General features: G+C 42.6%; 2 protein-coding genes across 8 annotated transcripts; one reads left to right on the top strand and one right to left on the bottom strand.

Moving 5' to 3' along the window:
- Positions 1 to 12015: 12015 nt before the first annotated feature.
- On the bottom strand, positions 12016 to 24182 carry TMEM80 (transmembrane protein 80). Its single transcript, XM_034770410.1, has 4 exons — positions 23869 to 24182; positions 15962 to 16034; positions 15757 to 15849; positions 12016 to 13440 (listed from the first exon to the last, which is right to left on the bottom strand). Exons 1-4 carry the CDS (start codon positions 24154 to 24156, stop codon positions 13235 to 13237), a joined length of 660 nt encoding a protein of 219 aa, XP_034626301.1. The 5' UTR covers positions 24157 to 24182; the 3' UTR covers positions 12016 to 13234.
- A 448-nt stretch (positions 24183 to 24630) lies between these two features.
- DEAF1 (DEAF1 transcription factor) lies at positions 24631 to 68719 on the top strand. Of its 7 annotated transcripts, none has more exons than XR_004645695.1 (14): positions 24631 to 24914; positions 27287 to 27384; positions 27799 to 27928; positions 29979 to 30125; positions 30849 to 30988; positions 31854 to 31919; positions 32659 to 32785; positions 34934 to 35062; positions 38603 to 38731; positions 50626 to 50876; positions 52006 to 55347; positions 55454 to 55562; positions 62367 to 62432; positions 64709 to 64781. XR_004645695.1 is itself a non-coding variant. In XM_034770406.1 (14 exons), exons 1-14 carry the CDS (start codon positions 24653 to 24655, stop codon positions 68122 to 68124), a joined length of 1857 nt encoding a protein of 618 aa, XP_034626297.1. In that variant the 5' UTR covers positions 24631 to 24652; the 3' UTR covers positions 68125 to 68719. The 7 variants fall into 7 exon arrangements, 4 of the variants coding, with proteins under 4 accessions (XP_034626297.1, XP_034626299.1, XP_034626298.1 ...); XM_034770406.1 differs by lacking the exons at positions 52006 to 55347; positions 55454 to 55562 and adding exons at positions 65223 to 65339; positions 68020 to 68719 and having other exon boundaries at positions 64709 to 64798; XR_004645696.1 differs by lacking the exon at positions 52006 to 55347.
- The last annotated feature ends 2893 nt before the right edge of the window (positions 68720 to 71612 follow it).

Raw genomic sequence — 71612 nt, 5'->3', positions numbered from 1 at the left:
TTTGGGTGAACAAGGAATGCCAGATCAGGTCAGGAGAGAGTTTTTGGAGACATGCGATTCCCTCAACTCCTACTCTATGGACACAGAGGATTGATCCACCATGACTGTTGAAGGGCTGATGGCACCAAGCAGAACACTTGGGAAAACCACTTTAGTAACTGTTCTGCTTATAGGTGACTATTTTCAGGGTTCATTAAATCTGTGGTTGGAAGGAAGGGAAATGAAATGCTTGGCTGGACAGATGAAGGATTTTTTTTTAAGTGTTTACTGGGCAAGATTTTGAGGGCATCAGGGTATATATTACTGCACCATTGGGAAGTTTGTGTATTCTCATGCTTCGGAAGTGGCACCTGCTCAGGCTCTGATCCTGGAAACTCTTCCATACATCCTAATCTTTAGGCCTGGTTTACATCTAAAACTTAGGTCAAACTAGCTACATCTCTCAGGGGCGTGAACATTTTTTCACACCCCTGAGCAACACAGTTAAACTGACCTAAGCCCCCGTATAGACTCCGCTAGATTGATTGAACAATTCATCTGTTGACCTAGCTACCACCTCTTGAGGGGGTAGATTTACTACAGCAACAGAAAACACCCCTTCTGTCACTGTAGCAAGTCTGTACGTACAGGGCTACAGCAGCACAGCTTGTAGACATGGCCTGAGTTTTATGAGAAGTCCCATTGGTTTCAATATAGTTAAGGCTTAAATAGCCCACTTTACAAAGAATGGGACATATTCCTGTCTCCATCTGTCTGGTGGGGAAACCAAGGCAGAGAGTAGTTGTCAAAGGTTATATAATGAGTCAGTTCTAGAGGTGGAACTAGAACCCAGGTCTCTGTACTGCAGGTAGAACTTTTCTTATGTTCCGGGAGAGGGATTCCTTTGGAAACCAAAACGTCCCTTCAAATTTTACAGTGTTCCTCCTCTTCTTTAAAGGCCGGGGAGATCCTTAAAGGATGGTACAAGGCACTCCCCTCCCATCATGGGCAGACAATGCTTACCCTGAAACTGTGCGTCTGTTACTGGGCTATTCTGATGTATCTTTTGGCAAGATAGGAAGAGAGGACATGTGAATTGTGCTTTGGGGTCCTCGAAGAGAGGGTGCCAATCTCGCATGCTGAGCTCCATTTGGAAAATCTGGGCACTTATTTTGGTGTCTGAATGGGAACCGAACTCTGGGAAATCTGGTTCTATATTTGTAAACTATTATTACTTTAAAAGAAGTGTCTCTGTACCTTCCCTACCAAGTCTCTCATTTCAGTTATGCAATAACACACTATTTTAAGATAGTGCCACCAGCTGAGGGGCTGGTCAGTTCATACTGGCGACTTACCCAAGCCATGTATAATGGGGACCGAGTGTTGACACAAATTCCATGATACCACACACCTTTCTTGCAGTCGGGAAACAGATGAGCAAAGGATTTGTGCCAATTCACTGGTGTGGTAGTAACAGCTTGAGCTCCTGGGGTCCAATCTTGTCACACAGTGTTTTCCTGCCCTGCATGTTACGGGAGGGGACTTGATTTTCAGCTTTTTACCTTGCATATGTGCAGTACTACCTGGAGAGGAAACGCCCCTGCTGAGTTCTCACCAGTGGAATGTCGCACGACAAGGTGCACACAGCGAGGCTGGACTGATAGAGATCCAGTTTACTGAATGACAGTTATCGTTTTAGAAGCCCGGCTTTAGCAGAAGAATATCCTCTTTCACCACCAATACAAATAGTGATACATACCTTGTGTGTGTGTGTGTATATAAGACACACAATGATTCCTTTATTTTTCTAAAAAATGCTTCGTAAACCCTGTATGTATTACAACACCATTAAAATGAAACCACCCCTAGGGTGGAGGGCAAGAGGCGGATAGATATTAACCACCACATATAACAGGGAGCGGACGGCTTAGACAGCTCACTGGAAAGAGCCTCTCTACTCTTTTATGAAAAGCATCTTGGGATCTTTAATCTCGCCCAGAAAGTGAGTAGGACCTCCTGGTTTAAGATTTCACACACAAGGTCCTTTCTCAGTAACTGTATTATGTACCTTTGACATACTTCAGAGTGATTAATGGCTGAAAGAAGAACAGGAGTACTTGTGGCACCTTAGAGACTAACAAATTTATTAGAGCATAAGCTTTCGTGGACTACATCCGAAGAAGTGGGCTGTAGTCCACGAAAGCTTATGCTCTAATAAATTTGTTAGTCTCTAAGGTGCCACAAGTACTCCTGTTCTTCTTTCAGCCATTAATCACTCTGAAGTATGTCAAAGGTACATAATACAGTTACTGAGAAAGGACCTTGTGTGTGAAATCTTAAACCAGGAGGTCCTACTCACTTTCTGGGCGAGATTAAAGATCCCAAGATGCTTTTCATAAAAGAGTAGAGAGGCTCTTTCCAGTGAGCTGTCTAAGCCGTCCGCTCCCTGTTATATGTGGTGGTTAATATCTATCCGCCTCTTGCCCTCCACCCTAGGGGTGGTTTCATTTTAATGGTGTTGTAATACATACAGGGTTTACGAAGCATTTTTTAGAAAAATAAAGGAATCATTGTGNTGTAGTCCACGAAAGCTTATGCTCTAATAAATTTGTTAGTCTCTAAGGTGCCACAAGTACTCCTGTTCTTCTTTTTGCGGATACAGACTAACACTGCTGCTACTCTGAAACCTGTCATTAATGGCTGAGTTGACCTTCCCAGGATGCACACCTGTAGTTTCAGGGATTCTAGGGACAACACACCTTAATCTTAATGTACTAAGATATCCCATTCGGCTGCATATGTGTGATGTTCTGTACCTACATCCCCCATATTCATCCTTATGATTATGTGGTATCCAATGCAAAGTTTGTCATGTCAGCTGTCTGCAGAAGGCTCATGATGCACTGAGCATTGTTGTTATAGTAATTGTTGTTACAGTAATGTTATAGGTTGTAATTTCATATATATATATATATAGTTAAGAGGCTGAAAATGTGTCCTCATGGCTTAAAGCAAGCCCAGGCAAAAACTGTCCAGAGCAGAGGGGCAGTTCACACCTCATCAGGGCATGTATGGGACAAACCCAGCCCAGCCTCACAGGAACAAAGGACACTGGCCTAGGCAACAACAAAGGATCTGTTGGACTCTTGAGTGAGTCACCCCCCTTCCCTTTGTCAGTAGGGACTATAATGAGGTAATGCTCACCTGACTCTGAAGTGTGGGGGAGGCCAAAGCCAAGAGGGAAGAAATAACATGATAAAAGGGAGAGATGTTTGCCATGCTCCTCCTCCTCTCTCTTCCACCTCCATCTGCAGACATCACCACCAAGCAACTGAAGTGTTGATCAAAGGGGAGAGCCTGGCTGAAGGGCAACCAGTCACCCTGTGGTGAGAAGCATCTAAGTTTGTAAGGGCACTGGAAGTGTTAAGATCAAATTAGAATGCGTTTTGCTGTTTCATTTGACCAAATCTGACTTGTTGTGCTTTGACTTGTAATCACTCAAAATCTTTTATAGTTAATAGATTTATTTTATCTGAAGCAGTGCATTTGGTTTAAAGTGTGTCAGAGATTCCCCTTGGGATAACAAGCCTGGTGCATATCAATTTCTTTGTTAAATTGACAAACTTATATAAGCTTGCAGTGTCCAGCAGGCATAACTGGACACTGGAAGACGGAGGTTCCTGGGGTTGTGTCCAGGACCGGATATATTGGCTAGTGTCATTCAGTTGCACAATCCACGGAGCAACTTACATGCCAAAGGCAAAGCAGAATAAGGCTGGCTCCCAGAGTCAAGGATTGGAGTAACCTAGTGGATCACCGGTCTGGATAACACCAGGGAAACATCACGCTATGCTACACATAAATTATGGAAATAGCCACATGGTTCACTATGAAATGCTATATCCTATGAGAGTGGTTCTCAACCAGGGGTCCGGGGCCCCCTGGTGGGGCCACAACTGGGTTTCAGGGGGGCCGCCAAGCGGGGCCAGCATTAGATTTGCTAGGGTCCAGGGCAGAAAGCTGAAGCCCCACCTCATGGGTCTGAAGCCTGGGGCCCCAAGCCCTGCCACCATTGGGCTGAAGCTGAAGCCTGAGCACCTTAGCTTTATGGTGCCCCCCGTGGCATGGGGCTCCGGACAGTTGTCCCGCTTGCTACCCCCTAATGCTGGTCCTGGCTTTTATATGCAGAAAAACCGTTGCTGTGGCACAAGTGGGCTGTGGAGTTTTTATAGCGTGTTGGGGGGGCCTTGGAAAGGAAAAGGTTGAGAACCCCTGTCCTATGGGAAAAGGTACATGGCTTTAGGCTATCAGTATAGACTCCTGAGAGTGCCACTACCCTGGTAAATAATGAGTGTTTAGCCTAAAGGAAAAGGAAAGGGATTGAAAACTGGAAGGGCAAGGAGTGACTTAGAGGATTAGGAAGTAGTCTAAGGGCCTGATCCAACCTCAGTTGAAGTCAGTGGGACTCTTTCCACGATTTTGGTGGGTTTTGGATTGTGCCCTAATGCCAGAGCTGGAAATAATCAGCACATTGTGTATCAGCAAAGTCAAGAATGTGACAGCTTTGATTGTCCACCTCCAGTGGTATAAACCAGAAAATGATCACTAAGCACAGAGGAGAGTTTGGGGCTTGGGGGGGAGAGGGGGAGGCAGGCAGCTCACATCTGCATGAAATGAAATGAACTCCAGTTCAGCATGAAGGGGCAAGAGGGTAATGTAAACCTGTATCAGACAATTGTATAGAAAAGGTAGAGAGGGTGAATTGCAGTGGCCATTCTCTTATTACAAGGGTACATTTAATTAAACGAAAGGCACCAAATTTAAATTGAAGAAAAGAAAAGCTTTTCCACACAATCAACAGTTAACCTGTGGAACTGACCGCCACAAACCATTGAGGCCAAGTTCTTGGTGGGACTCAAAAAGGGATTAGAGACTTATATGGCTAATAAGAACATCCAGAGCTAGAATAGTAAATATTTAAAAAAAAACAAGAGTTTGGGCAGGAGCCATCCTCGAACTATTAGCGCTTAGGAGGGAACAGTCCCACTTGGGGCAGGTTATCCCATAGCTCCTGAGTGCAGGGTTTCTTGCACCTTCCTCTTAAGCAACTGGTGCTGCCTACGGTCAGAGCATGTCTGCACTGGAAAGTAAAGGTGTGTTTGTAATGTAGGTAGGCATACCGATGCTGGCTTTAATCTAGCAAGCTTGGCTACCTGATGGCAGCATGGGCTTTAGCATAGACTAGCAACCAGGGCCCTAGCAGGCTTCTCAGGTTGCTAGTCCATGCTGAAGCCCGAGCTGCTGCATTTTTGCTACTATTGTTACCCCTGCTAGCTAGTTTAACTGGGTTCTGGACTAGGTTGGCCCTGGTCTGCTCTGGTATGGCAATTCCTATGTTCCTACAAATAAAGTGTACTAAATTCCCACAGGCAGATAAACACAACTCTTGCTTTGTTGTGGATAAAGCAGCTGATGAGTTCTTGAGGAATGTAGAGCTTTGTTTGTATTTCATTTTTCAGTTTTATTATTGCTTGCAAACGAAGGCAGCCCATGAAACAATAAGGCCCGAAATATCTTTCCAAAATATCTCTCAGTGCTAAATCCCTGGAGGCTAACTTGCTTCTAGGTATTGGTTGTTTCATGCTGGCAGCAAACACCCCAGGATGGCTTGAGAACAAAGGCCTTTTCCCTGCAGCATAAACAACACCCAACACTCAATCTAAGTGTCTTAAAATATGCGTTCCTCTTCATTTTTAAGGCAGTTTTCACCACACTTGCTCGGCCTGTTTCAGAAGGGTTGGCCCTTATAATTATACATGCTAGCAGGCTTGTACATTTGTAAATATTATCAGTGGCTTGATTATGCCATGCCCATGCTCCAGACAGTGAGAACAGATCAAAAAGGGTGTTACTGCCTAGAAAGATGTTCTGAGGTGAGGGGCCTGGTCCTCAATAGTAATTTATGAGTGCAAAGATATACCTATGTCACAGAACTGGAAGGGACCCTGAAAGGTCATTGAGTCTACCCCCCTGCCTTCACTAGCAGCACCAAGTACTGATTTTGCCCCAGATCCCTAAGTGGCCCCCTTAAGGATTGAACTCACAACCCTGGGTTTAGTAGGCCAATGCTCAAACCACTGAGCTCTCCCTCCCCTGGTAGGTATAAAATGCCAGCATGTCAGAATGGTAGCATTTTACACCCAGTTTGCATTGGTGTAAATGAGACAGCTCAAGGGCAGTGGAGAATCAAGCCCTAGGAGTATTTAGGAAGGCAGTGGCTACAGTGGCCTACACTGTAGGTTACAGTTTTCTTCCTTATGCTGATTTCCTTGATGAGGTGGAATTCTGGCATGTGACAGGCCGGCTGAATCAGGAAAGGAGTTTAACTACCACTGTGGTCTGCTTTGTTGTAAAATAGCAAAGTAAATGGGAACGTCCTGACTCTTCAAGGGCCAAACAGAAGCATAGCCGGATTTATGAGTGCTACAGTGACACAGCTGCGGTGCTGTAGTTATGCCACTGTCGCTCCCATAGTGTAGACGCCTCCTATGCTGAAAGAAGGTGGTTTTCCATCACTGCAGGACAGTAATCCACCTCCCTGAGTGGCTGTAATTAGGTTGGCAGATGAATTCTCCCATCGACCTACCCATGTCTACACCGGGGGTTAGCTTGGCTTAGCTACAGCCCTCAGGGGTGTGAATTTTTCACACCCAAGAACCATAGCTATGTCGACCTAACTTTTAAGTATAGACCAGGCCTGTTACTGGGCTTTCTGCAACCAAAGTAAAGGTATAAAGCAAAGCTTGTGAGCCCAGTCCAGAGAAGAGATCTAAAGTATGGCTCCCAGCAGCCGGGGCCAGAGAATCAGAGACCCCTATCTGTGCTCTCCTGGTTCTCCACTCATCTCTAGCCTTTTCCTTAGAGTTCATTCCTCCCTAATTCTCAGTCAGACTCTGGTCTCAACTCCTTATAGCATGTCTGCCAGGTATTGTGCTAGAGGGGCTGTGACCCAAGGACTCCATGCCAACTGGCAGAGGGCACAGGGTACAAAGGGGAACAGGGATCCCATGGGTTCATCAAAAGGGGTCATGTAAGATCTGTGCTGAAAAGCCTGTGTTACACCGATCATCATAATCATTGTGAATGTACAGAAAATGTGTGAGGAGTTATATGGGTATATACTAGAAATTAAGTTCTCTAGGTCTGTAGTTAAAAGCAGGTTACTTAAATGTAGTTTGTCTTGACACAAACTTTTCTCAGCAGGGCATGGGAGACACTTCCATCTCCATGATGGACCACTGTGTATTGTATGTCATATAGTAGGAGTCTATTAGCATACTAAAAATGCTAATGAAGAGCTAGTGGAGACTTCAAAAGGAAACTAACAGGAAGAGGTAAACAGCAGGTGAAAGACCCTAGTTTAAGGTGAACATCAAAGGTTTGTTCTGGTTTATTTGGCAGTGCAGAGGGACACCCTGGCACCATTTAGCTAGGAAATAACCTGGCAGTGGGTTTGCTTCATGAAAAAGAGATCTCAGCCAGGCTTGGCTGAAAACACTGGGAAGAAGTTTGGGAGAGAGAATCTGCTTTAGATAGGTTAGCTTGGTTAGGTTTAGTCTCTAGAATGCGTGGTATGATTTTGTTTTATATGTAACCATTTGTCCCCATCTCTCACTTTGGTTTTTATTTGAATCTTTATTCTTTCTTCAACAAACTTCCTTTTGTTTTATAATTGAACTCAAGTGCTGTGCATAATGGTATAAGGTAAAGCAGTGAACTGTGGTACGCTGCTCTTTTGGGAACAGAGGATGTGGGATTTCTGTGGCTATCCAGTGATCAGGGGCTGGAGACCACACAGGGACACTTCAAAGGGACCTGGGGGCTGAGGTGCATCTCTTGTCAACCTGCAAAAGTGAAGACAGGGTTGGCGTAGCCCAAAGGAGAGTGCCTGAGTGGCTGACAGGCTGGTTGTGTAAGGGAGCTAATACCCAGCTAGCACAGGTCAGACTCCATCATGCTGGAGGCAGGTGGTAACAAGGTGACTCACAGCCCTTGGTGTCCCTCCCCCGCTGCCATGCTGCTGTGTGGGCAGCGCTCTGGGGTGGTGGGGCTGCGCACTCCTGCAGGGCCACGCAGCAGCGTGTCTGGCTCTGGCCAGGCGGCGTGGCAGCCAGACATGCTGCTCTGAGTGTCATGGTAAGGGGGCTGGGAGGACTGGATAAGGAGCAGGGTGTCCTGGGGGACAGGGAGCGGAGGATCTGGGGGGGGGGCGGTCAGGGGAGGGGGAATGGTGGGTTGGATAAGCGTGGGAGTCCCGGGAGGCCTGTCGGGGGGCGAGGATGTGGATAGGAATTGGGGCAGTCAGGGGACAGGGAGCGGGGGGGGGGGGGGGGGGGTGGGGGGGGGGGGGGGGGGGGGGGGGGGGGGGGGGGGGGGGGGGGGCCAGGAGGGGGGGGGAGGGGACAAGGAGCAGGGGGGGTTGGATGAGTTTGGGGTTGTGGGGGGGGGGGAGGGGGGGGGGGGGCCAGGCTGCTTGGGGAGGCACAGCCTTCCCTACCCGCCCTCCATACAGTTTTGCAACCCCAATGTGGCCCTCGGGCCAAAAAGTTTGCCCACCCTTGCTCTAAGTGGAGAGGGCTAATCCCCTCCCTGCCAACATCTGAATGGGGATTATATAACCTTTGGATCTTTTCCTCCTCTCCTTAACACTGCCCTTGGTCATTGCTGCATCCTCCTCCTCCTCACTGGCATTGCAACATCAGAGAGAAACCAGCTAACAGGTGACCTCAAGAGACTAACAGCTCTGACTAATGCCTGGCATAGTGCAAGTACAGAGTAAGCTTTCCCACCCAGCTCTGCTTGTGCACCTACTATATAACCCATGCCAGTCAGTTCCTAGACTTCTCCTGAGCAGACACAATTGTATGGTGATTTTGTGACATGGAGTGCTCCATTAGGGATTAGGGGCCTGATCCAAAGCTCCTTGGTGCCAATGGGAAGACTCCCATTGACTTTGAGGGGGCTTTGGATCAGGCCCTATTTTGAAACCACCAGCTGCATTTGAAATGTTGACCTAAACAAGAAGATATGAACTTTGAACTCCAACACTGAATGCTAATGAATTAAACCATTTGTCTCCCAGCCCCTAAGATCAGTCCCTTTTAAAGGTGCCCTGCAAAGGGGAAAACAGTTGGGCTTGTACACTCCTTTCTATCAAGTAGAAACTTAAAAAAACAAACAAAACCCTTTCAGCTCCATAAAGAATATGAAAATAGCACAAGTGCCATTTCATCCTTTAGAGGGCACCTTTAAATCAGCAGAAATAAAGTCAAATATAGGAACCTGGCCAGCCTTTTTCCTATGTTTTTCTCCACTGACTCAGAGAGAGGACTTGCAGAGCCTGAGAGCTCGTCTGTCAGCATTATTTTTAACTGCAAATAAAATATATTAATCAAAACTTGGCTCCATGTAGTGAAAGACAGTATTGCCTTGTCCGCCACCCTTTCTGTTTAACAGGATATTCCTGTTTTGCTGTTGCTGGGATACTAGAGGAAATCCAAAATAGTCTCTCTCGCAATATAACTGTACATTGTGCTGTACAGCAGGTACAATGTACGAATAAAGATCACAAATTTCTGTCCCAAAGAGTTTAGTCTATGGCCCTGATCCTGAAAGGAGCTCCACACACAGGCAGTGATCTGCTTAGACAGAGCTCGTTGTAGGATCGAGTTTAAATATAGGAACGGGCACAGTAGCAATAGCAACGAGAGAGATGAGTGTGAGCATTATGGCTTGCTGGCTTCATGGAACCCATGAATTTTTTTGAAGTGTGAGAGGGAGAGTGCTTGGCACATGCTACCCAGGAGATTGTTCAGTGCACGAGGGTGACATACAAGAGGGCATAAAAGCATAACTACTTAACATTCCATGGATGGTATAAATCCTCTAGTTCATATTGTCATCCAGAAACCCTGGTAATTTCACGGTTCCCTGGTACCAAAACTTTGCCGTACCCATGTGCAATTGAGGAGAAGCCTGGCTCTCAGGACTCCAGCACTTCTGTTTAAACATGCTTAAGCAATAACACATAATTTATGGAGAGAATGTCCCCCCCTTGCTCTAGGCATCCACAATTTCAGGGTACAAATGAGTGAATGAGCTCAGGTAAAAGATGAGATGTGACGACTGCCGAATCACGAACATGGGCAGTGGATTGAGGCTGCACTAGCAAGACAGGAGAGAAGAGATGGTTGGACTTTTAACTCCGTCGTCACTAGCCTCCCACTTCTACAATCTCATTCCTTCTCTCTCCGCCCGTAGCCAATATAATCCGTGAGATCAGCCTTTGACCCAGAGAGCTGGGTGTGCCAAGCTAATACTATTAATAGTGCAGTAGGGTTCAGAATCCCCCTCTGGAACATTAGACCCTGCTCTGAGTATTTGGTGCTGCTTGAGAGTTTAGGGCTTATCTATAAGGATAGTCACACTGGCTTAACTAAAGGTGTGAATTTAAATCAGTTTAGTTAAACTCCCATGTAGTCACTTATTTTGATTTAAGAATGGCTTCAATTCACCTTAAGTACATTGGGAACAAGTTGAAGCTAAGCCAAAAATATACCCACTCTAACCAAATATGAGTGTCAACACAGGGGATTGCCCCAGTTTAACTACACCCGTGTGAGGGCGGGTTGACCAGCCTTAATTGACTTCTTGGGTTATTAGTTTTCTTAAGTGTTACACTAGTTTCTTTCAGAGAGAATTTCAAAACAACTGACAGTCTGTACAGAGAATAATGCATAAAGGCGACAACGTATCATAGAACATTGTACTACAGATGTAGAGCCCATCTACATATATGGTGAAAAAGGTTGCAAAGAGCATGGAACACCAGGAGACATTGGATGGGTACTTTATCTGCACCAGAGGACACGTGACTTCAGGCATTAATTGTGGGACTCAAGACAACACTTGGAAACAAGAGAACAAGTGTATTTAAATCATTAATGAAGTTAGACATTTGTTACCTCTACCTGGACTAGTATAATGTGCTCTATTTGCAGCTACCTGTTCCGACCACCAGAGGCAAGTAAGAGGGAAGCTAATACAGGAACTCAGAGTTAACTATAAGGTGTGCTATCCCTGTCTGCTCCAATATAGACAAGTAACTGTGGTTTTGTTTACATAGTTTTTCCTTTGGATTCTGTTAAGGGCGCCTATATTTCTACCTTTGCCTGAGATGGGCATAACTAAATACCAGGAAATGAACATACAATAAAACAAGGTATAAATATGCACGGTATGCTTTCATCATGAGTAGGGTGGGTGAAGCAGTGTTATAGGTTGTGCATTTTGCTTTATTAATAGAAAATGTATGACAGGGCAGATTCCATTATGCCAGGCAAATGTAGAAGAACAAAAGGATTACTATTTGACTTATGCAGATTAAGCATGAAAGCATTCAGTCACTCAGTTTATCTGCTGCCTCTTAGGACGTACTTCCATAGTTCTCGCATTGACTTTGGGGTGAAATCCTGACCTTACTGAAATCAATGGGAAATGTTGCTATTGGCTTTAACAGGGCCAAGATTTCATCCCCAGGAAATTTGCCTGGAGAAATGCAGATTTTGATGTTAGTTACACTGTAGGTATAATCTGGCTCTGAAGCAGATGTTAACTAGCTCATGGACAATTTCCCTACTTTAAGATTGATCCTTTGGTGGCACAGTGCTGCCACCTGGGCTCTTCTATCACTGCCCCCCTGCTGCCAGCAGAGCAGGGGAAAGGGTGTGTGGCTGCGCCAGTCCCTGGCTGCATTTTCAGCTCCCTGCAGTCATTGAAGCCTGGTGTAAATTAAAGCAGACCTCCGGAGGCTCTCCCAATGTACAGGAGAACTGGCCTGCACATAGAAGCAGCAAAATCAAAGGCGTCCTTTCCACACCCTCTGCCTAACCCCCTAACTTGTGCGCTGTGCGGCTTAGCCACACCCCAGAAGCCGGTCCAAAATATTTTGCACTTGCAAACAGAATTAGGGTGTAATGAATTCTTTATTTTTTTAAAAAGATTGATACAAAAATAAAACATATGAATATGAAGGCTATAATTATGTACAAAAAACCCAATGATGACACTGTTACAGAAACCCATGGTCATCTGCAAAATCTTAGCTTGCATTTAGTCAAACAGATTTTAAAATAGTGATTTAACCAAACAGGAAAGGAAAGTATCTATTTTTATAACATCATATAGAGACGATAAAAACCTTACATAACATTAAAGCTGATCTTTCAAAAGGAAAAATTAAGGCCTAATTCTTATTTATAAAAAGGCCATTCTACACTGCTCAGGTGGTACAAAGGGGACGTAACATTCATGCCCATTTAAAAGCCCCATCCTTTACATTGCCAAAGCAGAGATGTGGCCTTAGAGGAAATGAGGAGTGGTCGGACCTGTAGTTCCCACAACAGCTGTAACACAGCTCCCTTGTGCATATAGGAGACCTGATTCAGCTCTCTCACACACTGGTATCAATTAGAGTAACTCCACTGAAGTCAGTGGAGTTACGAAGGTGTAAAAGGCACAAGTGAGATCAGAATAAGAACAACAGGACAAAATTCTGCCCTCAAATACAACCCTGTACCTGGTAGTGCAGAATTGAGCCCACCGTATTTTCTTTTAATGTAGACAGGGCCTGATTCTCCTCTGCATTACTCCAGTTTTATGCCAGTGTGATTTCATTAAAATCAATGGCATTGCACCAACATACAATTAGAGTAATATGCTGGTTTACATTTGTTCTGAATTGGATACAAATATCTGACGCAGAATTTTGATTAAATACACATGTACGTCTTTAGGCACAGCAGGTCAGTACATGGACCCAATGCAGGAATACACTTGATTATGTGTGTAACTTTAAGCCCAGATGCACTCCCATTGACTGCAATGGAATTACTCAGACTTAAAGCGGAGCATGTACTTAAGTGTTTTCCTGAAGCAGGGCCATTGCCACTAAATGAACTATTTAGTCAAACAGTGGAACAGAGCTACTGTACAGAATATTTTAGCTGGTTATTCATGGGGGGCTGTGCTGTAATAGGGCTATAGTAAACCCTGTAATATAAGGATGAGTTTCCTCCCAGTATTTTACACTGGAGAAAGTGAAACCAAATAGTTTTAGACTTTAAAGATGCATGTTGTCTCTTTACTGAAGAAATGTTGGAAGCAGATGTACCTTACAACTCTGAGCAGCAGAGATTTAGCTGACAAATGCAGCAATGGCTATGATCTGTAGTAGTCCCTCAAGCCCATATGTAAAAAGAAGAATAGCATTAATAATGACGTCTGCTTTTAGCACGTAAGTCTCCCACACCAGGAAGTAGACAGACAACATTATGCTGCCAACAGTAATCACGAGACTGACCCCTAGTGGAACCTCTTCTTCTGTCAGGTTACCCTTTGTACCTTGAGGAGACAAAATGGTTACATGATTCTTTGACTGTTTACAGGGACAATGTCTTGGGTCCCACCCAGGAGAGCAGCTCTGTTCAGTAAGGGCACTTAAACACATGTTTAACTGTAAGTACATGCTTAGGACTCTTTGAAGTCTATAGGACTTAAGTACATGCTTAAAGTCAAGCACATGCTTAAATGCCTTCCTGAATCGAGGCCATTGACTGTAAGCTTAAGAACAAATCCAAAGACAGATGAGCACGGTCATTTCAACACTGACCAGGATGGTAGTTTGGAGAAAAGACAATCTACTGGTACTCTAAGACTTGGTCTACACTACAGACTTATGTCGGTATAACCACATCGCTCAAGGGTGTGGAAAATCCATGCAGCACATGTAGACAAGCCCTACGCACAACTCCTACATTATTTCCCCCAGATTAATAGATTTTAAAGTTAGATGTGATCATTACGATCATCTAGTCTGGCCTGTTGCTTGAAAGGCCATTAAATTTCACCACATGGTTCCTGCATCTAGCCTGACAACTTGTTGACTAGTGCAGAGGTTCTCAAACTGTGGTCCACGGACCACCACTGGTCCGCGAGCTCCAGTCAGGTGGTCCGCGGATAGTTCCATCTAAGGTGCGCGCCTGGGCAGCCGCACACAACAGAATGAAGGGCCACCCACTTAAAAAGCGGAGCCGTGCAGGCGTGGCTCCACTAATTAGGTGCTTGGACCCTGGAGAAGACGCACATGTAAGGTGAGGTGGTGACCTTGGGGGGACTAGGGGGTAGGTGGGAGGGGGTATAGGGTGAGAAGAGGGGGTGGGGGGAATTTGGGATGTGCAGGGCTGCAGCGGCCAGAGAAAGAGGCAACTTTCCCCAGCTCCAGGGCTGTGGCTGCTGAGGAGAGACAGCCCTCCTTCCCAGCCTCAGCTCTGGGTGCTGTGGTGGGGGAGAGACCCCCCCCTTCTCAGGCCCAGCTCGGGGGCTGCCGCGGCAGGGGAGAGAGGGCACATCCATCACATTCGAAAGGTAAGACTACTGATATTAAAAAATTAGTTGTGTGCTTTCATTTGTAGAACAAAAAAAATTAATTATTAATTTTTTTTATATACAGTGCTTTTATGCAAAGCGCTTTACAATAGTTAGCTAACGGTATAAACAACATTTGGAAAGATCATTAAGTGGTCCACCAAGACCCTCAGCAACTTTCAAGTGGTAAGTGGGGAAAAAAAAGTTTGAGAACCACTGGACTAGGGTGTATCTTTTATAAAGAGATCCAAATATGATTTTAATATTTCAAGTAATGGAGAATGTACCACATCTTAGTCATCTGTTCCAATTGTTAAGCATCTTTCTTAAAATTCTGTACCTTATGTCCAAGCCAGTTTAAGGGTCAATAGTTTTGTTATTCCTTTTTTAATTGCCTCAGACTTGGAACTTATTTTTCTATTTATAAAATATTTTCATCGAACAGGCTCTGAGCACATATACAGAGAATTTACTTTTAGGCACATTTTAACTATAAAATGAAGACAATAGGCTAAATTCATCCCTGATGTAACCTAGCTGAATTCAGCAGCAGCCCACGGTGTATGCTGGTATAAATGTCTCAAGAACACCTGGCATATAAAAAAAATTAATCCCCAACCCCAACAAACACAAAACCCTTTGGACTGACTCAGTAATGCCTACAGTGGGGGTTGGAACCAAGGCTTATATGTCCCTTTATGCCACTCTAGCCCATTAACCCAATGGAAAGGGGCCATAGTCAAGGTGAGAGTCCCTCCTGCCCCATACCCTGCCCTCCAAGTGTAGTGCTGGAAATGAGGGCTGCAAAAAGGAGGAGTGTGGAACAATTGTGGCAGCTCTAGGTTGCTCAATTAAATCTTCTGTACTGGGTAATCGCTGGGGGCTATTTCCAGCCACTTGACCGCTTTTATGCTGCTGGAGCAGTATAAAGGAGCCCTTCAGTAGAATCAGGGCCTCTGTATTTTGAGCTTTATTCTCTCCCACAACATACATACTTATAAATAGTGTTACATTTCCAGCAGTTCTTGTTCTCTGTGAATCTGTCCCTTTTTAGTGGTACTTAAAAATTATATTTAACCAATATATAACTATTATCATTTGCCCTTCTGGCAATACAGATCGATCAATCAATTAATGTTTAACAACATACATGTTTAACAGTCTGTAAAATAATTGGTTATGCTGCTAAATCAGCAAGTTTTGACATCCACATTCATAACATGATTAATGTGTAAAGACTATGAGGCAAACATTCCATCTTAAAGTGTACAATGATAATTAAGATCAACATACCCAAGTATAATCGGATTGCTTCTAGAGTGGCCATAATGAACAGCAGCGCAAGATCGAGAGCCAAGTAATTATCCGGATAACTGAAAACTTGACCTATTGAATAGCAAAGCGTAAACAAACCAAAACCACTAAGTACATCAAGTCATCACAATATAACACGCACACAGCTGAGTTTTGTGTTCAGAATATGTATAAAGTAACTTACTTTTATAAATAATCATTAGAAGCGTTGCCAAGAAATAAAAGATGTAATAAAATCCATTTAAATAGAACAGGATCTGTAAGGGAACAGACGACAGCTGACAAATGTTATTAAGGATCTGTAACAGTAATGCAGTCAATCTATTTTATAAACTATTGGTCACAGCATATTAACATCAAAATGTTACTATCCCTTATTTTCCACAGCAATCTATGCATGTACATGTTTATATTGGCACTTAAGATACCAAGGTGGTTGATATATTGGAAATACCTAAAATCAGTTGAGATTCCAAATACTATGAATTTAGGACAATAGCTTTTTGGTTTCTTGTCTGTTTTAATACTTAGTTCTAGCTAGATTAGGTGTTAACATGGCCCTCATTAGCATAGTCTCTGAGCACCTCACAATCTTTAGGATATTATCCTCACAAACACCCCGGCAAACCCTATTATTCCTAATTTTACAGCTGAGGAACTGATGCACTAGGCAAATAGTGACTTGCACAAGGTCGCACAGGAAGTCTGTGGTAGAACAAGATCTTGAATCCAGGTCTCTTAAATCCTTGGCTAGTGCCCTAACCTCTGCATCAGCCTTTCTCACCAATTTTCCAGTTAGATCAATATTACAAGAGTGTGTATGTTGGGGAAAGTCTCTTCTAGCCAGCAGGCATGTATTTCATTTGTATTTCCTTGGTAGTCTGTTTCATTTGTTTATTATGCATTGTTTAAAGGTGGGAAAACCACAGGAGCCTAATGTGATCTACATTTCAAATGCTTCAGTAAAATATAGGCGCCAAAATCTCTGCTGCTGTCATGGAGCTGCACCTATTTCAACCAAGAGAGAATTCGGCATGGATTTCTAGTGGCCATTTAGTTCTATTGTCCCCCAAGTTTAAGATGATATTAAGTTTACATACAAATTATTTTAGCGTTGGTGCCCACCCAGTTTTGGATGAGAAAACCTGCAAGTCATGGGCGTAGTCCAGTTCCCAAGCATGTTAATTTTAATGAGGCAGAACTTGGTTTTCCTGTTTTTCTGGTTGAAGGAAGGTGGAGCAGAAATGCTGGAGAAATTCCAGTAGCAGAAGTCTTTGAAGAATAAGGTGTCTGTCTCTTTTCTTAGGAGGTTACCCCCCTGGGAGGGGGAGGGGGCGGAGAGTAGGGGAAAAGGGAGGGTGGAGCACTAGGAATTAACCAGAGAAGAAAGAGACAAAGAGCGTGCTACAATGCTCTTTTGGCGCCTCTTGTCAGCTATGTAATGTCAAGTCTCAGGGGTGTGTGCTGCATGGATTTCATGTGGCTCAGTCTACAAACCTAATTGTTTAGATTGTTAGTATGGACCAACCTGTCACTCCCTCCTTCTCCTCTAATCTCCCACATACACCTCTAAAGACGATGGATCTATGGTGACTGTTTTGTGTTTCAACTCTCTTTCCATTACTCCTCTACACATCACTGACTTAGGGTATGTCTTCATTCAGATGAACAGCCCCTGGCTTAACCTACCCTGGATGTGAGCAGCCACATTGCAAAACCATACCTGAGTTACTGCTCCACAATGATTCATGTGTTGCTAGGACTTCTAGGGGCATATCCCATGGTTCTTAGCATTGCTGTAAGCTGACTCACTCTATGATTCTTTCCCAGTAAACTGTAAGATAACTTGTCTGTCCTTTTCAACACATAGGGGAGAGGAAATTTTGGGAAAGCATCAGAGGAGTCGGACTGTTGGCATTTGACTGGTTTAGCCTGCGCCCTGATTGCAAAATGGGTGGGTTACCCAGTACCAGTGAAAGCAGAACTTGACCATTAGCCTATAGCACCAGACCAGCCAGCTAGTCCAGGCTGAAAGCATAAGTATATTCATGCAAGAGGGCTTCATGTGTGTATGGGTGTTGGGGTAGCAGCAATACCCAAGTAGGAGCCTGGGATAACTCTGCTGTGAAGACATACCTTTAGAAGCTATCACCTACCAATAGTAGCTCAAACAGATGGTGTTGATGCCACACAAAAAAGGATACCAGTGAAAACTATGCTAATATAAACATTGTGCAAACTTATTAGACAGTGATCTTGCATCCCCCAGTGCAAGGGATGGGATGTCCAAAAGGATACAACTGATGAAGTTCTTCCTGCCCTCGGAGGGAAAATAAGGAATAATTAGGAGAAAATCAGCCTACATTTTTGCTACCAACAATGTTGCAAAATGCACAAATGACTGAAATTTTTCCACATCAACTACTTCAGATTTAGAAAATAACTTGTTTTAGGATACATTAACCCTAAAGTCATTCTGTGAAACCTTCATGGAGAGAACCCACCTTCTGTGGTGTGTACATCTCTTTGAAAACTTTAAGCACTATATAGATACCAAATATTATTGTGTATCTGTACCTTCACGGCACTCATCATTAATCACCTGATGACATTTCCGTTTCTGAACTGTACAAGAACCAGGGAAGCATGCGGGGGAATCAGAATATGTCATCTGTTGTTAAATTACAACCAAAGGTTGATTAAGTCAAACCCATGGCCCCAACCACCACAATGTTGCCCTTATCCCCATCTCAAATGATAATTCCTTCTAACCACGCTCCCCTTACAACCAATCATTGAAAGCCCAGATAAATCCTTAACACAATGCAATTTAAAAAAAAGAAATGTATGAGCCAAACAATAATTCTTCTGAAAGTGTCTAATCTAACTTCTCTGTAAAACACAAATTTAAATTTTCTTGAAGTGTGGCAGTATTGACCTAACAAAAGCTCACTTGTCCATTGTTATCCACCTTAGCACTCCATAGGTACATACAGAATTGAGAATCTCTTGTGAGTATTAGCCCCATTTTTCAGAAGGCAAAACTAAGGCACTTTGTGATTAAGGCATTCATCCTGCAAAGATTTATGCCTCTGCTGCTTAATTTTACACATTGACTTCAATGGGACTACTTACAATATGTAAAGTTAAGCTGATGTGGAAGTCTTTGCAGGATTGGGGCCTAAGGACTGGACTACGTGCAAATTTTGTATTGATATAAATGTCAGTTAAGGGTGTGATTTCTTACCAAAATAGTTATACCAGAATAACCTCTAGTGTGGATCGCTTACTCCCCAAACAGGAAAAAGGGCTTGTCTACACTTGAAACTTGTTTCATCTTAAGGTAGAGTGTTAATTTAAAGTGCAATAACTCCATGTATGGATACCCTTATTCTGGAATAGCGATAGCTCTTATTCTGGAATTCCATCTGTAAACAAACCTAAAATACACCGTATGACGCATGGCCAGAAAGGGTTAAGCAGCTTGCAGGATAATTGACCCAGATTCAACTTTTAGGGACATATTGGTAGATAATGTTTGTGTTTTTGTGTGTTTACATATATATTGTTAGAGGTTAACAATGTAATTGAGAGTCCCAGTCTATGCTGTATTCTGTTAATTCAGACATCAAAAGGAAATATCATTTAAATGAACTGTAAACATAGTGATATCACTGTATTCATCTCTCTTTGAAATGTACAGCAAATCACCTGTGAATGGTGGAAAACAGGCAACTGCCTTATGTTAAGCCATGTAGCTAATTACCAGTGATGCTTAGGAAATAGGTCTACTTCAAAGTCTCCATGATTGCCTATTGCTCACCTAAGGACTCCAAGCTATCAAAAGAAGGCCTGGTACTATATTATACAGGTCTTGGGTCCTGATCCTTTTTATCTCAGATCTGCTTGATGCTTCATGCAGGGGAAGCTTAAGTCCTAAGACTGAGATCTCCAGAGTCCCATCTGGATCACCCTGAATATGGACATAGGACTACAGCCTTGGACTAATACTGAAAGAAATCTTTGCAACTACAAAGCTCACCATCTCTACTATGAATCTGATCTCAGAACTGTACTCATGTCTGTATGCATACTGATCTTTTAACCAATACTCTTTTTTCTTTTTTAATAAATTTTAGGTTAGTTAATAAGAATTGGCTGTAAACACGTATTTGGGTAAGAGCTGAAATATTCATTAACCTGGGAGATGGTGTGGCCGATCCTTTGGGATTGGCAGAACTTTATTATATGATGAATAAGATTTTCAGTAACCCTCATCATATTTGACTTGGGTGTCTGGGTGGAGGCCTAAGACTGGGTTACTTTAAGGAAACTGTGTTGTTGGCTTCCGAGTAATGGTAAAGTATTATAGAAGCGGATTTGTGCTGACTTGGTAAATCTAAGTATTGGAATATCCACCAGCTTTGGGGATTGTCTGCCCCATTCTTTGTAGTTCACCCTAATTGAGTAACCTCCGTATGGCTCCCCTGGGACTCTGGCCACACACCTCTATAACTGACTCCTTATTACAGAGGTTGTAATACTTTAATTATACTGGGCTAGATAAAGCAGTACAATTTTTTGTATAGACAAGCCTTTAGGGAATTGCCCAAAGATCACACAGTGAGTCGGTGAAAGAGCTAGGTACAGAACCCAGAGCGCTGATTCCCAGTTCCCTGCTCTAACCACAAAACCGTATACCATTGTCATTAGCCCACAAGTAGGCATTAACCATATTCCTACATTTGTACTAAGGACAAATGATATAATACCTAATAACCCTACTTAGCATCTATAGAATCTCAATACATTTCACCAACATTAATTGCTTATGCCTGACAACACACATTTGTGAGATAGGTATTGTAATTATATAGTAATTAGTAATCTAGTAATAACATATCCACTTTCAATTATGAAACTTGACATCTAATTTTCAATTATTCTAAATTAGTTTAGACTGCCAAGTGCAAGATCACTTTGCTTTCAACGGCCTAAATAACGATGCTTAAATATGGGCCGACTCTATCTTTGATGTAACTCCAGTGAAGACAATGGGTTTATACCAGGTATGAATCTGGCTCACTAACTCCTGTTTTCAAGAAAGGATACAAACATGGTGCAAATCCCACATTCATATATACGAGTGGGCTCTTAGGAGCATGGTTATCTATCTGCCATATTGTCCTGAGGGCCTATTTGTATGTACATATGCTTGAGGTGCATGTGTGTCTTAAGAAAACAGTTTTGAAAATTGTGCCCCTAGTGCCGGATCGTGCAGATACTCCATGAGCAGAATCCCACTGACTTTACTGGGAGTTTGATATACTGAACAAATACAGAACCAAGTCCATAAAGTCTGTTCCCAACAAGTGAGTTTTTTAAATGTAGCCCCTGCCAAATTTTCTTAAAGAACACTGTGCGCATGCATATTTGAAGACAGAATTTGGCCCATTTTCTACGAAACTGTTTCAGGATTCAGCATTTCTGATACCAAAAATGTATTATAGGTGGTGCAGGTAGCAATGCCGATAACTAGGTTTGCCCAACGCTTCCCATTATAAGACCCTGTTTTCACTTACTTATATCTTTGCCAAACTTAAACCATTCAGGTTGAAACTTTCCATGCCAGGCATCTACCTCAAACAGATTTTTTTTTTTTTTAAACTTTCAGCTAAAATGGTTCAGTTGTTTTGGAGAATGAGAGCATGAAAAAATTCATGTTGTCCATGTTAATGAACTGGTTGTAAGATTATTATCATTTTTAAAGAAGTTTTCACACCTCCTTGCTTTGGATTGGGACTGGACATTTGACGGGGTCACCTGCTGTCAGGAATGTGCCTTTTGTTGTTGCTGTGAAAAAACACCCAAGTAGGACCAAGTTATGAGTCACTGAAAAATCTCAGTTCACACATAGTCAACTGAGTCTTCTTAGATGTTGGCTACTAAGTTCTCCACAGATTTTGTTTGTATTGCACATGCTCCAGCCCCTGGCAGCTCCTGTGTATGATTGGACAGCACATGCACCATCCCCACAGAATGACTGAGCACACTCTGGGAAGCTGTAGCAATAGTATAAGAAAAAATAGTATGATCATGTAATTAAATACTGTATCATAATGCATACATAAGGGAGCTGAACTAAGGTTGCATGACCATCCTTAAAACTGGCATTTCCCAACTTCTGAGTGCTTGACTTTGCAATCTTATTAAAAGAACAGTGTTAGGCTTTTTTAATGAAGTACTTATAACAGTGAAAGAATAGCAGGTGTAACCGGATCTACTAGCAGCTTAGCACTCATCCAGCTGCACCGTTTTTAGCAGCTGCTATAATACAGATCTTACTTTGCTAGTATAGAAGTATGCCATGAGAAGAGGAGCCAGGAGTCCTGGCTTCTATTTCTAGCTAACTTATCAACTTCTTAATGTGACTTTGGACAAGCCAGTTACTGTCGCTGGGTCAAATTCTGCTCTCAGTTACACCACTCTAAATCAAGGGAAACTCTACTTATTTGATAAGAGTCCTTCTGGATTTAAACTGATACACAGCAATATCTGGTCCTTTGTACTTGTTTCCACATATGTTAAATGAAGATAATTTACCTTTGTCACAAAGGTATTGAGAGGCTTCACTCATTGTTTGTCACGTGCTTTGAAATACTCAGCAGGAAGGTGCTAATATAAGTATAAAATATTGTTATTAATCATAAAATGAAGGATACCCCACTCAGCAAAGGTCAGTTGGGAGGCTGGGTGTAACTGTTTACATTTCTTTTATTCATATTAAATTAAAATAATGAAAAACAATGTAATACTGATTAACTCACTCTAAAAGTAGCCAGGAATGCTGTAATAAGCAAATTCTGCTACTACTGAAGTCAAGGAGAGTTTTGCCAGTTACAAAATGTATGGCATGGGACATTTTACTGACTGATCGTTAATAATGCATTCATCCGTTACAGCTAGTTCACTGCTGCAGCATCTCTTTCCCTTGCTTTACCTCATTATATGTTATAGCACTGGGGTGGGCAAACTTTTTGGCCCAAGGGCCATATTGGGGGTGCAAAACTGTATGGAGGGCCGGGTAGGGAAGGCTGTGCCTCCCCAAACAGCCTGGTCCCCGCCCCCTATCCGCCTCCTCCCACTTCCTGCCCCCCGACTGCCCCCCCTCAGAACCCCTGACCCATCTAACCCCCCCTGCTGCAGGGGGGAGGGGGAAAGAGTCAGGGCAATGTGAAGGAGGGGAACCCCATATGCAGTGAGCCCCTCCTGGGCCTACTCAATAAAATTCTGGTTGTCCCTTTGCAGCCATCTGGTGCTTGCTCACAACAGGGGTATGCACTGGGGACTGGTGAGAATGAATCAGGGACAACCCTTTCTCTCCATCTCTTCCAGACACCAGCTAACCCCTGCCTCTTCCAGATACTCACCACCCATTGTACCCTTAGACACCCTCCATCTCTCTCCATAGGCAGCGAATTACATGGGCCTGTGGTGCCCATGCTCCACCAATATGTAGGAACGTGGGCCCGGCTCCGCCAATGTTTGGGCTTACCACGCTTTGGGGGGCCCTGTGCTTCAGGGGGACGCAGGGTCCAGGGTGGCCTGGGGAGTTAGCAGGGGGGCCTGGCAGCAGTGAGCGTGGGAGCGAGCTGGGCTAAGACGAACCAGGGCTCACTCAGCCGGTCTCTCCTGAAAGGGAGGTCGCAGTGCACTGCCGCGCCCCCCCTCTTCTGCCCCCCAGCCCTGGGCTGACTCCGGAATCGCTTCACATTCCCTTCCCGTCTGAACGCTCGTCGCGGCTTGTTACGGGGCCATCCCATTTCTCTACCCGTTTAAGTTTCACACTGACCAGCGCTGCCCACCCGAGCCTGCCGGCCGCGGTAATAACCCCGATCGCCTCCGGTGCCACGCGCCGGCTGGAGTTGATTGTCGCGGCGACGTAACCATGGCAACGCTGCAACAGAGGGACGAGGCCCATCATCCCGGCAGGGACAACCCTTCCCCCCCCGAACCCCGTCTCGCTGGGAACCGTCACCCCGCCCCACCGGCCACGGAGCTCGCGGTAACGATGGCAACGCGTCCGCTCACCTCTCCTAACAGCAGCCATGTCCGCCCCCCCTCTCTCCTCCCTTCGCCACCCCTCAGTCCTCCAGCATCCCGGCATCCCGTGCGCCGCTCGGGCTTCGGGCGCTTTCGGCCATTGCCGCTTATTCTCGCGCGCTGTGAGGGCGGAGAGGAGCCCGCCACTTCCCCTTCAGCCCCGCGGCCTTCGGGCCGCCTCGGAGCCCTTCGGGCGTCCCGCGCGCTCGGCCGGGTTCGTTCTGCTTCGGGCTGACTCGGGCGCTGTCCGTTCGGCTCCCCGGCCAGCCCGGCCATTCGGGTGAGATCGGAGGGGGCTCGGCTCGGCTCCTCGCTGGCAGGACTCGGGCAGGCTCGACTCTAATCGGCTCTAGCCTCCAATCGCCTCGGAAAGGTTCGGGTCCCTCCCCCCGCCCGGCTCGGATTGCTGTTCGGGCGAGACTGGCGAGGACACGGAGGAGTTCGGCTCCCCTCGGGTGCCCGGATCGGTCCGCATTCGGGTCACCCGGGAGGGGCAGGGGATTCAGTCGAACTCAGCTCCTTCGCCTGCAGCGACATTCGGGCGAGCTCGGAGGGATTCGGTCAGGCTCGGAGCCGACACGGTACAGTTCGACTGCTCGCTCTCGGCAGTGCTCGGCTATTTTCGGAAGGACTCGGGATCGCTCGGGGAAACTCGGAGCACTGTGGGGTAGCGCCGCGCCCCGCCCGGGGATCTGAGAATCGAGCTCGTGTGAGATCGGAGAGGCTCGGGCCGGGCTCGGCTCCCGGCTACCGCCGCCTCGGGCGGGCTCGGATGGAGGACTCGGACTCGGCGGTGAAGCAGCTGGGCTTGGCCGAGGCGGCGGCGGTAGCGGCGGCGGCGGTGGCCGCAGCAGTGGCCGCGGAAGGATCCGAGCACCAGCGGGCGGAGGCGACGGGCTTGGAGGCGGAGCCTGAGGAGGAGGAGGCAGCGGCGCAGGTGACGGCGGTGACCGTGATGGCGGCGGATGCCGAACACATCGAGATGGGAGCCGAGTCCCTGCCGAGCGCGGACGAGGCTGCCGCCGCCTTCGCAGGTCAGAGCGCGGCGCATGCGCACAGAGCGCCGCGCGGGCGCGCCTTCCGCTCTGGCACGCGCTGCGGCCGGTACCGCCCCGCGCGCGCCGGGCCGGCCCTTCCCGCCGGTGAGCCGGGCCCCGGGTCAGCTACTCGAGGTCAGCCCCGCACCTCCCTCCCCCGCCTGGGGCGTCCCTGGACCAGCTCCCGGCAGGTCCCAGCGCTGGGGCTCGGGGCGAACCCGGGTCCTTCTGAGGGAAAGGGCCGCCTCGGTTCAGCTGCGCTGCTGGGTTTGACTTGCTGCTGTCCGCCGCTTTCCCCCATCCAGTCTGTTCCAGCCAGGGGGCTCGTTACCCACACGGTCAGCCTGCCACCACCCCCGTGCCTCTTGTCAGTGCCACAAGACCTGGCAGCCAGTCCTCCCAGGCCCCAGCCGAGATACACGGTTATCCTTGTTTTACAGCTGGGGAGCCAGACCGGTGAAGTAACTTATCCCAAGCCACACAGCAAATAAGTAGCAAATTCAGAATTAGCAGTAAATACTGTCAGACTCCCAACCTTTTGTTAAGGTTGCCAATTTTGGTTGGACTTATTCCTGGAGGTGTCATCACATGACATAGACTCCAGGATAATCCTACCTTTTGCTCAGTACTTCAGTCCACACTGCCTTCACAAAAACACTGAGGAGTCTGGTGGCACCTTAAAGACTAACAGATTTATTGGGGCATAAGCTTTCGTGGGTGAAAAACCCACTTCTTCAGATGCAGTGGCAACATCCTGCCTTCACAAGTAAACTATACACCTTTTTCCCCCTTGAGTAAGAGGCTTCTTTCTGCACATCAGATCTTGACTTTGACCTTCTGCTCACTGTGGGAGTTTTGCCTCCTCAAACAAATGCAAAATATTGGAGACAAGATCTGCCATGCAGCCAGGAGCAGAGATTTTAGCCCATGAATAGAATTTAGCTTGATAGAATTCAATTTTAATTTTTTACATAATTTCAGTGGTTAATATCAATGGTTTTTTTTTTAATCTATTCAGATTTTCATAGTTGTGAGAAATTAAGGGAGGGATCAGACAGTAATTGTTTAATGACAATATACATTGAGATTCAAAAAGTAAAGCTTTACAATCATTAACACAAAAATTGTGAACACCACACATCGAAGTATACAAAGTAAATATCCTTAAATTGTAATAAGCTGTTAAGCAGCATATTTCTTACTTTGCCTATTTGTAAATTACAATTATGCTTAAAATTTTTCATCAGTTTGTGTGTGAAAAGTAAAATCGATGTTTACCGATAAAAATCTAATACGTCCACGATTACCCATAATTAGCTCTCAATCTTGATGCACGGCTGTCTGGGTGTTGTTTTTCATGCCTTTCCATTCCCGGAATACAGAAATCTTTTTTTGGGTGTATGCCATAAAATATGGCAGCAGGATTCAACCTAAGTATTCTGTATGTGCTCTGAACAGCTGTTCCTTTACAAATTTTGTATGTATAATTCTAGCAGTGTCGGTCCCAGGATATTAGAGAGACAGGACCTGAAGAAGAGCTCTGTGTGGCTTGGAAGCTTGTCTCTCTTTTTGACCAACTTTTGTTGTAGGACTTACTTTGTGAAGCCCCACATATATACCATACAACACCCATCTTGATTCCCTTAGTTAAGAAGCTAAGTTTTCATAAGGGTTTGTATATATCTTGTACTTTATGCATAAACAGAAGTTGATATAAACCATGAGCATCTATTAGCTTATACCAATTTTTCTTTAAAAGCAAATTTTTATAGGCAGCAGCAGGAGAGAGACAATCTGGAAGACTTTCCATAACTAAATATGCTATCAAATTTTATGCATAATATAATTTTAAAAATTGGATACATTCTAGCTGATGTGCTAGTTGGTCTATCATGATATTATTGAAGTGGTAGCAATTAATATATAGACTGAGAGGCAGAGAGTCTGAGGTTTTCTCTTCCTTTTATCTTTAGGTTTGTAAGTCAATCCCCTTTTACAGTTCTCATGCACACTGAAGCAGCTTCATTTTTCCTCCTAGTTCATCACATGCTGTTAAATACTGTCTCAGCCTCAAGAGTGTTCAAATGATAAGCCCAAGCCAGTTTTGAAGATAGATAGCAATAATCAGAATGACATTTATTTCTAGTTTAGATTCTTTGAAAAGTTTTCCAGAGGTGACATCAGAAGTGAAGTTGGGAATGTCTTCTGTGGATGATCTTATTCTCAAGGAGGTGGGAAGGAGGACCTGGAAAAAAATTGGAAATCATATAGGGGAAAAAAGAACATAATTGTATTTTCTCCCCTTTTAGCTTTAATCAGGTTCTGTGGATACAGCAGTATATTAAGTTCACTTCTGTTTTATGTTGTAGAAGTGACAACAGTAACGGTAGCCAATGTGGGTGCCTCTGCAGACAATGTCTTTACTACATCGGTGGCAAATGCTGCATCTATATCTGGACATGTGCTGGTAAGTTAAGGGTTGTTGTTTTTTAATTCCTTTAGAATGTTGTGGACCCTATGCTGATAATGCCCTATGTAATGTCTCAGGGTAAGTACAACTCATGTTCAGGCTGTGTTAAGGTCAAAGTGGGACTCTTCATTACAACATGCAGGAATTTAGCAACATAATCAGCAATAAAGTTAAGTTACACAGCTAGCTCACTCTGAATATGTCCTCCCATGTAGCGCTGGTGAACTGAAGCATATAGCCTTGGATTCACTGTTCTGAGGCCAGAATTTGGTTGACTTAAAAGCACACACACCCATCTTAGCTACTCCCATGATGATTAGAGTTGTAGGGGTCCAGAGAGAAGAATCTGAGAGGCATAAAAATATCTGAGGTTTTAATTATATTAATTAAAACTCTTTATTTTTTTTGTAGTCTGGCAGAACAGCTCTTCAAATTGGGGACAGCTTGAATACAGAAAAAGCCACTCTGATAGTGGTTCACACAGATGGCAGCATTGTAGAAACCACCGGGCTGAAGGGACCCTCTGCACCTCTCACACCAGGTATAACACAATCCTGCTCTGTTTTTTAAGCATCACTCAGACGGGTTAGCTCTATATTTCCTATTCCTGTATTTAGAACTAGAAACTGTCTCGTGTAACTCTTTGAAATCATGTTATAAGCATTAACCGTCACCTCTTGAAATTCTGTTGGTAGATCCAAAAGCTAAGTACTTCCTGGGAGTAAAGGAAGATTATTTTCTCCCCATTTCTTCTATAAGAAATCTATTTCTTTCACTCATTCTTTGAGTTTGCTTTCGCAAGCACACTCAGAAAAATCTTGCTTTTTCTTTATTTTTCTCATGTTCACTTGTCTCTGCATTCCACCCAGGAAGATGAATTTTTCATTGTAACTATTGATATTGGAAAAGGATGGCAACACTGATAAATTCTGTCTCCTAGTTCTGGACTCATTTATATTTTAAACTTTGCAAATGGTCATGATTCCACCAAGACCTTCTGTTGACATTTGAATGTCAAGATAGCACTGTTTCTTTGTTTCTAAAGATTATTTCTTAATTCGAGTGTGTGCACTGGCAGCTGCAGTCTTCTTTCTGTGCACAAGGTGGCGCAACAGCTCTTTAACTTTGAAAGTCACATTTCCTAGAAACCTGATATGGAAAATACATAATATATCCATCCTCCCATAGCTATTGCAATTTTAAATGATTCAGATAAGAACTTAAGAACGGCCATACTGGGTCAGACCAATGGTCCATCTAGCCCAGTATCCTGTCTTCCAACAGTGGCTAATGCCAGTGTTTCAGAGGGAATGGAACAGAATAGGTAATCATCAAGTGATCCATTCCCAGCTTCTGGCAAACAGAGGCTAGGGACACCATCCCTGCCCATCCTGGCTAATAGACATTGATGGATCTATCCTCCATGAACTTATCTAGTTCTTTTTTGAACCCTGTTAGTGTCTTGGCTTTCACAACATCCTCTGGAAAGGAGTGCCACAGGTTGACTGTGTATTGTGTGAAGTAATGGGAGTTTCATCATTTTCTCAGGAGACTATTTCACTGTTCATTTGAATGTATCTGTTAAGATACATTTCCTAATGCACACATACAAAGTGGGAAATGACTGCCTAGGCAGTAGTACTGCAGAAAGGGATCTGGGGCTCACTGGATCACAAGCTAAATATGAGTCAACAATGTAACACTGTTCAAAAACAGCAAATCTCATTCTAGGATGTATCAGAAGGAATGTTGTAAGCAAGACACGTGAAGAAATTCTTCCACTCTACACTGTGTTGATTAGGCCTCAGCTGGAATATTGTGTCCAGTTCTGGGTGCCACATTTCAGAAACGAACAAACTGGAGAAAGTCCAGAGGAGAGCAACAGAATGATGAAAGGTCTAGAAAACATGACCTATGAGGGAAGAGTGAAAAAATTGGGTTTGTTTAATTTGGAAAAGAGAAGAGTGATGGGGGACACAACAGTTTTCAAACACATAAAAGGTTGTTACAAGGAGGAGGGTCAAAAATTGTTCTTGTTAACCTCTGAGGATAGGACAAGAAGCAATGTGCTTAAATTGCAGCAAGGGAAGTTTAGGTTGGACATTAGGAAAAACTTTCTAGCTGACAGGGTGGTTAAGCACTGGAACAAATTGCCTAGGGAGGCTGTGGACTCTCCAGTATTGGAGGTTTTTAAGAACAGATTAGACAAACACCTGCTAGGAATGGTCTAGTTATTAAGTAGTCTTGTCTTGAGTGCAGGGGACTGGACTAGGTAATCTGTTGCGGCCCCTTCCAGACCTACACTTCTGTGATTCTACAATTTAGCCTCCTTTATTTTCTTTCTGTTTTATAATGTTATACCTAACCAGGGCTCCTAGAAGCACCCTAAACAATCTCATTGGTCTGAAAGATGCTGTTAGCATACTCTAAATTAAATTATATGTCATTTAGTATGTTTCTCTGTTCATTATGGACAGTCACGAGCTGTCTGAGTTAATTGCATTACAGTCTGGGTGTCACAGATATTAAAAATCCAAAGCTGTGTTTGGTGGGCATTTAGTAAGTTTCATCTTTCTTTTCTTAACCCAAAGGTTCTCAGTCTCCTCCCACTCCCTTAACACCTGGCCAAGAAAAAAATGGCACAAAGTATAACTGGGACCCATCAGTGTATGACAGTGAACTCCCTGTGCGATGCCGGAATATCAGCGGAATCCTGTATAAAAACAGGCTTGGTTCAGGTAAAAAGGCCCTTCCTGCCTTCCACAAGAGAGGGACGGTGACTCGTACATCTTTGTTTGGTGTGTGCTTGTTTTAATTGTGCTGCTCTTAAAAACCTGTTATGAAGGGAGGGGAGAATTTCCAAGCCAGTCTTCTTCTTTTGGATATTGCTCTTCTTGGGTGCTTTGGCCTCTTGCTACCCCACTCTGTTCCTTTGGAGAGTAGGAAGTCTGACTCCCACACGGATTCTTTGGTTGTGTCAGAAGCTGAATCTTGACACAGCCGCAACTGGAGCTGTCTGCCTGCAGATTCAGGCATCTATGGCTGCCCTTTTGTTCACATATAGAAGCTTTTCTTCACAACCATAAAGGCTAGAAACTTAAAAATAAAAGTAAAGAAGAGCACTACTTCTGGAGAAGTTGATGGCATTTGTCTGGGAAAGCTTTGTACGTGCCACAGAGGAGTGCATTCTTCCAGCATGGATCTAGGTGCTAATAAGACTAGGATGTGGAGCAGCCTAAGCACACACAAATGAACAAGACGTGGTAAGCACTGGTTAATACAGCCAAGGTCTTAAATGAGTACAATTATTCTAATAGGGTGGGAACTACTAGACTAGTGTGCCAGATATTTACATGCTGTGGATTAACTGCTTCATCACCTGATGGTTTCAGTGCTTACATCTTCAGAAAAGTGAAAAAGTTATTCTTAACCACCAGATGCCTTCTCTTACCTTGTTTCAGGAGGCCGGGGCCGATGTATTAAGCAAGGGGAGAACTGGTACAGCCCCACTGAGTTTGAAGCCATGGCAGGAAGAGCCAGCAGCAAAGATTGGAAAAGAAGCATCCGCTATGCAGGGAGGCCACTGCAGTGCCTTATTCATGTAAGACCAAGCCTGTGCTTGTCTCTGCTCCAGGGGAAGGGATGGCAGTGTCTGATTCTCCAATGTCCTGGCCAAATGCTTGTGTTCTGTCAAAGGGATGAGTCGTGGGGTGGGGGGGAGAACACTGACCTAATCACAGGAGTATTAAAGAGAAATGATGTTACAACAGGGCACTTCATTAACAGTGATTTGGTTTTGCTGAGGACCAAGGGGTAGAACCCCTAGCCAGGTTCCCAAGTTAAGTCAGTCCAAATGTTTCTTAAGCTCAAAAAGGGTTATAGCTTTATTCCAGTTAGAAGCTACCATGGGATAAGTTCCAGCACTGAACTTCATGTGGCAGAAATGGGGAAATGATAGCCTTAAAGGCTCCCCACCTGCATTACCTCCTTCTAATTCTATAATCGGACCTCTTTTACTGTTGTTTGGCTGGGAACAAGTGGTTCCCTTGCTTTTTACTAGGTTACTCCAGATATTTTACATCCCATAGTGTTAGAAGGGAGGCCCATTCTTTATGGGCATTCTTTATGGGGCATTACTATTAAACAGATAATTGGGCAGAGGTCCTTTATACTGTTCTAAACACATTCACCTGCCCTTTGTCTTTGCTTTTGGAGTTCTTCTTCCCTTGGTATATTCCCCATCATTCCCTTTGTTTCTGAAGAGTTGTCCTTTCGTGGCTGAATACCCACTTCTTCGTCTGCATGCATCCGAAGAAGTGGGTATTCACCCACGAAAGCTCATGCTCCTATATGTCTGTTAGTCTATAAGGTGCCACAGGACTCTTTGCTGCTTTTGCTAGAGTATGTTCATGCTTTGGGTGGTTTGTAACTCTTTTAATGCTGTCCTGGTAACTTCCCAATTTCAGGATGGGATTTTAAATCCTCATGCTGCCTCATGCACTTGTGCTGCCTGCTGTGATGACATGACCTTGGTGAGTTGCAAGTTTACAGCCACTAATTTGAAAACTTTCAGTGTTGGCTTCATGTTTGAGTGATAATCAGTTAAGGTGTCACATGGCCATCAGAGTTTAAGTCATCAGCAACCTGAGACAGGAAGGGGTTGGGAGTGTTGTGGATGCAGTGTGCTTTGTTCATGACTAGAGTAAGGAAAGGGGTAATGAAATCCCTCTGTTTGAAGTTCAGAGTTGCTCCTTAGATAATGATGGTAAGATGCTGAGCCTGGGCCCTTTTAGCTGGAGCGGGCATTTTATGTGAAATGAGTGAGTAACATAATGGGGGTGGGAAGGCAGAGATTTTGTTGGTACAAGTGGGTATCTGATTTGGGGATATGCTCTTTGCTGACATTGGTGATATCTTAGCCTTCAGTTTTGACCATCTTTAGTGCTGACCATGGAGTGACACTACCAGCTGTATTGAAAGGCTTGAGATCAATAATACCTTAAATATTGTGCATCTTAACTGTTCTCTTTGGCCTGGAGAGAAGAAGCAAATATCTCTGCTGTAGTCTTAATTGGCACTTGACAAAACGCAGCAGCAGGGAGAGCCCAATGGTTTGTTAGCTCTGTGTTCCTCAGGAAGAGCTGCTTCATATAAAACAGTATGTTCCCAGCGGTGTCTGGAGAGTTAGAGCAAACATGGTTAAGTTGAAAAAGGACAAAGAGTCTTAATAAGAAAGCTCCTATAATAACTGCTCATTTTTCTTTCTCTCAGAGTGGCCCGGTACGATTGTTTGTCCCTTATAAAAGGCGAAAAAAGGAAAACGAGTTGCCGACAACTCCAGTGAAAAAGGACTCTCCCAAAAACATCACCCTGCTTCCTGCTACTGCTGCTACCACTTGTAAGTTCCCTTCTGGAATAGACCTGCCGGTTCTTTATTAGAGGAGCATTGTCATGATAGATAAATCGTATTTTGTCTTTTTTGCTCGATTTCCATATTAATGACATCTTAGAGAATCCAAATGGAAAGGCTTTAATAAATTTGATGGTTAGTTTAGCTTTGGTATGTCATTTTGATTGGACAGTGAAACTAGACTGGTCTGATTAGTCAGTTTCATTTCTTAGTTCTTGAGCATGAGCACAGTGTTGCAATAGTTGAGTTGCGAACTCAGTAGAAAAATGTTCAGTCTGTTTCTAAAGAAAACATTTTTTTAAGAATCTTGAAAACCTTTTGTGTTTGCTAAAACTTGGGTTGTATTTTTTTCTTGCTGCATGGGAAACCTGGATTTCCATTCCCATCCTTGTTTTTTGGTCCAGTAGGCCATCAAAAGCTTTGGAGCCCTGGCCTCGTTCCGTAGAGGTTAGAGGTAGATTTTCCAGAACTAGGTGCCTAACACCTGTTGATTTGACTTTCAGTGGGAGTTAAGCAATAGTACTTTGAAAATTTACCCCTTTGTGCTCTTCAGGAGACTCGGGTTCCATTCCTTATGCTGGTCTTTTGCTTTCCGAGAGCAGGCAGGGTCTGTATATTCAGCCTCACACTGTTTCTTGAGACATACTAAAAGAATCTAAGCTGCTGGAATGGTCTCTAATCTGGAAATTTTTAGTGAGAACTGCTGTATGGGCCATCTTCACCTTCAAACAGGTTTCTCAGAATATATTAAACTTAAGTCCTATCTAGATACCATGTAATCTTTCTGTATTTTGTTTCTCACTGTTTTCGATTACCAAGATACTTGTGTGAAAACAAAAGTTCATTTTTATAAACAGTCTGCTTCCATTTCCTGATACCTTCAATGATGTCATAGTTCAGTGTATGTGACTTTCCAGTCTCTTCCTGGTAGTGAAGTTTCAGCATTTGGATTGCAATATTACTGAATGAGTTGGCCAGGAAGGGACATTCCTGTATTGTCTGAAAGAAAATTTTTATTAGCCAAGAAAAATAGTTAACTGTCGAAAATATAGACAATAGCAGTATATGGCAATTAAATGGAAGTTTGGTTGAAATGTAAAGCAGTTCAATTTTAAGGGAAGAGGTCCAGAATTTGGGTTGATTCGATCTCTTGCAGAATCCTGCAGACTTCAGCCTCATGATCAAAGTCTTGTGCTCACGGGGTTCAGAAATTGGTTTTTGTTGATCAGTTTTGTTTTAAAAACACAACTGAACACAGGTTCTCTGGCTCTCTAACATGCGCAAATGAGCTTCTGAAATAAAGATGAACCTATTTGAATGTTACTAGTAGTAGCCACCATCTTGTAACCGGTCCTTGCAAGAATGAGTATCTGCAGCCATTTCTCAAACTTGTGTGTGTGTTTTTGTGAAAAGATCTATCTGAACATATAATAGGCACAGGAGTGAGTCCAAGATGGCAGGTGTGGTTCCTTTTCTTGAGCTTGATTAGGGGAGTTTAAAAAGATAGGTTTGTTTTAAGATCTTTCTAAACACCTTAGTCCACTGTCTTTGGAATTTTGGTATGGAAGGATTTTGTGGCTTTAGCGTTGCATATTGTTCGTTGTTTCAGAGTGGTGTTGGTCACCTTTTAAGGGAAATACGGTAATATTAGTCCAAATACCCAAAGTGTAGTGGAAGTATATTGAAGTGAGTCTAGTTTCTCAGACCAGTAATAGCTGCTCTCACTAAAGTTTCCATGAATTCGAGATCTGCCTTGTTGGATTTCCTAGCCCTGTTGCTTTATTTTCAGTTGGCTTCTGTGCTGCGGCATCAGTTGTGTAGTGATTTGAAATGATTGTAATGCAATAGGAATAAAACTGTGCAGGACTGATCTGGGCACCACACTTCAGAGATTAAAATGAGGCATAACTCTGGGAAGCTGATGTGTGCACAATGAATTCAGAAGCCAAAATGAGATTTTTGTTTCCATTTACCATTCTGTGCGATGGAGGTGTTATCCAAATATTGATAACACAGGTCAATTACTGATCTGTGAATTCTGTGACTTAGGATGATTCAGAACAGGGAGATCAACAGCTAAACAACCAAGGCTTCAGAGTTGAGCACTAATTATGAAAGTGCTTCTGCTATTTCCAGTCACCGTGACTCCTTCAGGACAGATCACTACTTCTGGTGCTCTGACCTTCGACCGTTCATCAACTGTGGAGGCCACAGCTATCATCTCAGAAAGTCCATCCCAGGGTGATGTATTCGCTGGCGCCACTGGTAAGTCTTCAAAACACACATGCAGTTTGCAGTAGTGACGTGTGGGGGGTTCTGAACTCCCTTTGCCAAAAGAGGAAGGGCTTTGAAAGCAGCTGTGAGACTTTTCTTCAAGGGCTTAACCAAAGGGTATAGATCATTCATTCTCTTTTCCTCAAAATGACATCCTCAGTTTGAAATCTTGTCAATTTCATAAAATAAGTTAAAAATATTGCATCCTCCTTGGTAATTTTTGTGTTTTTTACAGACACCTCTTCCACTTTTGTTTTCCTCTTCCCCTTTTACTCTGAAAAAACAACCCCCCAAAAGGGAAAACTGTTTGTGCAATGAAACTAACTGAATGAAAAATGCTGTCAGATCTCCAAAGTAAACTGAAAAAATAGAAATATTTCCCCCCTACTCTTTCAATGATAATTTAAGTATTACTTGAAGGCCCGCACAGTGGAAGGTAAAACAGTGTAATGAATTAATAGCTCATCTGGCAATTCAAATAGTTCTGAAGAAGGAACAAATACCAATGTTAAAAACATACCCAACAGTAGCATAGTGTCTCTTGCTTTAGAGTTTGAATTAAATAAAGTCCAAGTTGTGTATCCTGTAATTTTTTTTTAAAGTCTTCTTTCTATGTGTTTATTGTAAAACCTAAGGCGTTTTTTGCCTTCTCCTGCAGCATGGGGTCTGGGTCACTTGCAGTATTCTCTGGTATATCTCAATCATTTTCCTGCAATTTCAGGGGCCTTAGGCACTGGTACAACTTGGTCCCTCCTATACTCCGCATGTGTCACGTAATAGTCTAGTATTCTGTAATACATTAGTTTTAGTCTCATTTCAGTTGTTGGGTTTAGTGTGCGGGTGCTATACGATGTAGGTGGCCTGTGATATACAGGTCAGGCTAGATGATCTGGTGGTCCCTTCTGGCCTTAAACTCTGTGCCTCTAACCCAGTGGTTCTCAACCGTTCCAAACTACTGTACCCCTGTCAGGAGTCTGATTTGTCTTGCATACCCCCAAGTTTCACCTCACTTAAAAAGTTCTTGCTTACAAAATCAGACATAAAAATACAAAAGTGTCAGCATTTTACTGAAAAACTGCTGACTTCCTCATTTTACCATAGAATTCTAAAATAAATCAATTGGAATATAAATATTGTACTTACATTTCAGTGTATAGTATGTAGAGCAGTATAAACAAGTCATTGGCTTTATGAAATTTTAGTTTGTATTGACTTCGCTAGTGCTTTTTCTGTAGCCTGTTGTAAAACTAGGCAAATATCTAGATGAGTTGATGTACCCCCTGGAAGACCTCTGCGTGCCCCAAGAGGTACCTGTACCCCTGGTTGAGAACCACTGCTCTAACCTATGCACACTACCAGCCTGCAAATTACATACAAAAGGAATACAGTCTGAAGGCAAGTTCAGTGGAACTAAAGTTTTGTTTGTATTAACCTTGCAATGTGTAGAATAGTGACACTAAAATGTAGTTACCATACTATGAGCAAAACTTCTGAAAGGGCCTCAACCCACCCTCTGAATATCTGTTGAAGTCTTGTGTGTCCACTGTTTGTGCAAACAATTTTGCATGGCCAAGTTTTGGTGAGTGCAAAACTGGTATGGGACGTTTACTTTAAGATATAGAGGTATGGTGATAGAACATGGTGAGATAATGTTTGAGGGGCAGTGTGGTATAGAGGAGAGGGCACTGGAATGGGACACACAAGACCTGTGTCACTCCTGCTGGCCTGCTATGTGACCTTGGGCAAGTCATTTAACTGCTCTGTGCCTTAGTTTCCCCATCTGTACAATGGGGCTACTGATACTAGCCTCCTTTTGTAGAGTGCTGTGAGGTCTAATGATGACAAGTGCTATATGAGAGTGTATTATTTAAAGCATATTGAAAATGAAAAATATCGCTGCATATTGTTGCTGTTATAAGAGTTATTTATTCATAAGTGATTATTAGCTACTAGACTTTAACTTGATTTATGTACAGTGTACTGTACAACAGTTCTTTTCATATAACAGCCTTCATATGAAGCCCCACCAAATATTTTTTCCAGGGAGAGGTAGGCTAATGAACTGTAATGCACTGCAGTGGCTTTCAGATAGTTGGAGAGGAAACACTGTGCATAGAGGGAGTAGAACATAAGATAATGCAATCTGCCAGGAGAGATGTGAGTTTTGAGCTAGATTATGTATTTGGGCTTTATTAACTCTCTCTCCTATAGTTTAATACAGGCTTTTTGCCTTCTATGCAACATTGAGGTACACAGCATGAAAAGAGAAGGGAATGAGGAGACTAGGGTATTCCGAATCACTCTAGTACAGTGGTTCTCAGCCCGCCGGCTGTTTGCGGCCCAATCAGCACACAGCTGCGGCCCATGTGACATCAGGGCTATACAGGTGGTATATATTTTGTTTGGATGCGGCCCACATAACATGTAGAAAGCTGCATATGCGGCTCACAGTGGTAAATAGGATGAGAACCACTGCTCTAGTATATTGCAAACCTATTTAAGGTGTGGTGTGAGATTTCAGCACGTTGCTGTTCAGCTCCATGCTCGCTTACCAGTAGTTGTTTATGGCATAGTGTCTAGAACACAGAACGGGCAGCCAGGAGACCTGGGTTCTAGTGTCAGCCCTGCCTTAGAATTACTGTGTGACCTTGGGCAAGTCCTGAACATCTGTACTGTGCCATCTTTGAGAATCATAAAACCTTTATCAAGCATTTTGGAATCTTTGGATGATCTTGACAATATAGAAGTAAGTTTGGAGGGGAGGGGTGATAGTCTTTGTAGAAACCTTAAAAAGTGAAAGAGGAGACTCACATGGAGTAACAGTGGATGGACTCTTTGTCTGGCAGCAATGTCAAATTACCATAGGTAGCGAGTTATATGGGCCCGTGGGGCCCATGCTCCACCAATATTCATGAATGTGGGCCTGGCTCCACCAGTGTTTGGGCTTAAGTTTTCAGAACCACCCCGTCCATAGGATGGACCAGGGCAACCGCCCTGGGCCCTGCGCTTTGGGGAGCCCTGCACTTCAGGGGGACACGGGGTCCAGGGCAGCCTGAGGGTTTAGCGGGGGTCCTGGCGCCAGCAGCAGCAAGCGACCTAGCCCGCCCTGCTCCTGCTCCGCCCCCTCCCTGCCTCCATTCCACCCCTCCCCCAAGTGACGCCAGGAGCTGGCAGGGCGGGTTGGGGCTGGGTCGCTTGCTGCTGCCGGTGGCAGGCCCCCCGCTAACCCTCCAGGCTACCTTGGACCCCGCATCTCCCCAAAGCGCGGGGCCCCGCAAAGCGCGGGGCCCAGGGTGGTTGCCCTGGTCCCTCTTATGGACAGGATGGCTCTGCTTGGACCTGTTCTGGGCACCACCAAAAATTATACAAACCTGGCGCCCATGAAAATCACACCACTGTTTCCAGAAGCATTCATAATGCTTATAGTTACCACAGATTTTGGAAACCCAAGTCAATCTAAATACAAAAAATGTCAAAGCAATGTATAACAAGTGCTTTATGGGTTTATAATACCGTTCCTTCTTCCAATAGTTCAAGATACTACTGTCCAGCAACCTTGCCGTGTCAGCCATCCAGAACCTCACTATCCAAGTTATCAGGACAATTGTCAGATTTCACCTTTTCCAGAAGCTGCACTGCCAACTTCCCATCCCAAAATAGGTAAGTTTTGTCTCTCTAAAATAAGCCACAGTTTGCAGTACCTGCGCTTACCCCATAACCTCAACTTCTTCCTTAGCTAATGATCTTACAAAGAAGTAAATTTACTCCTATGTTCCTTAGCTGGACTAAAGTTAAGAATGGGAGAGGGCAGGAATCTGTTCTTTGTAGAAGGTTTTCCACTTCTTCCTTGAAACCTTAAGAACCTTGTTTGTTTGTTTGTATCACACAGGGTTACATTAAAATCCCACTTCCTAAATCTGATAGAGGTTTCTTTTAGCACCTTTTCACAGAGCTGTGTTTCGATGTTGTCAGCCAGGAGCTTTGCTAATTTTGACTAATAAAGTCCTGTATTTGAGGTACCCTTTCCCACTCTCCAAATACAAATCCACATGCAGCTATTTCCATTCCTTTCTGTGGATCAGCAGGTTTTCGGTCACCTTCCTGGGAGATTTTTCTTTTTTCCCCCAGGTATAATCTTATGATTCCATGCTCCCAAATCAATTCTCCATCCCTTGAGACTATGAGATGTATCATCCCAGAATGATATTTGTGGTTTAGCAGGTTTCACTGCAGATCAGGGATCTGTTCTGCTGAGGACAAAGCTGCAGAAGGCAAATCATGTTATGTTGAGAAGATGAGAATAAAGGTGCCAGATGTAAATCAGGCATTTAGTGACTTAACAAAGTTGAGGATAAGGTGGTTTGCTTTTTTGTTGTCTATTTTGCTGTATATTTTTTTCTGTAGGATTAATACGTTTTATCTCAGAAAGTTTACATAACTGCATTACTTGGAATGTGCAGTCTTGCCAAAGTTGTGTGTACGTACTTCCTGGTTTGGAAAGAGATGTAACCTTTGTTGGTATCTTACTGTGTATTGTGGGAGTTTTGGGGAGAACTGGTGGAGTTCTGTAGCAAATGCTACAAAGCTCTTTCCACATGACAACTGCGTTGTGTTAGACTGTCTCCCCGGTCAAAGTTCAAAAATAGTTTTGTAAAAACTTATTGTGCAGCTCTCTTTTAAACTGTGCTGGTTTCCTTAACTGGGCTTGAAAGTTGTAGTGTGGACAGAACGTTAGAATCAAACTTTAAAAAGAGAGCACAGTAGATTTTCCCTCAAAAAAAGCACACCCCTAAACTTGAGTTTTGCAGGCATAACAGGTGCATGCCCCTGCTCTGCCTCTTCTGAAAATCTAACCTTTAATGTCAGAGACAGACAACATGGGGGAGGTAATATCTTTTATTGGACCAACTTCTGTTGGTGAGAAAGAGAAGCTTTCGAGCTTACATAAATACCCGAAGAAGAGCTCTGTGTAAACTTGAAAGCTTGTACCTCACTCACCTTATCTCTCTAATATCCTGGTACTGACAGAGCTATAACAATATTGCACACTTTAATGTCCTCTTTGTTGAAAGAGGCACCCCAAAAAATCCTACATAACTGATAAATAGGTGTTTTTAAAAGTGATAGATTGGGACACTGCTTTCAATTTCATTGATGTTCACTGGACTGGGATTGCTTTCCATTGGGAGAAAGGAAAATAACAGTATTATTGCTTAAGAATAGGCCTTGTGCCGCCTAAATGTAGAGTAGTTCATGCTTATTGCTCAGTGAAACTATGCTGTGCCTTCTGACTTCTAAGAAGAAAAACACTGGCCCAGATCATTCCCTCTGCACTGAGTATGACCCCTTTTAGGATCCCCCTCCCAGCTCCCTGGAATTGTGGGAGTCATGCTGCTAAGGTTTCCTTTAGCTGCAGTGACCACATCAAAAAGTTCATACAGACTCAGGGATGTATTATTTTCACTTGATTTCTCCAAGTCTGGGCAGTGGACAAAGTGCATCTGCTGTCCGCTCCTATTCCTCTGGTCAGCGTGTCTCCATCCCCTTTCCCAGCATCAATCACAGAATGCACAGCGAAGCCTTTACAGACTCTGGAGTTGTAGGTGAGACATGTTAGAGACAGTATAGCAGAGGTAGCTGACCCTCTCCTTCCACATGGAAGGAGAGCGGTGCTTGTATGAAGGATTCCTTGTTTGCCTCACAAGCTATCTTCTGCACCAAAACAGCAGTTGTAAAACAGGGATTTGATTCAGTAAAACTTGACACATAGTCAACCTGTCAAGAGAAGCTCAACCTGTCAAAAGCAAACTGGGAGTTACACAGATTGATAACTGTGATGCACTTAGTGCCTTTTAACCAGTTCCTCAGGAATGGCAACTGACAGGTTTTGTGATATATCTGAAGACTGGGGAAGGTGTTTACTGGATTTGAAAGAGAGAGAGCTATTTCCAAAACATTGCAACTATGCAGCTTGGGAGCAGCATACGTTTTCTAGGTATAAAGTCTAAATTCTTGGCTGATAACCTTTTATTTTCCCAAAATGTGTATTCTCTAGTGCACTCAGTGCAATATAATGCATAGGTACTAGGGTCCTTCCATACAGCACTAATGACCCGATGCCAGCGTAGCAATAATTTTTTTTAGTGGATGTAGGATAAGATCTGAATATGACTGACTTATGCCATTTATATACACCCCTACCCCAATATAACATGACCCGATATAACACAAATTCGGATATAACACGGTAAAGCAGTGCTCCGGGGGGCTGCGCATTCCGGTGGATCAAAAAAGTTGGATATAACGTGGTTTCACCTATAACGCAGTAAGATTTTTTGGCTCCCGAGGATAGCGTTATATCGAGGTAGAGGCGTATTTGTCTTCTGAAGTCAACGTGATTATAGTATTTTGTACAGAAAAAAAGATTTATTTTCTACTGATTATTTCCAAAAATTAGCACAAATCTTATGAACTGCAATGTTTTGTCTTACTAGTTCCGATAATCAGTACAGAAGAGTTCTGGTAAAGTAGATAACCAAAGTATGAATTCTTGTGCTATCTATCAAGAAACTTAACCAGTCTTTGTTTAAACAGAATTACACTGTATTAGCAAAACAACTTTCCATCTGTACTGCTTTAAAGTATCTGTCTGAAAGAATGGCAAAATTTTTTATGTGATCTAAACATATCCCTCCTTCACAATGTTTATGACTCTTGAATTCCTGTTCTCGTTGCTGGGACAGATCTTGGTTTGAAAATAATTGAATATGTAGATCCTGATTGTACTGACAAGTAAGGTGGCATCCTACAGATGCTGTGTGTCCTACACTTCAGTGGAAGTTTTTCTAATATATTAATTTTAGTGTGGCTTATCATTGATAGGTATTGTGGAAAAGCTGTGTACATGGTGGGATTTCAAGAAAGAGCTTAGTCACTAAATGTTGGCAAAACGCTTTATGCTCATAGAGCTTGTGCCTATTGAAATTAAGGGGAGATATGCTGCTGCTATTTATATATATTGCAGTAGCATCTAGAGGCCCCAACTGAGACCAGGCTTCAGTGGGAGCAGGAGTGGGCCCGTAGGGTTCCATAGAGCCATTCTGCATAAGAATTGGTAAGGAATATATTGATCACTGGAATGCAGATTTCCATTGGAGTAAGTGGTTGATATCTTTCACTGAAAGGTGAATTTAAATTTATTGTTTAAGAGTCTGGCCCCGTCTCAAACTTCAGCCATTTTTCCTGTAACTGGGAAACGTGTAATAGCACTTTGCACTTTTCTATTGTCTGAGATATCCTCTGAGTATCTTAAAGCATTTTACAAACAAATAACCCTTACAATACCCTATGAGCTCGGAAAGTGTTATCATTTTATAGATGTGGAAAACTGTGTTTAAATGACTTGTCCAGTCACATGACAAATTAGTGGCAGAACCAGGACTAAGAACCCAGAATGCCTTACTCCCACAACTATGCCCTTCATCCTCCTTCTAACTAGTCTATAGCCTATGGTAGGCTTGGATGGGTGCAATTTAAAACCAAAATTAATAAGCAATTGAGAAATCACATCTAAGCATGCTCAGTGGGTTTCTGAATGCTTTATATAATTATTTGCTGCAACATTAATACAACATTAAGTTAACTTTTACATTCAGGTATAAAGAGTGGTCTCTAATACTGATCTCTTCCACTTAATCTTACATGTCACTTGTAACAGACAGAAGTGTTGGGTTGTTCTAAGTTCATGGTGTCCCTTTAAAACAGCGGTCCCCAAATTGTGGGACATCTCCCCCCCCCCCCCCAGGGGTCACAGAGGACCATTCTGGGGGACACAGCAGGGCCTGAGCCAGCCCCCATGGGGGACGGGGAGGGAGAGCCACCAACCCTGTTCAGCCCCCGGCCTTGGCCGCAGCTGCTAGCCTCCACCACAGCCTGGCCGCCTCAGCCCCTGTCCAAGTCTCCGTTCCCAGCCCCAGCTCCAGCTGCCTTACCCCTGTCCATGTCCAGTTCCTCCCCACCCCCCTGGCAGTCATGGAGTGCAGACAGGAGTAAGGGGGGCACTACCCTGAAAAGTTTGGGGGCCACTGCTTTAAAATGAAGCTGAACAACAAGCATACAGTAGGCAAGTACTCTGCTCTGGCTGGTTGCTGCATTAGATGTCCTAATGGGCCTTTTGCTTCTCTAATTTCTGATTCTATGAAGCCATTCAGGAAGGAGTCAAATGAACGTGTATTCATGTGGCATCTAATGAAATGCTGAGGTTATTGACAGTCGGGAGCTGAAGGCGAACAGTTTTTAAGCCCTTTTATTAATTCTCTTATGTTCCAAGAAATGGATATGTAAATACAGAAATGAGCCGGGCAGCTTGTAAGCCAGAAGGAAAAATTAATTTCCTCTTCCCTTTTTAACCCTCATCAGGCCTTTCTGTTTTTTAGTGCTTTTATCAGATAAATTGAAGTCCACGTTACAAAGCAAAGATTTGATAACATAATTACTAGGCCACTCATATTCTTCAATATTTGCTTTCTATTTTGACAGAAGTTTGGCTTTGGCAGAGTGTGATGGCACAGATATTTCAGGACAGGAAGCATGTCTGCAATGCCTGTATTCACTTGTTTTGGAGTTGTGGCCTGTAATACAAGATATTACAATAACAATATTTTTAAAGTGAGGCTAGGCCTCTGCTGATCGGTTTGTAAGCATGTGAGAATTTTTGTTAACTGTGAAATGATTCAGTTAGATGGCTAACTTGTGTGCATTGGGATAACTTTTTAATACATCTTTCCAGACAGATTTTGATTCTCTTTAATCCCGAAGTAGCATATGACATTTTATAGCTTCACTTTGCACTACCGGGTGGAGCAATGCGATAAATTTCTGCTCTGTCAAAAATAAAATTTAAATCTTTGCTTCTCTTTCAGGGCTTGAGTCTATTGATTAAATATTGGTCTTTTCACAAAGGAAGTGAATGAAGTTTGTAAACATTTACTGGCATTTACCGAGTCTTATGCTAACACTGAGAGAGCACAAATACTTCCTATTAGATAGTGTTATCAAATGTCAAACTGTAGTCCTTATTGTGTAGAAAATCCAGCATTGGAAGAAGTTGTTGGCAAACAATCTCTTATGAAAGAGGGCAGGTCTCCTTTCTATCTCTAAATACAAATAGTACTGTGATTATAGTGTGCAAACATCTGTTTAATTTACTGTCTTAATAAGGGCTTTAGGGCAAAATGTCAGTTATCTGCTTCATGTTCCTACATTTGCAGTGCTACCTGTCAGTAAAGGTCACCTGTCCAACATACCATATCATACAGTTGGCTACTTCTGGTTTTCAGGAAGTACTAACCTCATCTAAATTCATGACAAGATTTGTCTTGCTCTTGCTGTTTGTATATCAAGTGATAAATTATGACTGAAAATTGCTAACATGTTATTACATTTATTTCAATCCCTGATTTACTGAATATTCAGTATTCAATGCAGTGAAATCACTTTTCTTGGCAAGAACTTCACTAAGCCGAGGTTCACTACAATCAAAACTGCATTTCACACATTGCTGCAGTTTACTGAAGCAATTGAGGACTTTCAGTTTACTTCAGTACAGCCCCAGTTCAGGAAAGCACATAAACCCATCCCTATTCAGGACAGCATTTAAGCTTGTGCTTACTTTGAAGTATGTGTTTGGGGCAGTGGTTCTCAAACTTTTGTACTGGTGACCCCTTTCACACAGCAAGCCTCTGAGTGCAACCCCCCTAATAAATTAAAATAACTTTTTTTATATATTTAACACCATTATAAATGCTAGAGGCAAAGCGGGGTTTAGGGTGGAGGCTGACAGCTCGCGACCCCCCATGTAATAACCTCGCGACCCCCTGTTTGAGAACCCCTGGCTTAGGGCATAAGCCCATGCGTAAAATGGACAGTAATGCTTTCCTGAATTGGGACCTATAAATGGTGTTTCAATGTATTTGAGTTTCTTTTAGCTAGGTTCCACTGTGCTAAGTTCTGTTTTCCCAGTCTGAAGCAAAAGAGGACAAAGACTGTTTTCCCTGGCTTTGCTTTCACCTCTGCTGAGGAGATTAGCCTGACAACCTGAAGAGTACTGTTAGTATCTAATGACAATATCCCTATGATTCCAAATACCTATGCTGAGTTTTTCAAAGTCCAGTTCCCATTAAAGTTACAGGGAATTGTACATCCAGATCCTTTAGATGCTTTGAAGATTTCAGTCCTGGTGTGTTGCTTTATTTTCAAGAACTTCCCCCATAGTAAGCTTCCTATCATAACTCTAAAGCTGGTAGCCACCATTTTAATGAAAACAATATTTTGTAACCTGCAGCAGCATTTACTCTGACAAACACTCTCTTCAGAGATGAGCTAACCTTCACAATGCTGCAGCACTAGATGAAGACTTAGCCTGAAGTTGTTACTGAAAGCACTGTTACATTCAGGTGTATTCATCATGCAGGAGGTAGAGGAGGATCTGCCTATGCCAAATGGAGAGACAAACTCAGTAGGGAGAGAAATTTTATTCTGACCCTTCTCAAAGGCTATCATCAGACAGTGGTGGGAATTGAAAACACCATTATTATGTCCTTAACACTATTATTTCCAGCTGTGTTGGACATTGCTCTGTGAATGGCATTTGTAGAAATGCTTCTGTCACTAGTGTATAAATGTGCCATTGTATGTTTTTTAACAATGATGGTATTTACTAGGGCTGTCAAGCGATTAAAAAAAATGATCGCGATTAATCACACTGTTAAGCAATAGAATACCAATTGAAACATATTAAATATTTTTGGATGTTTTCTACATTTTCAAATATATTGATTTCAGTTACAACACAGAATACAAAGTGTACTCACTTTATTTTTGATTACAAGTATTTGCACTGTAAAAAAACCAAAGAAATAGTATTTTTCAATTCACCTAATACAAGTACTGTAGTGCAGTCTCTTTATCGTGATAATAGAACTTACAAATGTAGAATTATGTACAAAAAAAAAAGCATTCAAAAATAAAACAATGTAAAATTTTAGAGCCTGCAAGTCCACTCAGTCCTACTTTAGCCAATTGCTCAGACAAACAAGTTTGGTTACAATTTGCAGGAGATAATGCTGCCCGCTTCTTGTTTACAATGTCACCTGAAAGCGAGAACAGGCGTTTGAATGGCACTGTTGTAGCCGGCGCCTCAAGATATTTACGTGCCAGATGCGCTAAAGATTCTTATGTCCCTTCATGCTTCAACCATCATTCCAGAGAACATGCTTCCATGCTGATGATGGGTTCTGCTTGATAACGATCCAAAGCAGTGCAGACTGACACAGGTTCATTTTCATTATCTGAGTGAAATGCCACTAGCAGAAGGTTGATTTTCTTTTTTGGTAGTTCGGGTTCTGTAGTTTCCATATCTGAATGTTGCTCTTTTAAGTCTTCTGAAAGCATGCTCCACACCTTGTCCCTCTCAGATTTTGGAAGGCACTTCAGATTCTTCAACCTTGGGTCAAATGCTGTAGCTATTTTTAGAAATCTCACATTGGTACCTTCTTTGCATTTTGTCAAATCTGCTGTGAAAGTGCTCTTAAAACGAACATGTGCTGGGTCATCATCCAAGACTGCTATAAAATAAAATATATGGCAGAATGCAGGTAAAACAGAACAGGAGACATACAATTAGGGTGACCAGATGTCCCGATTTTATAGGGACAGTCCCGATTTTTGGGTCTTTTTCTTATATAGGCTCCTATTAACCCCCCCACCCCACCCCCGTCCCGATTTTTCACATTTGCTGTCTGGTCACCCTACATACAATTCTCCTCAAGGAGTTCAGTCACAAATGTAATTAACACATTATTTTTTTAACAAGCAACATCATCATGGAAGCATGTCCTCTGGAATGGTGGCCAAAGCATGAAGGGGCATACGAATGTATAACGTATCTGGCACGTAAATACCTTGCAATGCCAGTTACAAAAGTGCCATGCAAACGCCTGTTCTCGCTTTCAGGTGACATTGTAAACAAGAAGCGGGCAGCATTATCTCCTGCAAATTGTAACCAAACTTGTTTGTCTGAGTGATTGGCTGAAGTAGGATTGAGTGGACTTGTAGGCTCTAAAGTTTTACATTGTTTTATTTTTGAATGCAGTTATTTTTTTGTACATAATTCTACATTTGTAAGTTCAACTTTCATGATAAAGAGATTGCACTACAGTACTTGTATTAGGTGAATTGAAAAATACTCTCTTTTGTTTTTTTACTGTGCAAATATTTGTAATAAAAAATATAAAGTGAGCACTGTACACTTTGTATTCTGTGTTGTAATTGAAATAAATATATTTGAAAATGTAGAAAACATCCAAAAATATTTAATAAATTTCAATTGGTATTCTATTGTTTAATAGTGCGATTAATCGCAATTAAGTTTTTGAGTTAATCACGTGAGTTAACTGTGATTAATTGACAGCCCTAGTATTTACATTTGCTTTTTGTGCCTAGTATACTCATAGGTGTCGGCTTTGACAATGGCAAGCTATGCTGGGGATTACTAGCCTGCTAAACTGAAGCCTCTGCTTGTTTGTTTGTTCTGTGAATCCTAGCCATCATGGGTTGTTTCATCTTAATAGCCAAACATAACAGCAAGAGACTTTGTGAATATATTGACAGGGAAAAATTCTTGAAATAGAGTACCAGATTGTGTTGCCACACTTTGATAGCTAACAGATCTGATTGAGTAAGGACATTTTTTTTGGTGGATTTTTAGATACTCATTCTAAAATGATTAAAAGGAGGATTACTCAAGTTGAGTAAGATTTCACTGGGAGCTGAATGTGTTGGAATAACACAATTTGTGAAACTGTGCAGTATAACAAAGGGGGCACTTAATCGGTCCCTTCTAGGCCAGTTAGTGGCTCCAGCATGGTTCCCCGGTGAAGGTGACTTCACCAGCACAGTGCATTCAGGAGTGTATCCAATTGAAGAGGAAGCCAGAAATCTGTGACAGTGCTGAAAGTTATTGGATCTAAAGAGATGCAAATGAGAGGCACCTGGGTGCACTCAGCCACGGCACAGATGCTGTGGATTGCAAGGTATCTTATGTCACTGAATGGTTCATTCCGAGCTAACATCAGTGGAATAGTGTTTGTTTTAACAGTTAAAGTAAACTTATTTCAGTACTGGATGCCCCCCATCCACAGCCTGATTAATAGCAGGAGTGGCTGTTTACCTTGTAAATCTGGGATTAATTCAGTATTCATCTCATCATCACTGCAGTTCATTTGGCCATTTTTGACACTCCTAGATACTCTTCCTGTGACTGACACAATAGAAATACATATATGGATAGCTAATGTATTTTGAAAGTTGGTGGGGTTTTGCTAAATTCCTTCGTAGGCCTTTTTAGCAATATGGTAAATATGAAAAAGTCATGGCAAGGAGCGAAGAAGAGTGATGTTTTGTTCTTTCTAATACACCTTTGTTGTAGCATGTGTGTCTGACTTAGCCATAATTAGACTCCCAGAGAGATTTAGAATATAAATTTTGGGACGGTGCAGCTATAGTCTGTTAAATGTTCATTGTTCTGTATTAATCTCATACACCTCTACCTCGATATAACGCTGTCCTCGGGAGCCAAAAAATCTTACCGCATTATAGGTGAAACCGCGTTATATCGAACTTGCTTTGATTCGCCGGAGGGCGCAGCCGTGCCCCCCCGGAGCACTGCTTTACCATGTTATATCCGAATTCGTGTTATATCGAGGTAGCGGTGTATTTTGATTAAACATTCCATGCTACAGTGAATGCTAGTGCAACCAGCCTCCCACATGTTACATGAATCAGTTTGACATTATGAACGCTTGCAAAAACAATGCATAAGAATTTGTGGTCCCTGCTTTGCTTTGGGTTAGTTCAGATGACAGTGAGTGAAGAAGGAATATGTGGCAGTGGGGAATTGCCTAACTGCCTGAACTTAGTTTCCAGATGTTCTTACATTTAGGGATATTTTTAAAAAGTGTAGAAGGGGTGGGTGTGTGTGTGTGTGTGTGTGTGTGTGTGTGTGTAAATGTTTTTAATGAGAGAAGGGGTTGGCTGCACTCCTCTGCAACACAGTCACCCTTAACTCTCTCCTAACTAATTGCTTCATGTGAGAATAAGGCAAATAAGGATAGTCCTGGATGTTGCATTTGCTCCTGCTTATTCATGGCTCTGTGACATATGATTGCACTTCTCAGGTCACAGCCCCATCTGCTTATAACAAATAAAAGTATAACCTACAATTCGGGCCTGCCTGTCCTTCCAGGTATCCAGTGCTGATGAGAGTATGAGGATAATCGTTTCTCTGTGTCTTCCGTAAGCTAGAAGGGCTCTTGTTGTCGTCCTGTTCCTGCTATGGTGGCTCACTTGGCTGACTCTACCTGTGAAGCTAGGAACAAGAGTGTATGCGAGCTGAACAGATACACACTATCCTATGTGACCCTGCTCAACTCATTTTATGAAGGGCATAGTTACAGACTAGCATTCTCAAGTTTGGATCTCTGATATTCGTCACCTACTTCCATTTTAGGCAATTAAATAAGAGACCTGATTTTCAGAGGAGCTGAATACTCCCAACTCCTACCAACGTTAACTGAGCATCTCTGAAAATCAGACCTTGCTTAGGTACTTAAATATGAATGTAGGTGATTAACTTTCAGCATGCTCCAATTTCGAATATTTTGGCCACAATACAAGTCTGCCTGTCTCGTTGCACCTTTATCCTCCTCTATAAGGTTTCTAGAAGAATTGTGACACTTTCCAGAATGGGAATTTCATCCCTCAAAGAGCTTTTCAATATATTCAGGGTCCTGTGGATTTTGTGGCCAGGGATTTTTCTCAGAATTATGCTGCAGAGTTATGTTCTGGAATATAAGCTATCATTTAAAACAACAACAAAAAACAAAAATGTTTCTAGCCCTCATGGTTGTGAAGCAATCCTCCAAAATGTGAATCAGATGTAAACAAATGCAGTTTGTTGTCTTGAGTTTCGCAGACAGCCTGAAACAATAGCTGTGAGTGTGAACTACTTCCACCACACACATATATCTTAATATGTAGCTAGCTGTGAAACTCAAAGATGACAAATGTCAACCTTAACTATTTTGTTGCTGATCATTGTAGCGGAAACAGCCAATTAATGTGCTTCTCCTAGGGCCCCAATCTGTCTTCCATGCCTACCTAGGTTCCAAAAAGCTCAGCTGTCAAGTTGACTGCATTAGGCTTCACTAGAGTAGCACTGTAGCTAATTCCTCCCCGTAATAAGTCATAGGCTTTATAGACCTCTCTGTCACCCTGAGTTAAGTTTTTCAAGAGCATATGTTCTTCAGCCATCAAGTTTGAAAGCTCCACAAGGGATCACTACACACCTCTGTCACTGCTCTGTTGGGAGGCTTGATTCTATTTGTTTAACTGGGTCTTAGTTAGATTGAACTTCTGACTGAGATATAAAAAGAAGCATCTGGTGGAGTTGAAACACTTCAATCCTGTGTGCTTTGTTTTGTTTTCTTAATATTCAGTGTTGACGTCCCTTCCTGCCCTGGCTGTGCCACCCACTACCCCCACCAAAGCCATATCCCCCTCAGTAGTGAATGGACTAGAGATGACCGAGCAACGGAGCTGGCTATACCTGGAGGAGATGGTCAACTCCTTACTGAACACAGCCCAGCAACTGAAGACCCTGATTGAACAGGCTAAACAGGCCAGCTCCTCCTTCCGGGAGGCTGCTGTTACTCAAGCGAAAATCCAAGCCGACGTGGAGAGGAAAGAGGTAACAATGCTGGAGGAGATGACATTGCTTAAGTCTGTATTATCTTTGTTTCCAACTACTAAGTGAACAAAGTGCTACCTAACTAGGCTTCCCCTGTGGTTGGAGTGAAAGACTGACAAATGAACATAGTCTCAGAAACCTCGAGTCCTATTCATCACCCCTGCAGCATCCTCGTAACTTCTGTTGAAGTCACTCAGTTACTCGTGTCTTGTGGTGAGGGAAGAGGGCATTCTGAGATTCTAAGAAGCTGAGGGTGCTACGGAAATAGTTTAAACTCTTGCTTCAGTGGTCACAGATTCTGAGCCCTGGCATCAAGGATCAGTTGGTGTCTGGGAAGGGGCTGCTGATTTCATGCAAGACCTACATATCACACAACTAAGAAATAGCAAAAGCTCCGACTGCTTCACTAGACAGTTACTCTGCTTTCTTTATGGCAAGCCAGGAAACATTTAAAAGCTGCCACTCAAGCTGCTGACTTCCTGCTAGAGGAGCAAGGGATGGGGCAGTGGCATGTTACTGAGTGAAGTAGGTTTGGTTTTTTTGGTGGGAGGGGGAGGGGAGAGTTTACATTGGGCATAACGTTTATTCAGCAAATTGTCTTATTTACTGTTGAGATAACAAAGTGTAGCTAGTATCTATTGCCATGGATACGAACTTCTGATACTGTCAGAGCCATTGCGGATGCCAGCCCTGTGGGTCTCCTAGATAAGGGTGTAGAGAGAATCTGTGAAAGACCGCTCTAGCATCGAAGTCCTGCCAGATACGAAGAGCTAGCAGGACAGTCTGAGCAGAATTTTAGTTACTTTAACAAAACTGACTTGTGTTTATACTGGGAAACAGATTGTTCTTTCTTGATTAACACATACACCGGGGGGGGGGGGGGGGGGGGGGGGGCGGCGGCGGGCTAAGTCTCTTCTGCATTCCACCTGGTGTAGTCTTTTACACCTGTTCACAGTGGGTGTCAAATGCTATTTTTCTGATCTAGCACTCATGTTATACAGGTGTAAGGACTACACAGGGTATGAGGCATTGGAGAATCCGACCCACAGGTCTTTGAGGAGATATGTTGTTTGCAGGCACAGATGTTTTTGTTGTTTTATAATTTGTTGTCTGTTTTCCCCCTCTCCAGTTTATGCCCTGTCTTCCCTCAGGGCTCCCAGATGAAGAAGGCTGGTTGGGGCTCTCATTAGAAGGTCATTGATGCTACACACACTTTATATAAAGGCATCTCTGATGGCAATACAGACTGCTACGCTCCCACCAGGGCCGCGTTTACTCACTTCACTATGCTGCTCCTATTCTCTGCTGGCACAGGAAGTGAGGGATCAAATCCAGCTGTTGCACAGCAGTTCAGAGCGCTAATTTACAGGGCAACTGCTGTCAGCCTGTGAGAGAGAGTGACTTTTTCTCAGTAACATACACCCCTAGCTGTACCATCTCTGGCACTTACATTCTTATTTTGTAATATGTTGTTGATACTTGTGCTGCTGAGCGGGACTGTATTCTTTTGAGAAATTGTGTAGGTAATGTGGTCATTTGTATTGACCCTTAATAACAATTGTAAAACGCTTACTTTTCTGGCTGCACAGATCCCTTTACCTAACCAGAAAAAATACTAATTTACTTTTGGGCCTGCATTACCAGAAATGCTGACTGTATCTCACCTCTGTTCAGAATCACCACCAGTTTTGTGCAATCTCTTTGCAGTGCTACGTTTTAAGTATTTTGAAATGAAAGATCTTTTCATTAGATAAGAAATGCAGAGCAAGCCCAAATAAGGGATTAAACCAGAACAGAGCTATGGAGTCAGATCTTCCTGGAATATGGATTTGGCACATAGGATTAAAGAAAAAATCTACTAAATTGGAAATCAGCCTGCTTCCACTAATAGGTTGTTCAGTAACAAGCTTTGCTGCTACAGCTATTAATACAAGCTTCACTCTTTGCACATCTGCAGAACTGTTGCTCAGTTCAGCGACCTGACTCTTATATTGGCATTTGACACCTTATATGTAATGCTTAGTTTAGCTGAAGTGTACATTCACTGCAAAACTTATCCAGCCAATAATAATTGGAATTGGTGCTTCCAGGTTTATCTAAATTAACTTTTTCAGCAAATGCCTTCTGGAAGAAATCAGAGACAAGGTGGGAGAGGTAATATCTTTTACTGGACCAACTTCTCTTAGTGAAATAGGCAAGCTTTTGAGCTTAAACAGAGCTCTTCTTGAGGTCTGTGGAAGGCACACAGAGCATCACAGCTAAATACAATGTGGAACGGATTGTTAAGTGTAAGGAGTTAATGCATGTTGCAAGAAATCATTCAAGGTGAAGTGTGCGGTTAACACCTCTGCAGGATGGTTACTGGGTTACGGATTATTGTAGTGAGCCATAAATCCAGTGTCTTTATTGAGTTCATGATTTTTAGTGTTTAATGGAACCAACTGCAATAACTTCTGGAAAAAATGAAAACCCAGCTAAAACATATAATAAAAGCATGTGGCATTATTGGTAAATATATTTAAGCAAAACAAATCTGGATTATTTTTCATGTAGTTATTTCTTGATTTTTATTTACTCTAGTGAATTTCACTATAGGGAAGAGCTCAGGGTGCATGGACAGGGAGCATAACATTTTTTGAGAGTAATTAAAATAAATGCCAGTTGGGCTTTCCGCTTTCAATTGTGTTGGTCAAATACTATCTGGACCTGACAGTGTTGAAAGCCAGTTGCCTAATCTGTAATACAAGAACCTTTTCTAGCTGATGTAATCTTTCTGATACTTAGGATGAGTGTGGGTTGGGGATCTTGCTGATACTGCTCCATCACAAGTAACTGCTACGCTAATTGAGTTTTCAGATCTCCACAGTTCAGTGTTGGACAAGAACCGTTTTTTGTAAATATCTACTTTTTGCATGAACCAGCTAAATGTAAAGAGAATCCATTCTGCAGCAGTACCTGGAATTGAGCAGAGCGAATGTGCATTTGCTACATTCAGAGAATCCCCAGGGGTTAATGTAGACAAATCAGGAGGGACTTTCATTGGTTTTCATTACCAGAAATGCTGACTGTAGTAGCTATCTCACCTCTGTTCAGGATCACCACCAGTTTTGTGCAATCTCTTTGCAGCGCTACGTTTTAAGTATTTTGAAATGAAAGATCTTTTCATTAGATAAGAAATGCAGAGCAAGCCCAAATAAGGGATTAAACCAGAACAGAGCTATGGAGTCAGATCTTCCTGGAATATGGATTTGGCACATAGGATTAAAGAAAAAATCTACTAAATTGGAAATCAGCCTGCTTCCACTAATAGGTTGTTCAGTAACAAGCTTTGCTGCTACAGCTGTTAATACAAGCTTCACTCTTTGCACATCTGCAGAACTGTTGCTCAGTTCAGCGACCTGACTCTTATATTGGCATTTGACACCTTATATGTAATGCTTAGTTTAGTTGAGGTGTACATTCACTGGCAGGAGAAGAAAGCAAACTGGAAAGCTTTCCCATGTATTACTTTTGATTTAGTCTTTTTGGATAGGGAGAAATAATGAAGCGGTGTTGAGAGCCGCTAGTCCTGTATAACACATAGATATCACTATTAAAGACTGGCTAATCCTTAAATATTGCAAATGAACCACGCAGTTTCCAAATGACAGCAATTTAATTGGTGTTGCTGAAGTGAATCAAGCTGTGCCATCTACAGTAAAGGGATATTTGCTTTTCTTGTGTTGAGATCTGTAGAATTCATAACCACGTGAAAGACAGACTTCCACTTCCAGTCGTCGTGGACTGAAAGAGAGATTTGTGCTGGGGATAGGTCTTCGTTTGTTACTTGACCATTGATTGAAAAAACGTGTGCAGTCAGATTATTGACATAGACCTTCCTTCTGATATTCTGTACTAATGTTACTGTCTGATGGTTCATTTGAGTCACTGGAATGCATTTTTTACAATCTTTTTTTAAGGGGTGGAGGTTGCAGAGAGAGAATTTTTGGGAAAGGGGACTTGCTAAATGTAGCAAATAAAAATATATTCAGCATTGTGTCATATAAATTGATGAAAGCCAGCAAAACAGGCTTTAGGCTGCAGTTCGTTCTTTAAATTGGTCTGTTGTGTCTGAGTTGGGCAGGAGTGTTAGATCACTGGGTATACTTAGGAACCTGTGGCAATTGCTAGACACTAGATAGTTCAAGTCAGTGTGTGGGTTTAAGGCTGGACTGTAGAGCTTTTAGAAAGAAAATTCATCCAGATACAGTAATGGAATATATATGTAGACAACACATGTTCACATTTTTAAAAGGAATATTCGAAAATCCATTCCTCTATCACATATCTCCCAAATCCTGTGTTCAGGTGTTTATTTGCCTCTGGCCAATGATAGCATCACAGATCTCTTGCTCATAGCAGGAAAATGCTCCAGATGTTTGTGAAGCCCTCAGCTGTTACATGGAAATGTAGAATCACAAACTCCAAACTTGTAAGCTGAACATCTCAAATATTTTCTTTCAAGATATAATTGTAATTTTTAAGCCTACATATATATTCAGGGACTAATTCTGACTGTCCTTTTTCTTTTTTTTTAGTTGATTTAAATTGGCTTAAGGAGCATGGTTTGGTGGGTAAAGTGCAGGACTGGGAGTCTATTCCAGGTTCTATTTTCAGCTCTGCCACAAATTTCTTATGTGACCTTGGGTAAGTCACTTAACTGCTCTGTGCCTCAGTTTCCTCAACAATAAAATAACAATAGTACTTACTTCACAGAGGTTTGGTGAAGTCTTAACAAGTGTTTGAAAAGTTTTGAGAGAGCCCTGGATGGAAGGCACTATAGAAGTATAAAGTATTAATCCAGGCTATTCCCAACCATTTTTTGAATCACACCCCACCTTAGCAATATATATATATATATATATATATATATATATATATATTTAACTTGAAAATCCGCCCTTTACAATAGCAAGAAGGATACTGCCACCTATTGTTGCTAATGTGTTTGTTCCGGTCAGATTACTACTTCATAAAAATGCATGTCAAATGGTACTATAAGAACACCCCTTACCTTTTAAAATGGAGTGATGCTGCAACCCTGTACACCAGACAATAAATCCACTCACTCAGATTTGGCTCAGCCATTCCTCCATCATGCCAGCAAGGAAGGGTCTCTGCCGTCCCATGCCTCCCAGCTCTGGTCGGGGGTGTGGGGTGGGGTCCTGGACTCCCCCTTGTTGCATCCCCGCTGAGTTCAGGTTCTCAAAAGTGTGTGTGTGTGGGGGGGGAATGGCTGTTTGGCCCCCTTATCTCTGGCACCCATGGCTGTGCCCCCTAAAAAGTCTGACACCTCCCTCCCCCCGTTGAGAACCTATGTATTAATCAAACACATTTTTTAAATTATCCTCATAGCAGTTTTTTAAAGCTGAAAAATAAGATTCCACCATTTACTGTAGCAACCCCCTTGGAGCAGTTACTGTTACAGTAGAATTGTCTCAGTTTGCACACGGGAGTGTTTCATGCAGGTAGTACTGCATCAGTGCTACAAATGGTTAGAGTATGTTGTCAGTCCATTAGAACAATTACAAATTCACTGTAATGTGGTGTTACTGGTCCAGAGCATTTGTCAAGGCTCCTTCCCCACTCTGAACTTTAGGGTACAGATGTGGGGGCCTGCATGAAAACTTCTAAGCTTAACTACCAGCTTAGATCTGGTCCGCTGCCACCACTCCCAATGGGCTAACTCCCTTCCCTGGGTAGCCTTGAGAGACTCTTCACCAATTCCCTGGTGAATACAGATCCAAACCCCTTGGATCTTAAAACAAGGAGAAATTAACCATCCCCCCCTCCTTTCTCCCACCAACTCCTAGTGGATCAAGATCCAACCCCCTTGGATCTAAAAACAAGGAAAAATCAATCAGGTTCTTAAAAAAGAAGGCTTTTAATTAAAGAAAAAGGTAAAAATCATCTCTGTAAAATCAGGATGGAAAATAACTTTACAGGGTAATCAAACTTAAAGAGCCCAGAGGACCCCCCTCTTGCCTTAGGTTCAAAGTTACAGCAGACAGAGGTAAACACCTTAGTAAAAGGTACATTTACAAGTTGAGAAAACAAAGATAAAACTAACACGCCTTGCCTGGCTGTTTACTTACAAGTTTGAAATATGAGAGACTTGTTCAAAGATTTGGAGAGCCTGGATTGATGTCTGGTCCCTCTCAGTCCCAAGAGTGAACAACCACCAAAACAAAGAGCACAAACAAAAGCCTTCCCCCCACCAAGATTTGAAAGTATCTTGTCCCCTTATTGGTCCTTTGGGTCAGGTGTCAGCCAGGTTACCTTAGCTTCTTAACCCTTTACAGGTAAAAGGATTTTGGAGTCTCTGGCCAGGAGGGCTTTTATAGTATTGTACACAGGGGGGCTGTTACCCTTCCCTTTATAGTTATGACAGCATTGATACACATATGCAGTGTTGATCATGTCTGAGTTTCAAAGTTTAAATAACTCCAGCATTTTAAAACTATAATGAAACCAGTGTTAAAAGCCACTTTTTTTTAATGCATCATCCCAAAGATTTTCTGAACTGAGACCACTTCTACTATCTCTCTGCAATCAGAGACCTCCTAGAACTAGTCCCAGATATGAGACTGACATCTGTTTCAATGCTTTGGACCTCAGTGCCCATAAGACACACCTAGTATACGTGAACATTTGTGTGCATGCAGCTGATACTTTAGTTCTGTGTATGGCTGTATGTTTTCACATGGAAACACCAGACATCATTTACATATGGTCAGCTTATTATGAGTGACAGACAGATCTATGTTTTGGCTAAAAGTGATCTCTCACGTTAAAGAAAATCCTTTTTATCAACTATTGGTATTTCATGTGTTTGTATAAAAATGAAAGTATCTCAGTATTTGTGTTTTATACAATAAAATATTTATTGGTATCCAGGAAGTATGATTTGATATTTCATATTTTGATATTCCTGTTTTTTAGTCAAGTAAAATTCTCAGCCACCCTTATTGAAAGACCCTTAAAAGACTACATTTGATTGGTCACTGAATTCTGGTTTCACTGCGTCTTTTTGTTTAAAAAGAGGGGGTGATGGTGGGGGATACTCTGCATTTGAAGGGTGAGGATGCGCAGCATTTCACAGGAGGTGTTTAGTATCTTTCAGGATAAGCCCAAAAGGAATGGATGAAAGGCACAACTTTACACAAAGCCCAAAATGCCTGCAAAATCTAATATTTGTAGTGTTTGTTAAGCTGCCATTTAATTGGAGAAGGTTTTAGAGAACATGTAAACCCACCAAAAATCCTTTCCCATATTCTGTGCAAAATGAATACTGTTTAAGCCATTAAAAAAGCCCAAGACCCTAAGAATGATATGCATATAAAATATCATTCCTCTGTGAATTAATGTAGAAAAAGTCCCATCCTTTCAATATAACAGTGCTAGAGGGGATGCTACTTTTAAGGACCAGGCTGAAGATTAGAGAATTTAACAGCTGGATTGTCTGAATTGTTTTCCCAGAAAGATTGAAACAGTTCAGGGCAGGAGGGCATGAAATTAAATGAAAAAGGGTCAGGCATTTAAGGAGTCTAGCTGTACACAGAAAGTAGTTAGTATATGGATTATGCTACATAGGACAACAATAAGTGCAGTTCAGATCAGTGGTTCTCCAAATATTTCTGGAGACCATATTGTAAGAAAGAGATTCTTTCTCTTGGTTCAGTTCCACGCCCAATTTCCCTCTGCTTGGGTCTGAAGTGTCTCAGTTTCTCCAGACTGCTGATGATCTGTGGCCCGTAATTGGAGGACTCCTAATTCAGATAAATAAAATGGAGGTGAAAATAACTTCATCTGCATATTCCAGGAAGGAGTGCGGCCTGGAGGAGTACCTGATAGGTGTGCTTCCTGGTGGCTATCCTATAACTCTTCACTGAAAATTAGGCAGGGAAGAAGTCCTCAGCTATGGAGCTCACAGCCTGTGGCAGCCCCCAGAGCTAGAATTCATTGGCTATCAGCATTGTGCATCTGTTTGTGTGACTGTGTAGACCAGGGGTAGGCAACCTATGGCACATGTGCCGAAGGCGGCACGCAAGCTGATTTTCAGTGGCACTCACACTGCCCGGGTCCTGGCCACCAGTCTCGGGGGGCTCTGCATTTTAATTTAATTTTAAATGAAGCTTCTTAAACATTTTAAAAACCTTATTTACTTTACATACAACAATAGTTTAGTTATATATTATAGACTTATAGAAAGAGACCTTCTAAAAACGTTAAAATGTATTACTGGCACGCGAGACCTTAAATTAGAGTGAATAAATGAAGACCCGGCACACCACTTCAGAAAGGTTGCTGATCCCTGGTGTAGACCATTGCTGAGGGGTTTGTTGTGGCTGGTTGGGACTGCACTTGTGTGTGCATGTATTGGAGGGGAATATTTAACAATTTAACATGCTTCACTTAATCTCAAAAAAGATGTACTGGAATTGGAAAAGGTTCAGAAAAGGGAAACAAAAATGATTAGGGGTATGGAACGGCTGCTATATGAAGAGAGATGAATAAGACTGGGACTTTTCAGCTTGGAAAAGAGACGACTAAGGGGGAATATGATAGAGGTCTATAAAATCCTGACTGGTGTGGAGAAAGTAAATAATTAAGTGTTATTTACCCTTTCTTATAACACAAGAACTAGGGGTCACCAAATGAAATTAATAGGCAGCAGGTTCAAAACAAGAAAAAGGAACGCACCGTCAACCTGTGGAACTCCTTGCCAGAGGATGTTGTGCAGGCTAAGACTATAACAGGGTTCAAAAAGGAACTTGATAAGATCATGGAGGATAGGTCTATCAATGGCTATTGGCCAGGATGGACAGGAATGATGTCCCTAGCCTCTCTTTGCCAGAAGCTGGGAATAAGCGACAGGGGATGGATCACTTGATGATTACCTGTTCTGTTCATTCCCTCTGGGGCACCTGGCATTGGCCACTGTCAGAAGACAGGATACTGGGCTAGATGGACCTTTGGTCTGACCCAATATGGCCATTCTTATGTTCTTAATTGCTGTCATACAGACCAGAGCATTGAATGCAAAAAAAAAATAATAATAAAATAATACAGTTCTAGAAGCAGTGTGGCATTTTCCCACACGTCACGTTAGTTAATTGATATTATCATAGGTAGTTTGCCTTCCACTTGATATTAGAAGGCCTGTTTTAACCTTCCTAGAAGAACATGCATTTTCTTTCCAGTATGATTCTTTGCCTCTTTGGCGCAAATAAATGTCTGGTAAGGTGGCAAAAGAGCAAACACTAGCTAGAATGTGGAGGTCAGACCCAGATTCTCAGCTGGTGTAAATTGTCAGTTCCAGTCTGTCTCAAGACTTGAGGTCACCCTTTGCCCAGGAAAAGTCATTCTACTTAAAACTGACTCCAAAGTAGAAACAAAATCTCTAAGTAGCAATTATTGTTGCTGTTCCACTGAGGTTGCCTTTAGCTTGGGCAAAATTTTGGCATCAAATTCTAGGCAGGAAATTGTACGTATTAAATTCTGCTGCAAGTATGACTCTGTTCACTTGTGTCTAAGCATGACTAGAAGTATTAAAGATTCTGTGCCTGGTACTTTGCATGCTACATAGACAGATTGAGTCTCTTCATTTAATAAAGCCAGAGCTAAACCAAGCCTCTTGCTATAAGGGGTGAGATATTTCCATCTATTATTCTCCAACTCCCAAGAGTTTCTTAATTTGATTCCATGTCATGGTGACTTAAGGATTTCTAAGGTTGTGGTTTCACAGGAACATAAATGCCTTGATGCCAGGTCATAAAGATGATCTGAAATTAAGCCCTTAATCTGTTTTAGCGTTGGGGATCTACTCTCAGATAAACCTACTTTTCTTTACAGTGGTATATCAGAGTTTTTTTTAAACTTCCCCTGAGGTTTAACTCTGGGTCAGTACTGAATCTAATCTGGTTTCTCGCCTTCCTTGTATGGGCCCACGGGAGGTTGGGGGTAGGGTGGGGCGGGGAAGAGAACATCTGTTGTACTCAGAAACTGATGGGGGGGGAAAACTGAAAGTCCCCCAAGACACACCCAGTGCGAACTTCATTGGGACAGGTTACTTCTTCTATGCCAGCAAATACGAGACAGCCGAGCAGATGGCTGTAACACTGCCTCTCGGAGAAACCAAGTTACAGACCTGGCCTAATATTTAAAAAAAATCCAGCTTTGCCAGTCTGTCCTTGCCAAATGTGTCTACCCGGTTAGTGTGAAGATTATAATAAATCCATAGGGTTTTGCATGCATGTTCTTCGGCTTGACTAGATTGGCCTTTAGTTCTACTAGGGTAGCTGGACCGCAGTGGAGCCTTTACCCCCACTTTTGGTTTTGTATTTTGGGGGACAAGATTGCACGGGATTGTCGGTTCTAAAAGGTTTGAAACATTTATTTTGTCTGTTTTTTTCCCCCTGTTCTCATTTATGGGCTATTCCTTTCCTCCAGAGTCCATCTGGTCTCCCTGGGTACATCTACACTGCAATAAAAAACCTGTGACACAGCCTCGGCTGGCCCGGGTCAGTTGACTCAAGTTTGTGGGGCTCAGCTGTGGGGCTAAAAATTGCAGTGCATACGTTCAGGCTGGAGCCCAGTCTCGAGACCCTCCCTCTGCATGGGGTATCAGAGCCCAGGCTCCAGCCCGAGGCCAAATGTCTACACTGTAGTCCCAGCCCAAGTCAGTTCTGAGACTCAGTTCTGTAGTTTTTTATTGCAGTGTAGATGTGGGTTTTTAGTGGTCTGAGGGAAATTTGACTCAAGTTAGTGGTCATAAAATGCCTTTAGCCATATACCATTGTTACCCGCACTGCTTCTTCTGGTAAGTGTCATGTCATGCAAGACTAACTCCTGGTCTACACTTACAATTTAGACTGATCTAGCTACATGTGCATAGGAGTGTTCACACCCCTGAGTGCTATAGTTAAGCCAACCTAACCTCCAGTGTAGACATGGCTAGGTTCTTTCATTAACCTAGCTACCGCCGCTCGGGAAGGTCAGTTATCTAAATCGATGGAAAAAACCCTTCCATCAGTATGGGAAGTATACACAATGTTGTGCACCCCTAGTGTAGACACCCGTTAACGGATGAGCTCCTGTTTGGGGGGAGGGGAGAAGTGGGATTGCTTTAACATTGCCGTTACTTGACAGTTACATGAGCAATTAACCAGGATGTCTGATCAAAGCAAAGCATCTTGGTACAGGCTCTTTTGTTTACCTCGAGTGGACCCCCCCAGTGTCACCTTCTTTTAAGGAATGGTAATGGCTCATTCAGATGCCCCCAGTCCCGTAGTGGAGCAGAATGAGCTCAAGTAATGGTATCTTTATTATTTATATTACCACCATGCCGAGGCACACTTATCCTTTGATATAAACAGCTCCTTGTGCTGCCACACCTCACAACCATAATGCACATACCAAGTAATGGTTCCAATGTCTCTTTCATTGCAGCAATATCAAAACCAATTATTTCAACAAACGGAAGATGTCGATGGTAAAACAGAAATCATCATCAAGGTAAGAACAAGGCTGCTGTTGCAGCCTTTAAATCCCAGCTGTAAATGTCACATGCTTTAAGAGTGTTCTTTAGGCATGTACTTGCTTCTTTGTCCTTTCTCAGTTAAAGATACAGGGCTTGTCCTCACAAACACTTACTGCGTGCTTTGTGGTGCAACAAAGCACACTAGGGAACTTGTAGTGTGCGTCAGCTGGGTCCACATGGACGCATGGTGTGTGACACAATGGAGCGCAGTGAGTGTTTGCGTAGCCATGCCTATCAGGTTTATTTAATCTCTCTCTGAAGTATCTGGTTTTGTCCTCTAGCAGACATAAGGATATCGGGCTAGATGGGCCAGCAATATGAACTGGCAAATCCGGTGTTCCTTTCACATGGCTTTTCATGTTCACAAGCCTCATTTCACCACTGTCCTCTGGCCAGACAGGCTGAACTGAGTCCCTTCCGAGCTGTGTTAGCATAGCAGGTACTGCTAGTGAAGAATAGGAAGCTGACCTCTCACTCTGTGAGTTGGCCATCACTTTTACATCTCTCTACATTCCTGGCAGCTTTGGGAGTAGGGCTTTGAGTTGGGATTCAAACCTAGATCTCCTCATTAAGAGGACACAGCATCGTCTCTGGACGACTCGACAGGCCTCTCATAATATTTATGCTCTCCGTGTGTTAGTGTATTTTTCAGTATCTCCTAGTACTGTGTGAGGTAGTGACTAACTTTGCTAAGGATCAGTGGGGATGAGTTCACATGAGGTGTGGGAGCTTTAACTCTCTCCTTGGGTTTTTATGCATTTATGTCTGAACATTAGCACTCTCAGAATATAGTTTTATTGCACTGGCTTTATTTCTAGGTATGTAGATAAGATGCAAACAGACAGTGTGAATGAGCTGAGTGTTAATAGGGGCCTGGATGTTAAATCAGTTGTGCCTGAAAGAGAGAGGAAGCAACTAAACTAAATATGGCTTGTGTTAATGTTGCCACAGTGTGACAATATATTCACAGCCAAGAACTACTTCCTGTGATGGCATTACACCATTGCTCCGACTTGCTAATGACATGTCAGTAATTTGATGAGTTAGAAACTGAATGAGCTGTAAAAAATGTACCCTGACTGCCTGGGTTAAATGATCCTCCCACATAAATATACAACTCTTTTCATTTTTAATTGGAGTTTTATTGAGATAGGGATAAAGTAATGGACATCAAAATATTTATGAAGCTAGGTGTTGCAGTTATGTAATCCATTCGTCCTTTCTGTATGAAGAGAGATGGTGCAGTTACCCCCAGGTTCTGGGTCTGTGCTTCTAAAATAGCCTTTTTCCCTCTGTCTCTCTTTCCTGTTAGGAAATTGCTGTTTTGATCATATTAGCAATTATGTTCTTTTCAATCATAAAGCAAGGAAGGCAGAAAGTCAGTCCTCATTTTGTCTTCATGTGCCTAGACGTTGCTTCACATAATGTTCCATGTATGTGGGACCCCCCCTCCTCCTCTTGTGAAAATCAGGGAAAATTAAATGTGGCGCGTGAGCCAGTTATTTGTACTTCCATGCACACCTTTCTATCACAGTCAGAGCCAGCAATAAACTGGTGTAAAGGAGCTAAGCACACTGGTAAAATAAAAGTTTTTGTTACGTATCTGTAATGAAAATTGGGGAGCCCAGCTGGGGGTCAGAGTATATCTGTGTGTGAAGGCTCCACGAGAGCAATGCATACTTAAAACTTACCTGGAGCTAATTTAGATGAAGTTCCCTTTTCCAAGCCCTGGTCCATTCTTGTTAAACCCTGATTTTATCTGAAGGCGGCTGAAGGGTTAAACTTCTGCCTAGAGAGAGACATGTAAAGAGCTTGTTAGTGGATTCTGAGAGGAATCCACTTTAATGAAGAGTTGTAAATACTATTTACCTCCATTGACTGACTGTGTGTTCAGATACATCAGGTCAGCTTAAGTAAAACAGGGTGGGGGGAACCTGTGTGATGTATTGCGAGGTTTCCCCAATGTCCCAGGGTCTGATTCATAGCTTTGGGTCGCTGTTTGCTCTTCAGAAAGGCAGAAGGATGGAGTATTAGGAAATCGCTATGCTGGCTCAAAATTGTTTTGCTTTCTGAAGTGACTTAGGCTAAGATGGAAGGGAGAGTGGATTTCCAAAACTATTCCCTGAGCCATTGTGCTGCCTTTTCCTTTGCACTGCTATGAGCTTCAGCCTGTGTAACCAGACTACTGTTTGAGTTGAAAGCATCTAGCTTTTTGTCATCCCTGACCTGGCCACTTTGTCCATTTTTGCAGCAGTCCTGTGTAAACTGTGGTCGGGAGGCAATGAATGAGTGCACCGGATGCCATAAAGTCAATTACTGCTCAACTTTCTGCCAGCGGAAGGTAATGGTTTCTTTATAAGTCACACATACCACCATTGTCTAAAGACAGTCAGCATAGCTGGCGAAACAGGTGCAAGCATATACTGAATACCCCCAAATAAGCAGGGTAAAGGGAACTGGCCAGCATATTAGTATGTGTGAGCTTATCTTGTAATGCGAGTCTACAGATTGCAGACCTGACAGATCACTGGCTGCTGTTCACACTGTAACCTCAGCAAGCATTCAGCATTACACCCATGACTGAGAACATACAGGCTGCCTGTAAGTGTGTGGTCATTCTTGTTGTTGGGGAGTTTTTCCCGCATTTTTTAGGTGGTTCGTGTTTTTTCTGTTTACCATCCCCTGGGTCTGTCGCCTCTTGTAAGTTTGTCAATCATATTTTTTTAAAAGGCAAATTTACAACTGGGACATATGTGTCCCTATAGGCAGCCTGCCTGCATGTTCCAGTGCTGAGCTGTGGTGGTTGTGACGTCACCAGCAGAGAGCATGCTGGGGCAGTGTACCAAGCAGACCCTGCCAATCAGAGAGAAGCCGCAGTGGAGGTGAGGAAAATGAGACCATTTTCAGTGAAGTTCTTCTGTTTATGTGCATCACTTATCTGTATTGCAGAAACTAAACCGTCATTTAAAAAGAGATTAAGGGTAGTTAAGTGTGACATCCCTCATCATGCAATCCCTAAAAAATAAGGCAATAAATTAACTGTCCCCTAATGCGCACACGACACATTTCCACTGACTGCGACAGACTCCGCATTGTCATTAGGAATCTCCTCCAAGCGCCAAATGATAAAGGAAACACACCCACACAACACGTTAATCTCCCTCGCACCCTCATGCTGCCCCATTCACACTTAACCTGTGCCCGTGTGTCAATTACATGTTTATTGATGCTGTAATATTTGGAGAGGGTTTTCTAAGATTGGCAACTCACCTTCTTCAAGGTGAACTCCCAAGCTAAAATGAAAATCCAGGTAAGGCCTGAAACGGATCCTGACCCCCTCACCAAGTGCACTGTCAGGAGCATGAGGCTGTGACAGCTTGCATTTTTCTATTAAATAAACCTTTTGTTTATTTTTACCCCAAACAGGTCTCTGTTGTTCAAACTGTGGGGAGTGTCCCCACAATGACTGGCTAACGGGGGCAGGTTTCACTCCATCAGGGGTGACGAACCGAAGGGGAGAAGTTTGAGTGTCTAGGAGTTAACAACATAGGGTAGTTGGATTTGGGGAGATTCCTGATCAGAAGGGCTGCAAGGCATAGCTAGGCTGGGGGATGTCAGGATCAGACCTGTATGCTTGAGGCTGGCTGCTGGTGTCAGGGCTCTGAGTCATAGCAGCATCACACTGAGGCACTCAAGATGGCAGGGCAGGTGGTGATAGAACCCCTCACTGGTCTGAGTGATCCCCAAAATGTCACAGAGGCACAGAAATAAAATGTAATGTATACCCTCCCCTGGCTCTTCCTGCTTTGTTAACAACTTGCCAGAATACATTGGTCTGTGGTGTTACTGATACCATAGGTAGCATGAGATCTCTGCCATTGGTGATAATACAAATACATGGATTGTGGCATGGTTTAAGCAAACCAAGAAATAACTCAGGATTTCCCAGGAGGGAAAAACAAATATGAAAAGGTGAGGTTGTATGGTATGACTTTTAAACCAACTTTGTATAATTTAAGCACTATGCCCAGATGTACAGACACTCTTGTCTTAACCTGTGTATTATACAATTTTAACATTAGTTTTAATAAACATTGTACATCTTCTGTGCTGTGTGTTCCTCACATTCTGTTTACTGGCACATTCTGTACCTATTTCTTGCCAGAACTTAAAGGTGAACCAAAAATTTAGTTTAGCCAAAGTTATGTTCTTGGAGCATGTCCAAATTCAGTCCAGTTGGTTGAAGTCAAATGCAGTGAGAATAAACAATCAATTTTTTTAATTCTAAACAAATTAATGCTCTTCTTGTATCCTGTTTGCCTGGTTTTGATTTGAATAGTAATTACTGCTGCATTTTCCACTTAGAATGCAATTGTTAAAATAGTCAAAACATGAATGAATGTTTGCTGCAATATCCTGCTAAAATCTAGATGTCATTTTCCTGAGAGTCTCAGGGCAGCAGTCCCACCAGATTACCTCAATGTAACACAAACAACGTAACGCACGCTGTTCAGTGTAAAATGTAGGCAATATTGAACAGTCACAATTTCACTTTCTTACTAGACAGTGCAGGTGCCTGCTCCAAACAAACAAAACACCTCGCATGCTGCTGATGCTGAAAAAATAATACAGTAGAGTAGTTTAATCCAGCTATTGGTAGCTGCCAGCCCAAACTCTGTCTTCTCTTGCTGGTAAATATTAGACTAGTTCATTTATGATCTGCCTCTTTCCCCTCCTGGTCTGTGATCCCATCACATCTCATGAGCTAAGCAGGATTGGATTTGATCAATATTTGAATAGGAGACCAATAGGTAAGAAAGGATATTACCAGAAAGGGGTATTGGCCAAGGCCAACTTTCCCCTGTTCGTAGTGAAACAGTGCCCCAGCACAATGCTAGAAGTGTGTTGTGTAGTTTTTCAGATGAGGGTTACAACCAAGGTCCTCACCATTTTGTGATAATTAAAACTCCTGACATGTTTTTCACAATGGTGGGGTAGCTAACTTATTTCCTGACTAAATTCCAATTGGGGGAATTGACCTTCTGCCTATTTAAATTCCCTTTGTGATTTTGGTCGGATACTATATTCCTTGTGTCCTCTCCTAAATTGGTATTGTTTTCCGTGCACTGTTAAGCAGCTGCTGCATTTCACCCATGGCAGAGGAAGCAGTTCCTTAATACGGTTTATAAAGCCTGATAAATATTTAGAGATTCTTTGAGGAAACAGACATTCTATTAAAATAAGTTATCCCAAGTCCATATCTGGTGCAATTGCTGTTGGCTTTCACAAGATCATACAGGGTACATCTACATAGCAGAAAAGACCCACAGCGGCGAATCTCAGACCCTGCGTCAGCTGACTTACACTTGCGTAGCAGGGCCAAACAGAGCAATGTAGAGGTTCTGGCTGGAGCCCAGGTTCTGAAGCCCAAGTTAGTTGACCTGGACTCTAAGAGTAACTGCCACAGGTTTGGTTGTTTTTTTTTTTTTTTTGCTGTTTAGCTATACCCACAGTCTCCTGACGCTCTCTTTTTTCACATTCTCTCTGCGTGCTTCTTTGCAGGATTGGAAGGATCACCAGCACATGTGCGGTCAGTCAGCCACAGTCACAGTGCAAGCGGATGAGGTGCACGTCACAGACAGTGTCATGGAGAAAGTCGCAGTCTGAAAAATCTACTTCTCTAAGGTCCCAGAAAAGAACAGGGGAAGGTGCTTGGCTGGATCAGCAAACTGGATGGGAGCTCATATTGTTGGGTGTCTGGAAACTGAACTCTTTGGTGAGCTTGAGCACTGTGACATCATTTGCATTTTGGAGGCCTACACAAAATCTTAGCAAAGGAGACACTAAAGATACGTGATCTGGGAAAAATAACTAGAGTTGCTGTTCAGGAGACCACGCTCACTTTAAGGAATTTTGGACTGTAAAGTTAAACTTGCAAGACTTTGAAACCCCTCCGTTGCAGATTACAATGGTAGAGCCATTTCTCTTGAGGGTCATCTACAGTGGTTGGAGTGAAAGTTACGATGTGCCAGTGTTCCATTTCACCCCATGCTACCCTACCTCTCATTTGAAAAAACAGATCTTCCTTCATTTGTTTAATTTAATTGTCTTTAAAAACGTACATCATAAACTATATTCTGTCATTAGAAGCCCTTTTTCTGACTCATTTTTTCCTTCAGGGCAAAGTTTTACATATTGGAAATTCTGCATGTATAAACAGAAGGTGTCATATTGTTAAACAAAATACAGTGAAATCATGAAAGTGCATATCTGTAACATTCCTTTTACACTAAGTGTATTTTCCAGAGCACCGTTAGACAGCGTGGACCTATTTTGCTCAGCCCAGTAAGGTGAAGTTTCATGACACTGGTGTTTCTCAGCTGCCTTTTTGTGGCAGCTGTCTTGCCAAAATCAGATCTACCTAAGCCAAAGTAAGAAAATGGTTTCTTTCCTGGCATTAGTTTACTGACATCGGGACTTCACTGCAGCTATTAAAACAAAATGCTGAATGGCTGAGTGAGATAAGTCTCTACAAAAGTGGCTAATTCAACTAAATCCCTTTTAGTGACTTAGACTAGCCTGGCTAAGTGTCCTAGACTCCCTTTTAAGAGTAATACACTAGGCTAAGGCTTGCCACCACCCGTGAAAAATCTTCCTCAGTGCTTTCTTTGATCCAGACCTGGAACCTTCTACTGATGTGCCTTAGCCATTGTTTCCGTTCATTGAACATTAATTAGTGTCACTCATCATAGGGCTGATGTCCTGGCTTAAAATTTAAGCACAGTCCCAGTCAGTCGAGTGACACATGGGCAGAAGTGAGGGGACTGTTCGGTTAAATTCCATGACCTGTTATGCAGGAGGTCAGACTAGATTATCATAATGGTCCTTTCTGGCCTTAGAATCTCTAAACCCTAAAGTTATTATAATAGTAAAGCAGTATTTATTTTAACAAGGTGGAAACTGGTTTGTAATATCTCATGTTGGGCTCCTGTACTGCTGGTATCACATATGGTTCCTCTTCAGTAAGATTGCTTCTGCCAATAACAGAAGAAGAAGAACTGGATGGTTTGGAAGATAGTTGTGATGGAACATGAAGCCCTTTCCCGTAGGAGGATAATTGAAATTCAACACAGGTTAGTGGTGATGATGATCAGTCACTATCTGATAGCTGTCTAGCGGTCTGTGTGAAGAGAGTCATTGATCTCCATCCAGAACGTAATGGGGAAAAGGAAATATTCTGTGACTTCTCATAGGTAATTGGAGCATATTCAGGGTGGCTTGGCTTGTTCCTTTTCATGACCTAAACTATGCTTGGTTCCCATTCTTCTTGGGTTGGTTCCCCATCTGCTTAATAAATACAAAACTTTCTTAAGCTACTTCTGAGTTCACCAGAAGCAAAGTTGTGGCTTCAAGTTAGTAAAGCTCTTGATCAAGACATTGTTTATTCTGCCAAAATAAGATAAAGTGCAACTGTGCCTTTCCACAGCATGTCACAGCAGAACACAGAAGAGAGGCCTTAGGTAACAGGAAGACTAGTTTGACAATAGCACCTTTGAGTGTTAGTATTGAAGACTATACATGCACTTTGCTTTTAGACTTGAAATAACTATTTTTATGGCTCCCCCCTCGCCCACCCCGGTCAGGTTCATTATATTGTAAGGGACTTTATCCACCACCACAGAGAGAGAGAAATAGTTTCATACTGCTACTGTTGGAGGAATAGACCCATCTGTTGTGATTTACAGAGGAATAGAACTGTAAGGAACTGCAAAATAACCTTTCAAGGCACTTATAGAGGCTACATTGTGCTGTCAATTAATAAGAATGTAGGATTTTCCATATTAGAATAGCCCACAAGTCCCATATCGTATCAGTGGCCAATATCTGATTCATCAGAGGAAGACAAAATCCCATCATTTACGTGTTATGTTTCTGCCAAAATGTAAACTGGAGGTGCAGATAATTTGTAAGTGAAGATCTGGTGGCACTGCCTTGTAAGAGTCCTGCTGTTCCCCAGACATTCCACCCAGAAAATTACCAGCTGGTTTGGTTTTTTGGTTTGTTGTTTTTTGGCAGGAATTAAAACTTAACTGCAAATGTCTGATCAAAACATTTTGATCAGTTCTAAAGGTAATCAAAATACCCAACAAGTTTCAACAAAAGATTTTTTTGTCAATTTCTTCCCCCCAAAACTCAAATTTTCTCCAAAAATATTTGTCAAAAACTGACCATCTGGATCAGCTCTAATAATTTATATTCTTTCCCCAAATTCCTTCTGCAGCTTAATATGGAAGTGGTGTTTTTCTGCACTTCCTATCCTAAGCTATTGCTACATGAAGTTAAACGAAAGGGAGGCTGCAGGTTTTCAGGAGGGGCAGAAATGATGTCTGGTTTATACAGTCTAGTCTTCTAAAGTACTTTGGCGTACTTTGTGTGTGTCTGTATAAAAGCTGTTATTGGGCCGCATCTTCAGTTCCTACTCAATCCTTAGTGTAATAGGAGTGTTTTATGAATAAGGACTGTAGCAATAGTGAAGCACTAACAGTTCCCATTTCAAGGCAGGTAAAATTATAATAAATATTGAGCAAAGAACAGTCTGTATTACTAAATCATAAGGGTAGCTTACATGAGTTTCTAGCTGTTGAGTTTCAGTGAATTGGTCAGTGGTACCTGTATATTATGAAAGGCTAGTGATTTCTTCAGCCTTTTGAGTTGTCTCTCTGGTATCCACTTCCTTCTGACTGGAAAGGCCACCAGGGCCATTAACTGTGTTTGAGAGACTTTGACCTTTATCTGATGGAGATTAAAGATGGCTCATTTTTAATAAGGTTTAAAGGAGCATTTAGCATATGCGGGAACTACATGTTTTCTGTTCCCATCAGATTTCCCATGATTGGTGTGAGACTCTGGCCTTTATCAGATGGGGACTAAAATTCCAGCTTATTCATGTGAGGTATAAGACTGTCTGTTCAATTGTAATATGATGGAGGATAAACACAGTATTTCAGTGTAGAACAACTGGAAAAGTGGGCAGAGCATGATGATTTTGTGTGTCTGCAATATCTATATTAAGGGGTATAGCTTGAGCTGAGCTGAAGTCCGGAGCATCCCTGTTTGTGAGAGCCTACAAAATGATTTCCAGGCATAAATCTGAG

Source organism: Trachemys scripta, chromosome 4, assembly GCF_013100865.1.
Source record: "Trachemys scripta elegans isolate TJP31775 chromosome 4, CAS_Tse_1.0, whole genome shotgun sequence".
Lineage (NCBI taxonomy): Eukaryota > Metazoa > Chordata > Testudines > Emydidae > Trachemys > Trachemys scripta.
The sequence above is the reverse complement of the archived record's forward strand: the minus strand, read 5'-3'. Positions and strand labels throughout refer to the sequence as shown.

Coding starts and splice junctions, on each gene's coding strand:
- TMEM80 (XM_034770410.1), bottom strand. CDS start 24,156: ATGGCCGGGCTGGCCGGGGAGCCGAACGGACAGCGCCCGAGTCAGCCC. Junction 15,850..15,961: donor TCTAATGATTATTTATAAAA/GTAAGTTACTTT, acceptor GCTATTCAATAG/GTCAAGTTTTCAGTTATCCG. Junction 13,441..15,756: donor AGCAATCCGATTATACTTGG/GTATGTTGATCT, acceptor TGTCTCCTCAAG/GTACAAAGGGTAACCTGACA.
- DEAF1 (XM_034770406.1), top strand. CDS start 24,653: ATGGAGGACTCGGACTCGGCGGTGAAGCAGCTGGGCTTGGCCGAGGCG. Junction 24,915..27,286: donor GGCTGCCGCCGCCTTCGCAG/GTCAGAGCGCGG, acceptor TTTATGTTGTAG/AAGTGACAACAGTAACGGTA. Junction 62,433..64,708: donor AAACAGAAATCATCATCAAG/GTAAGAACAAGG, acceptor CCATTTTTGCAG/CAGTCCTGTGTAAACTGTGG.